The following is a 72,089-nucleotide window of genomic DNA, read 5'->3' as shown; positions in this document are numbered from 1 at the left end:
TGGTAGCATCTTTAGGATTCTCTATGTATAGTATCATGTCATCTGCAAACAGTGACAGCTTTACTTCTTTTCTGATTTGGATTCCTTTTATTTCCTTTTCTTCTCTGATGGCTGTGGCTAAAAGTTCCAAAACTATGGTGAATAAGAGTGGTGAGAGTGGGCAGCCTTGTCTTGTTCCTGATCTTAGTGGAAATGCTTTCAGTTTTTCACCATTAAGGACAACGTTGGCTGGGGGTTTGTCATATATGGCCTTTATTATGTTGAGGAAAGTTCCCTCTATGCCTACTTTCTGCAGGGTTTTTATCATAAATGGGTGTTGAATTTTGTCAAAAGCTTTCTCTGCATCTATTGAGATGATCATATGGTTTTTCTCCTTCAGCTTGTTAATATGGTGTATCATGTTGATTGATTTGCGTATATTGAAGAATCCTTGCATTCCTGGAATAAACCCCACTTGATCATGGTGTATGATCCTTTGAATGTGCTGTTGGATTCTGTTTGCTAGTATTTTGTTGAGGATTTTTGCATCTATGTTCATCAGTGATATTGGCCTGTAGTTTTCTTTCTTTGTGACATCCTTGTCTGGTTTTGGCATCAACGTGATGGTGGCCTCACAGAATGAGTTTGGGAGTGTTCCTCCCTCTGCTATATTTTGGAAGAGTTTGAGAAGGATAGGTGTTAGCTCTTCTCTAAATGTTTGACAGAATTCGCCTGTGAAGCCATCTGGTCCTGGGCTTTTGTTTGTTGGAAGATTTTTAATCACAGTTTCAATTTCATTGCTTGTGATTGGTCTGTTCATATTTTCTATTTATTCCTGATTCAGTCCTGGCACGTTTTGCATTTCTAAGAATTTGTCCATTTCTTCCAGGTTGTCCATTTTATTGGCACAGAGTTGCTTGTAGTAATCTCTCATAATCTTTTGTATTTCTGCAGTGTCAGTTGTTACTTCTCCTTTTTCATTTCTAATTCTATTGAGTCTTCTCCCTTTTTTTCTTGATGAGTCTGGCTAATGGTTTATCAATTTTATTTATCTTCTCAAAGAACCAGCTTTTAGTTTTATTGATCTTTGCTATCGTTACCTTCATTTCTTTTTCATTTATTTCTGATCTGATTTTTATGATTTCTTTCCTTCTGCTAACTTTGGGGGTGTTTTGTTCTTCTTTCTCTAATTGCTTTAGGTGCAAGTTCAGGTTGTTTACTCGAGATGTTTCCTGTTTCTTAAGGTGGGATTGTATTGCTATAACCTTCCCTGTTTGAACTGCTTTTGCTGCATCCCATAGGTTTTGGTTCGTTGTGTCTCCATTGTCATTTGTTTCTAGGTATTTTTTGATTTCCTCTTTGATTTCTTCAGTGATCACTTCGTTATTAAGTAGTGTATTGTTTAGCCTCCATGTGTTTGTATTTTTTACAGATCTTTTCCTGTAATTGATATCTAGTCTCATAGTGTTGTGGTTGGAAAAGATACTTGATACAATTTCAATTTTCTTAAATTTACCAAGGCTTGATTTGTGACCCAAGATATGATCCTGGAGAATGTTCCATGAGCACTTGAGAAAAATGTGTATTCTGTTGTTTTTGGATGGAATGTCCTATAAATATCAATTAAGTCCATCTTGTTTAATGTACCATTTAAAGCTTGTGTTTCCTTTTTTCATTTTGGATGGTCTGTCCATTGGTGAAAGTGGGGTGTTGAAGTCCCCTACTATGATTGTGTTACTGTCGATTTCCCCTTTTATGGCTGTTAGTATTTGCCTTATGTATTGAGGTGCTCCTCTGTTGGGTGCATAAATATTTACAATTGTTATATCTTCTTCTTGGATCGATCCCTTGATCATTATGTAGTGTGCTTCTTTGTCTCTTGTAATAGTCTCTATTTTAAAGTCTATTTTTTCTGATATGAGAATTGCAACTCCAGCTTTCTTTTGATTTCCATTTGCATGGAATATCTTTTTCCATCTCCTTACTTTCAGTCTGTATGTATCTCCAGGTCTGAAGTGGGTCTCTTGTAGACAGTATATATATGGGTCTTGCTTTTGTATCCATTCAGCCAATCTGTGTCTTTTGGTGGGAGCATTTAGTCCATTTACATTTAAGGTAATTATCGATATGTATGTTCCTATTCCCATTTTCTTAATTGTTTTGGGTTCTTTATTGTAGGTATTTCCCTTTGTTGTGTTTCTTGCCTAGAGAAGTTCCTTTAGCATTTGTTGTAAAGCTGGTTTGGTGGTGCTGAACTCTCTCAGCTTTTGCTTGTCTGTAAAGGTTTTAATTCCTCCATCAAATCTGAATGAGATCCTTGCTGGGTAATCTTGGTTGCAGGTTTTTCTCCTTCATCACTTTAAGTATGTCCTGCCAGTCCCTTCTGGCTTGTAGAGTTTCTGCTGAAAGATCACCTGTTAACCTTATGGGGATTCCTTTGTGTTTTGTTGTTTTTCCCTTGCTGCTTTTAATATGTTTTCTTTGTGTTTAATTTTTGACAGTTTGATTAATATGTGTCTTGGCGTATTTCTCCTTGGATTTATTCTGTATCGGACTCTCTGTGCCTCCTGGACTTGATTAACTATTTCCCTTCCCATATTAGGGAAGTTTTCAACTATAATCTCTTCAAATATTTTCTCAGTCCCTTTCTTTTTCTCTTCTTCTTCTGGAACCCCTATAATTCGAATGTTGGTGCATTTAATGTTGTCCCAGAGGTCTCTGAGACCGTCCTCAGTTCTTTTCATTCTTTTTTTTTTTTATTCTGCTCTGCAGCAGTTATTTCCACTATTTTACCTTCCATATCACTTATCCATTCTTCTGCCTCTGTTATTCTGCTATTGATCCCATCTAGAGTATTTTTAATTTCACTTATTGTGTTGCTCATCATTGCTTGATTCATCTTTAGTTCTTCTAGGTCCTTGTTAACTGTTTCTTGCATTTTGTCTATTCTATTTCCAAGATTTTGGATCATCTTTACTATCATTATTCTGAATTCTTTTTCAGGTAGACTGCCTATTTCCTCTTCATTTGTTAGGTCTGGTGGGTTTTCATCTTGCTCCTTCACCTGCTGTGTGTTTATCTGTCTTCTCATTTTGCTTATCTTACTATGTTTGGGGTCTCCTTTTTGCAGGCTGTAGGTTCGTAGTTCCCATTGTTTTTGGTGTCTGTCCCCACTGGCTAAGGTTGGTTCAGTGGGTTGTGTAGGCTTCCTGGTGGAGGGGACTAGTGTCTGTGTTGTGGTGGATGAGGCTGGATCTTGTCTTTCTGGTGGGCAGGTCCACGTCTGGTGGTGTGTTTTGGGGTGTCTGTGGCCTTATTATGATTTTAGGCAGCCTCTCTGCTAATGGGTGGGGTTGCATTCCTGTCTTGCTAGTTGTTTGGCATAGGGTGTCCAGCACTGTAGCTTGCTGGTCGTTGAGTGAAGCTGGGTGCTGGTGTTGAAATGGAGATCTCTGGGAGATTTTCACCGTTTGATATTATGTGGAGCTGGGAGGTCTCTTGTGGACCAGTGTCCTGAAGTTGGCTCTCCCACCTCAGAGACACAGCAGTGACTCCTGGCTGCAGCACCAAGAGCCTTTCATCCACACGGCTCCTCAATTCGGGATGATTCATTGTCTATTCATGTATTCCACAGATGCAGGGTACATCAAGTTGATTGTGAAGCTTTAAGCCGTTGCTCCTGAGGCTGCTGGGAGAGATTTCCTTTTCTCTTCTTTATTCTCACAGCTCCCGGGTCTCAGTTTTGGATTTGGCCCCGCCTCTTCGTGTAGATCGCCGGAGAGTGTCTGTTCTTCACTCAGACAGGACGGGGTTAAAGGAGCAGCTGATTCGGGGACTCTGGCTCACTCAGGCCCCAGGGGAGGAAGGGGTACGGAGTGTGGGGGGAGCCTGCGGCGGCAGAGGCCGGCGTGACGTTGCACCAGCCCGAGGCGCACCGTGCGCTCTCCCAGGGAAGCCATCCCTAGATCCCGGGACCCGACAGTGACGGGCTGCACAGGCTCCCCGGAAAGGTGGCGTGGACAGTGACCTGTGCTCGCACACAGGCTTCTTGGTGGCGGCAGCAGGAGCCCCAGCGTCCCACGCCCGTCTCTGTGGTCCGCGCTTTTAGCTGCGGCTCGCGCCTGTCTCTGGAGATCCTTTAAGCAGCGCTCTTAATCCCCTCTCCTTGCGCACCAGGAAACAACGAGGGAAGAAAAAGTCTCTTGCCTCTTCGGCAGGTCCAGACTTTTTCCCGGCCTCCCTCCCGGCCAGCTGTGGTGCACTAACTCCTTCAGGCTGTGTTCACGCCACCAACCCCGGTCCTCTCCCTGCGCTCCGACCGAAGTCCGAGCCTCAGCTCCCAGCCCCGCCCGCCCCGTTGGCCGAGCAGACAAGCCTCTCGGGCTGGTGAGTACTGGTTGGCACCGCTCCTCTGTGTGGGAATCTCTCCGCTTTGCCCTCCGCACCCCTGTTGCTGCGCTCTCCTCCGCTACTCCGAAGCTTCCCCTCCGCCACACGCAGTCTCCGCCCGTGAAAGGGCTTCCTAGTGTGTGGAAACCTTTCCTCCTTCACGGCTCCCTCCCACTGGTGCAGGTCCCGTCCCTATCCTTTTGTCTCTGTTTTTTCTTTTTTTCTTTTGCCCTACCCAGGTACGTGGGGGAGTTTCTTGCCTTTTGGGAGGTCTGAGGTCTTCTGCCGGCGTTCAGTAGGTGTTCTGTAGGGGTTATTCCACGTGTAAATGAATTTCTGGTCGCTCTCGCTCTCGCTCTCGCTCCCGCTCTCGCTCCCGCTCCCGCTCCCGCTCCCGCTCCCGCTCCCGCTCCCGCTCCCGCTCCCGCTCCCGCTCTCGCTCTCGCTCTCGCCGAAATGAATTCTTAATAATACCGAAAAGGGAAGAAACTGTTAGGCTACATAATTACTAAAAGCCTTTTGTTTATTTTTATTTTCCACATATCTTAACCCTTGGGAACTTAGGGGTAGCTTGCAGATGACGATCTCTGATATGTTCACTTATAAAAGTAAACTTCTTTGGCTCTGGAGGGATACGCCTCAGACTGAATTACTGGTTTGATTCTAGAAATATTTTGAACAAATCATGCCATTAGTCAAGGTGAATTGATATTTGAAGGTGATTATCTTTCTTGGGAGGGGATTTGGTTTTCTCAATGTGTGAACTTCGGAGTTTTCAAAAATTGAGGATTCTTAGGTTGGGATTTCTAAGGAAGTACCGCTATGCTGTAGCACAAGCCACCCTAATTAGACATGTTCAGTTCAGGTTTTTCTCAACTTAGATTTCATGTGCTCAAAGAATATTGCAGCTGGAGATTGTCTCATCCAGCCATCATTTTTTTAGATGAGACGACTGAGGCCCCGACTGGGTACATGATCAGCCAGCAGTCCCACAGACAGAGAAAACAGAGCTTGTTTCTCTCATGTAACAGATGCCTCTTTGAAGTACTAGTTTGGTGCTGTTCAATTTAATGCAATAAGTTTTTATTAAAAATCAGTGGTAGAAAGGACCAGAAACCCCCCAAATATTTCTGAGCTCCTTAGAATTTTTGCTTATTTCTGTATTATATTAAACCCTGCTTCTTCCATAAAATACAGATAGGCAATGCAAAAGAGATCAAAGTGAAAATATTGAAATAAAATGAAGAATTGAAATATTAATCTCTGATAGAATGATGTTATGTTCCAAATGGGTAGTACAGTATATTGTCCTTCCTACTCTCTGAAGATTTCAAAGCACTTAACATGGCCTTAAAATTCATTAAGATGGGTGCTGAATCAGACATTGTAACTTTATTCTTATTATTTATTTAATACCATCAGAGGAGTTGGTTCTCAGTGGGAATTGATAGCTCTAAAAGAATGAAATATTTTCTTTGATATTCTAAAAGGACAAGTACGATTCAGCCAATACTTCTCTTCCAAAGATAATCAATGATGATGTGGGAAATTATTAGGAAGTCACTCAAAAAATTTTCCAAATGAATAAACTAACTGCATAATTTCAAAAAGTCTTTGAAAGTTTATATTGGTTTGATCTGGTATGTGCTGCCTTATAGGAATAAAGGAGCTTGTGAGATTTTATTAGTTAAGAAAAGAAGATGAAATTCACTTACTCTTTCTTACGAAGTAAAATTTAGAATTTCATCATCTTTAAAGTTATCCATTGTATGCAAATTCTTCCTTGCTCTAAAATAGAAATGCTCTATTTTTTAAAAAGCGAGTAGTACCCTATGTTGGCCATTGCTTTTGAAATATGTTTTATTAGTAGTATGCAATTTATATGGTCATTTTTGACCTTTTAAAATAGTGAATATGAATTTCTCTTTGTACATCAAAAAGTGGTTACTTGTTTTCTTGGAGTTTGATTTCCTTAACAGAAAGTTGACCACAATTTGGCCAAATTAATTAAAAACATTAATCCATAAGAACATAAGAGTAATAAATGGATAGTCTATTTGGCCCTGGCTACCTTTCAATATGAGTGGTTAACTATCAGTTATAGACCTGTTATGCAGTCTAAGAATTTTTCATATTCAAAATCAAACGTTCAATTTTCTCTAAAATGACAGAGGCAGATGACATAGATGCAGTTTTGAGAAATGGTAAACTACACTGAAAAAAGCTACTGTAAGCTTTGTAGGTGTGTAAGACAGGCTCATATTCATGTACATTTTTGGTCACTTGTTTTACATGTGAACATATCATGATTTTGGAAATGCTGCCTAAAGTTCTAGCTTAAAAGCAGAAACACTAGTAGGTTCAGTAAAGTGCATGGAGATCCTGGGCAGAGGATTTCAGACTCATTTCTGTATTATGCAAATTACAGAGGTGGTGCTAGAGGGGAGGAGGTTAATAACTATTAATTGCTGATAACAGGTTCTAGCCTCTTCTATCATTTATTCACGTAGCGAGGGAGAAAGGAGAAGGGCTGAGGGGTCATTGAAGAAATAACTCTGGATTTATGAATTGGGCTTATTTCGTGTAGTATTTTTTTAACAGGAATAAACAGATGAAAATAAAAATCACCTAAAATTTATCATTTAAAGATAATGTTATTAACTTTTTGCTCATTTTAACACTATTAACGTATGCTTTATGCACATAACATTGAAATTTTTTCTTTCAAAAATTGTATCATGTTATATATGCCAGTTAAAATATATTATTCATTTAATCTCATAAATTTCCTCCATATCAGTAAATATACTTCTAAAACCTTAATGGCATTGTTTTCCATCATTCACCACTGTACCATCATTTATTTAACAAAACCTTTGGTTTTTGGACATTTAAGCTGTTCCAGTTTTTTTGAGTGTAATAAAAAATGCTGTGATGAGCATCTGTATATGTACACTTTTGTCCAATTAGTTCTTAAGATGAATTGCTAGAAGCAGAGTTGTTATGTGAAAGGGCAAACAACTCTTTAAAGTTTTTGGTATATAGTGAAAACTTCCTTGCAGAATTTGTATCCATTTGTATACCTGTGGACATATGAAATTCTCTTTTCCTCCAAATCTTGAAAATACCATAGTTTCTCCAATCTTTGCTAACTTGAAAAGACATAAGGATTTCATTTTTAATTGCTGTTCTTAGATTACTAAAGATCAAGTAAGCTGAATATTTTCTTCACCTTTTTTTGTATTTTCTATTTTTTTCTTTTTAATTGCCTATTTATGCCAATTTATTATTCAATGAATGTATTTATCTTTTTGTTAGTGATTTTAAAGCAACTTTGATACTAAGGACAGGAACTTTTCATCTGTCATATATGTTGCAAATATTTTTTTCTAAATTTTCCATTTGACTTTTAACTTGGCTGATGGTGATTTTTGATATGTAGGTTTAAAAAATGTAGTTATACCTTTCATTTATTTTATTAAAAATTTTTTTATTTTATATTAGAGTATAGTTGATTTACAATGTTGTGTTAGTTTCAGGTGTACAGCAAAGTGATTCATCCATACATACACATATATCCATTCTTTTTCAGAGTCTTTTCCCATATAGGTTATTACAGAATACTGAATAGTTATACCTTTCAGCCGTTTTTTTTTTTTTTTGCTTCTATTTTGAGTGTCATGCTTAGAAAGCCCTTACCCATCATAACATTGAAAAGTACTTGCCTATGATTCATTTAATCATTTTAATTTCTATATTTAACCTTTAAGTTAGTATGAAATATTTCACAGATAGAAACTGGCATGAAGAATAATATAAAAGAGGCAATATATGTAATAGTCAATCAGCTTCTGAGCCTGATTTCATGGGTGTTTAAAATAAGTCTACAAATTCTTTGACACTCTTCCCTTCAAAATGTGGAGGTCTGGGACTTCCCTGGTGTTGCAGTCATTAAGAATCCGCCTGCCAATGCAGTGGACACGAGTTTGAGCCCTGGTCCGAGAAGATCCCACATTCCATGGAACACCTAAACCCATGGGCCACAACTATTGAGCTTGTACTCTAGAGCCCGTGAGCCACAACTACTGAAGCCCATGCGGCCTAGAGCCCATGCTCCACAACGAGAGAAGCCACTGCAATGAGAAATCCGTGCACCACAGCGAAGAGTAGCCCCTGCTTGCCACAACTAGAGAAAGCCCACGTGCAGCAACAAAGACCCCATGCAACCAAAAAAATTCCTTCCCCTGGAGTACGGGGTAAACTTAATGACCCACTTCTAATGAGTAGATATTGTACAAATGATGGAGTATGTCTTCAGACATTAGGCCATATAAGACATTGAGGCTTCTCTCTCTATTTCTCTCTCTCTCTCTCTTTCCCCTTCTCATGTTTCTTGCTCTGGGGGAAGTTAGCTGCCATGCCATGAGTTCACTCAATCAACTCTATGAAGAGGTCCACGTGATGGGGAACTGAGGCCCTCTACCAGTAGCCAGTGAGGAAGATAATGGAAGCTTCAGGCCAACAGTTACATGAGTAGCATTGGAAGTGATCTTTCAGCCCCATCATGCCTTCAGATGATTACAACCCCAGGTGACCCATTGGTTACAATATCATGAGAGTCCCTGGTGCAGAATCAGCCAAGCTGCTCCTAGATTTCTGACTTTCAGAATCTGTATGAAATAATAAATATTAGTTGTTGAAGACTGTTAAGTTTGGGCAGAATTTGTTATGTAAAAATAGATGACTAATACAATAGGCATGAATCTTCAAGGTGTGAGATTTTGTGCCTTAGTTTTCTTATTTTAAAATGGGGAAATAGTAGAATTTTCTTTGTAAGATAGATCTGAAATTTAAGTAAATTAACATATGTGTAGTACTTATAACAGTGCCTGATGTGTAGTGAGCTACACGTTTTGGTATTATATAACAAATATCCATATACTCCACCTAGCTTAAGAAATAAAATATTACTGATGGAACTGAATATCCATTTATGTCCCTCCTCAAAAGTATATATTTAACTATTCAAACACCTGGAACTAATCTTGGTCATACAGTGAGGCAAAGATCCAATATAATATTTTTTTTCCCAAATGGATAACCAATTTTCTCAGCATGATTTGAGATTTCCCATTTATTTAAAGATCACTACTTTAACGTACTAAATGCTTACATATACTTTTATTTGTTTGAAGGTTTCTATCTTGCACCATTGAATAATGTCTATTCTGCCGTCAGTAATGTGCTGTTTTAGTTATTATAGCTTCATGGTATATTCTGATTCTGGCAGTACAAGTTCCCCTTGATTATTGGGTGAGCAGCCTCTAAGACGGGCTTCTATGATCTCTACCTCCTTGTATTCATGACCTTGGTTATTCTCCTTTCCTTGAGTGTGGGCTGGATTTAGTGACTCCCTGGTGAATAAAATGTGGTAAAGGTAATGTTACATCACTTCTGGTTACAAGAAGGTTGTGGCTTCCATCTTGGATATTTTCTTGTTTTCTCACATGCTTTGAGAGAAGCCAGCTGCTTCATTGTGAGCTGCTCTGTGGATATGGCCAAGTGGCAAGAACCTGAAGGGGGTCTCCTGATGACAGCCAGTGAGGAACTGAGGTGCTCAGTCCAATTTAGCTCAGGAGGAATCAAATCCTGCCAACAACCATTTATGTAAGCTGGGAAGTGGATCTTACCCCAGTGGAGCCATTAGAGGAGATGACAGTTAATGACAGTCCCAGCTGAGACCTTGACTGCAACATTGGGAGAGAACTCGAGCCCGAGGCACCCAGCTAAACAACTTTGGTGTCCTGATTCACAGGAGCTAACATGATAAGAAGTTTGTTGTTTTAAGCTGTTAAACTTTGAGGTAAGTTTTAATGCAGCAGTAGACAACTAACACAATTATTCTTTTCTTTTTTTTTTTTTTTGCATTTTTCCCATTTATCCTTTCACAAGAACATCATTTTGCCTCATTCCAAAATTTTTAGAGGATTTTAATTGACATTGAATAATATTTCTAAATCATTTGGGGGCCAAATGACACCTCATGTCATGAGTTTTCTGATACAGAAACGTTATATTCCATTAAAATCACACAAGACTTCTTTTATGTGCCTCAAAAATTTATAGAGTTTTCTTTATACATACTTCTTATTAGGTTTATTATTAACTATTATATACTTTTCATTGGTGTTACAAATGGGAAAAATATCTACTTGATTATTGTTTGTATTATAAGAAATTGATTTTTGTACATTTATCCACCAATTTACCACTTAAGTGGATTCTATTATTAGTCTTCATTGTTCTCAATTTTACCTCTTGGATTTCCTACATATACAATGATCCACTATTCTTAGTAAAGCAGTCTAAAAGATACTGAGCAGAGAAGCAAAAATGTATGTATGTGTGCGTGTGTGTTGTGAATGTACCATGTGCATGCTGACGGAGATTCAAGAATTTGGAAAGAAATGAAAAGTAGCTATGTTTCAGTCATTTCTTTCTCTTCATCATCTAGCATAGCTATCAGGATATAGAGGTTGCTGGGTGGATGGTAATTGAGTGAATGAGTGAATGATCGGCCCACTTCTAGTTTGGATTCCTCAGTCCTGCCTTCATGCCTGTCTGGGAGCCAGCTCATTGTGAAGACCCATCATGCCCTGAGCTGAGCACATGGTGGGTATGACATCTGCTAAGTCCTCAGCACTCCACTAACATAATGTAAATAAGTAAGTACAAAGCTTACCCTCAAAGACCTAATGAGGTACTGGGGGGCGGGGGAGACAATATGAGCACATGTGCAGTCGTTAGAGAATAGATTAATACTAGATTGTGAGGTTCTTCCCTGGACCCATGCGGTGCTTGTATAACCTAATCAAAAGTACCTCACATTTAAGCAGGACTCATGAAGAAGATGTTGGGTCTACACTGAACAAGACTGGGTTTGTAAAAATGTGATGTTTGAGAGGGGGTCAGGATCCTATGTGAAGGAGTGTATTGGCACAAAACCAGTCAACAAATCTGAAAACTGGATGGACAGAAAGTCTCATCAAGAACATGCTGGGACAAATGTCTTAGAACCAAAGTGGTGGTAACATAGGAACTCAGCATTTATCTGGTGCCTGTGCATGACCAGGGATAAGAGTGGGGACAGAGTCCTTGAAGGAACCTCACAGGGTTGGGCTGCACTGACTGCCAAGGAAAGTGTTACTCAGAGGAGAAAAACAGAAGTCAAGGGTTCTGTAGGAGCGAGATTCTAGTCAAGGGGCAAGGGAAACCAGAGGAGGGTTTTCAGTTTAGGAAAGACACGGTCTAGCTTACTTTTTAAACACTTTTTTATTTTTAAATTTTTATTGAAGTATAGTCAATTTACAATATTTCAAGTGTCCAGTAAAGTGATTCAGTTATACAGGTATAAATATATATGTACTCTTTTTCAGATTCTTTTCCATTATAGGTTATTACAAGGTATTGAGTATAGTTCCCTATGCTATACAGTAGGACCTTGTGGTTTTTCTATTTTATGTATAGTAGTGTGTATCTGTTAACCCCAAACTCCTAATTTATCCTTCCCCACCTTTCTCCTTTGGTAACCATAAGTTTGTTTTCTATGTCTGTGAGTTTGTTTCTGTTTTGTAAATAAGTTCATTTGTATCATTTTTTTTTTAAGATTCCACATATATATGATATTTGCCTTTCTCTGTCTGACTTACTTCACTTAGTATGGTCATCTCTAGGTCCATCCATGTTGGTGCAAATGGCATTATTTCATTTTTTTAAATGGCGGATTAGTATTCCATTGTGTGTGTGTGTGTGTGTGTGTGTGTATATATATATATATATATATATATATATATATATATATATATATATAAACACACATACCACATCTTCTTTATCCATTCATCTGTTGATGGGCATTTAGGTTGCTTCCATGACTTACATTTTTTACAAGGTCTTTCTGTCCACAGTATGGAAGCTGAGTTGCGATGGGGAACAAGAATGGGATTTGAGGGAGTTGGTAGGAGAATACTGCAGTGAGCTGGAGCGAGGGGGTTCTGGCCTGGAGCAGGTTGGTGGTAGAGATGAGTGTGTTGTCCATTGAGGCCTAATTGGAGGTAAACAGTTAAGAAACATTCTGCTGCTGGGACTTTGAGGTCTCTTATCCTCACTCAACTAGGCTTCTTTGTCATTCTGGTGAAGTTTAAAGACCTCAAACTGGAGGGGAGACACTCCAGTTATCTGGGTGAATGGGCCATCTGAATGGAATTTTGTGGATGCGTTGAAGTAGTTCTAGCATTGAGAAGGGTAGTTTATGGCTCTGTGAATAGATTTTCAGTGCTAATAAGTATTTTTCTTAATTCTTAAAGTATATTTTATTATTGTATTATAACATACATTTATTATAATTATAACATACATGTATTGTAATGAAATATCTGATACTTCCAAGATAACCCCATGCAAAAACTTAAGGTGAATTTTGTACAATTCATTTTATATGCTTAAGAAACATTATAAGAAAATGTCTTTTAAATAAATGCATAAGCACGCTTAGAAATTTAGAAGTTTTATGACCTGTTTTTTAATATTTTTCATCTTAATTTTTTCCTTTTAATTCTAATATATTCTGAAAAAAATTTCACTGCTTTCCTGCCTGTAGTTTAGCCTATTATAAATCTGGTGAATTAATGCAAAGTTAATGGCTATAGTTTAGAGTAACCTCTTGAAATGTAATAGCTTTATTGGAACAAAACTATATTTTGCCAAAATTATGTGGAACTAATGAAAAATTAATTGCTTTATAAAATGCTGGCTTTTATCGAAAACTAATAATTCGTGTACATCTCTTAATCCTCCTGCAAACAGTTGGCAGGAAATAAAATCTAAGTTTACCGGTTCAAATTCCCTAAGATCCTCACAGCCATTTTTATTTTTGCATGATCCAACCTTTTAACTTTTTTCACAACTTTAAGCTTACAAAAACAGATTTCTAATTAAATTCAGCCATATCATTCCCCTAAAGGGGATTTAGAAAAACCAAGTCTAACTTAGACTTGGGACCTATGAGCTAACACTTTTCCTTTCTTTACAGGTCACGTTGGCATTTTTATGTATCTCCTTCTAATAAAATAAAATGATTTTTATACTTTAAATTGATGCCTGGGACTATGCCTTTTATCTATTGTTTACTGTGTTTCAATCCATAAATAAATCATGCAACAAAATAAATTACTTAATCCTGTGTTTTATTTGGAAACATATTAAGGGATTGATACAGAAGGAAAATCACTTTATTGCCTCTGAATTGCTCACACTTTTATGGTTTTTGTGTTGTATTCAAACACTATCAAGGTGTCCTATCAATAACAATTGTACACAAGAGCCACATTTGGAGATTTTTAAAGTTTTTGCTACTTTTTGATTAGAATATGTTCAAATATAATCCCCCAAACTATCGTTTGTCATCAGCATTCACCACGGTTCTACCGTTTTAATAATAATTCATTCTAGTGAATAACTATTTAGCAAGAAAATTATTAATCCCCAGCAACTTTTAAAAATGAGACCACATGTGATTATTTTATCCCTCGTTTCATGCTTAGCAGTCCTTCCTGTCTTCGTTTAGTAGAAGCGGCTTTCTTAACACTCTGAAAGAGAAAAACAAAACATTACTCAACTTAATTTGTTTATTAAGCTCTTTTAGCATGAAAGGGAAATAGTCCAAATTTCAAAACCAGTTTGGAGAATGCGATACATATGTTATCGAGAAGCTTTCTCCTCCACAGACCTCTCCCCTCAAAAATGTTTTTTTCACACAGAGAATGGACTCTCGTTTCTTAGGTTAATTGCTGGAATATGATGCATTTTTAGTAATTTCCGGATTCTATTCCAGGACATTTGGGATAGAGCCCAAGAGCTTAGCATGTTTTCCTTTTTCATGGTAAAATTGTGCAAATATGCATTACAGTGTGAAAACAAACAGTCTAATACATTTTTGCAAAGCTCTTTATGTTTACTGTTTATTGCAGATACCAGATCCTAATTAAAATGCGCTAACAAAAGCCAAGATACAAAGAACAAAGATATAACGAAACTTCATCTTTATAAAATATTTGTGATTAGTCCTGGGGGATGGATGGCCTCACAGCCCTGCAGGGAATTCTAAAAGGCTTCCTCAACCACACCAGGAGGGCGAGGAGATGTGGTATGTCTGGTGGCTCAAGAAATACAAACCATTCCGTGGTTATTTTATGGGGCTGTATACTTCTTAGAGAGGTTCTAATGATTCTTTGATTCAGAATCTTGAGTTTTTCACTATACATTTGAAATCAATAGCAACCAACTTCAAAGAAGTTGTAGATTGCAGAGGAAGGGTACTAAGCATTTTTAAAGGTTGAGAAAGCTTGTGAAAATCCTTTCTGTCCTGCAGTAGTCTTCAAAGTGTGCTCCTGGACCAAGTGCATCAACATCTCCTGGAAACTTGTTAGAAATGCAAATTCTTGGGCCTCCCCCCTCAGACCAGGTGCACCTGGTGCTGGGGCATCTGTATTTTAACAATCTCTCTAGGTGATTGTAATGCACATTAAATTCTGAGAACCACTGATGTATCAAAATGTTTTTGTCTTCCTTTCTCTGTTATCAGCAGCCTTATTAATGCAAAAGTCTCCACACTCAACAGAGGTCTTCCTTGTATGTACCACAAAGGTTTTGAGAGACAGTATATCATAGTGTTTAAGAACACAGGATGTAGGCCAGACTATCTTGATTTATAGCCCAGCTTATTACTGATCAGCTCTGTTTCCTTGGGTAAGTTTCTTCACTTTTCTGTGCCTTAGTTTCTGCTACCATAGAATGGAGATAATAATAGTATCTAGCTCACAGGAATTTTGTGAGAATGTAATACACTTAGGACAGTGACAGACAAATAGAAAGCTCTGAAGAAATATGAGCTATTATTTATTATCTGCTGAATACAGAGGAAATTGTGAAATGTAGAAAATCAGCAAAGCATCAGTCCAGGAGGTGTTGAATCTCAAATTATGGCATATTTTTCTCTAATCATTCATTATTTCTTCAACAAAGATTTGTTGTCAGCTCAGTACAAGCCAGGCATCATAAAAGGTGGTGGAGATACGGCAGAGAATAAGGAAGATCTGATCCTCGGCTGTGTGGTGCTTAGATGAAGAGAAAGAGGCATTAAAAAATATTTTCACAAATAACTGATGGACCACAACTGTGCTGAGTGCTATGAAGGCAAAGTACAGCGTGCTGTGAGAGTGTTTAACTGGTAAACTTAACTCAGCCAGACCAAGAGATGCAGGGAGAGTGTGTAGGCGGAGAGGGTAGTGGGCGCTGATGGACGGTCAATGAAACTTCCCTCAGGGAATCTAAAGCTGAGCCCTAAAGGATGAGCGGGAGTTTACTAGGCAAGGATGGATGTGAGAGCCGGAGTCCAGAGAGAGAACAGAATGTGTAAAGACCCTGAGGTGGGTATGGGCCGCGTGCTTGGTGGCTGGGGTATGGGGTCAAAACAAGACTGAAGTATCCCGCTAGTGATGGATATCCATCGTGGGGTTTAAACAAAGAGGTGACATTTGTTTTTAGAAGGACCTCCCCAGCAAAGTGGGAGAAATGGATTGGACAGATATTTCAAGGACCCTGATGGCTGTAGCTGTGAGAGATAGGATGGTAGCTGGGGCTGTGGTGGTGGGGGAGAGGGAGAGAGTCTAGTAGAATTGAGGAATTGTGGATTTGGTGAGCGGGGAGTAGCAGGCAGAGGGAGGTGTCAAGGCCACGTGCCTGGCGCCATTTCCTTCAATAACAAGCACCTAGAAGGAGCATCTGTGGGGGCAGATCATAAGTTCAGTTGAGTATGAGGGACCTCTGAACACCAAAGAAAAATACATAGAACGGGCAATTTGTTTTCTGAATCTGGACGTCAGAGAGCTGGAGACCTCTCCCGTAAAGGGAGTGGTTGGTATGTGTGTAGGTAACTGAATCGACGGTAATGGACATGCTATCCAGGCAGACTTCAGACAAGAGGCCCTAGGATTTACCCAACAGAATACCAGCATTTACAAGTGAAGTACAGGAGGAACGGGTGGATGGGTAGAAGACCTGGCTGGGATTTCATGGAAGCTAAGGGAAGAAGGAGTCACCTGGGGCAAGGATGATGGGAACTGAAAGCATCCTTGGATTCAGCTAAAGAAAGTTCCTTCACAACCTTAGTACAGTTTCTGAGGAAAAATGTCTTGTGGAGTAAATGGGAGATGAGGAAACAGAAATCATGAAGTTGGACATATTTGGAGGGGCAGGAGCAAACAGTAATTTCAGGGTGACGTGGAGTCTAAGGAGGATGGTTATTTATAGAAGAGAAAGGTCAGTGAGTTCTGAAAATAGCAGGTAGAAAATCAGGGGAGAGGAAGAGATTGAGGAAACATGGAGAAGGTGTGTTGGTAGTGGGGGTTTTTGAGGTAGCAGGAGAGGGGAAACCACTGCATAGATGGAGAGTCTGGCTTTAGACTGACTTAGAAAGTAAAGGCAGTTCCTCTGTTGTAACAGGAGGTCAGGAGGATGCGGTGGGTACAGATGCTGGTGGGTTTGTCAGTTTGGTGGTGGGAAGTTGTGAGGTTTCTGTTTGGTGGCTTCTATTTTCTCCGTGAGGGAGTAGGCAAGGCCATCTGTCTAGTGTGATAGAGGAGGTGTGAAGGTTAGAGATCTGAAGAGAATGAAGATTGTTTGAAACAGTCGTCGAGAACAGAAAAGGAAGATGGTCAGAGAAAAGTAGCATGGTTACTGTGAGAATCCAGATGAGAGGGGTGATGGTGGATTGAGCGTGGTAGGTGTGGTGGTGAGCCCCTGCTCTCACAAGGCTGATAGACACACACACACACACACACACACACACACAGTTATTTGCAACACAGTGTAGGAGGTGAAGCACAGGGCACTATGGGAGATCGTAAGCGGGAGGCATCTAACTAGGGACCTAAGAGAAGTAAACATCAGCCAGGTGAAGAGATGGAGGGTGAGTGTATCAGCAGAGAGGGCAGATGTGAACAGGCCAAGAGGTGTGGGGAGCCACGGCTCCCTTGGAGAGCTGAAGGAAGTTCCCAGGTAGAGCAGAGTGTGTGAGGGTGGAAGTGAGTGGTTACAAGAGGAATTAGACAGGAGGGGGATGGTGGCTCTGCATCTTCTAAGCTGGTGGTTTGAAGGTGTGGTCCCTGGACCAATGGGGACCAGCAACATCAGTATCACCTGGACCTTGTCAGAGATGCAAAATCTCAGGTTCCGTCCCAGACCTAGCCTATCATGAATTCTGAGAGTGGGGCCCTAGTGATTTATGTTTTACCACGTCCTCCAAGTCATGTTGATACACACTAAAGCTTGAGAACTTGTTTCAAGCAATGGGGAGATTGATTAAAGTGCCTTTTTAGCAGGAGAATGACATGATCAGAGGCAGGTTTATGAAGATCTCTGGCCACAGTGTGGAAAATGGAGTGTCCTATGTGTGAATCCCAGCCAGGAATCTCAACAGGATTAATTCTTCAGCTGGGTTACTGACCCTGGGGCAGGATGTTCCAGCCAAGGTCTCCATGGTGACCAGAACCACCTGCCCCCTTGGAAGCTCCCTGATGAGCTTACCTCTCCAGCAGCTCTCTGCTGCCCCCCTCTGTCCACGGGCCACACTCATGGTTCCCAGACAGATGTTTCCCAGACCTGGATCAATCCAGTTTTAGCATCCCCCTGACTCTTTCTGCACCCTCAACTTTGTCAGATGGATGGTCTCAGCTAATGTCAACATTAGACACTGTCATTTGACAGTCTCTGAATGGATGGCTCTGGAGAGCCCAGGAAAGAGTACTAATCAAGCAGTTACCTGAGATATCTTTGGGATAAGGTGTGCTAATTTGAAATGAAGCTGTACATTATATCCCTTTCCATTTCTGGGAAACACATTTGTGTGTTTGTTTTTTAAAATATATTATGCTGATATCTCTCCAGAAAAGCTCTTTCAGAAGATAGGATCTGAAGGCAACTTATTTCTGGGGGAAAAAAAAACCTATTTGTTTTTTTCCAAGACCAATAAGAATATGACATTAGAGGACCTGGTGTGGGATAGGATGATTCCATCAACTTCCACCATCCATCCCTCTTTACAATTAAATTTTCTTGGTGCGTTGTCTAGTCTGCACGTCATTTCATCTGGAGTTTGTAGAGAAAGATGATCTTCCTACAGCACAGATTGGATTGGCACAGCTGCTAAAAGATGATAAAATCATTTCAGGGAGAATGGTATAGGCTGCCTTCCATCCAACGATAACCATGCAAAATAAACATGATTTCTCCTAAACATGCATGAGGCCATATCTCCCAGTTATCATGTCCAGAAGAGGGAGTTGCATGGGATTTGGAATCAGTCAGATTGGTGTTGGAATCTTGGTCTCACCAGTCACCAAAAGTAATTTACCTTTGGCAAATTACTTAACTTCTCTGGGTCTCCATTTTCTCTATTGTAAAATGGGCTGTTGTGAGGATTATATAGAACAACATAATCTACGGTATTTAGTAGGTGACACTATTAGTTTTTCTTTTCTGTTAGATTGTTACACTACATTATAGGTGAAGCTAAGAAATAGTGTCTGACAGTATGGTACTGGCACAAAAACAGAAAGATAGATCAATGGAACAGGATAGAAAGCCCAGAGATAAACCCACGCACATATGGTCACCTTATCTTTGATAAAGGAGGCAGGAATGTACAGTGGAGAAAGGACAGTCTCTTCAATAAGTGGTGCTGGGAAAACTGGATAGGGACATGTAAAAGTATGAGATTAGATCACTCCCTAACAACATACACAAAAATAAGCTCAAAATGGATTAAAGACCTAAATGTAAGGCCAGACACTATCAAACTCTTAGAGGAAAACATAGGCAGAACACTCTATGACATAAATCACAGCAAGATCCTTTTTGACCCACCTCCTAGAGAAATGGAAATAAAGACAAAAATAAACACATGGGACTTAATGAAACTTAAAAGCTTTTGCACAGCAAAGGAAATCATAAACAAGACCAAAAGACAACCCTCAGAATGGGAGAAAATATTTGCAAATGAAGCAACTGACAGAGGATTAATCTCCAAAATTTATAAGCAGCTCATGCAGCTCAATAACAAAAAAACAAACAACCCAATCCAAAAATGGGCAGAAGACCTAAATAGACATTTCTCCACAGAAGATATACAGACTGCCAACAAACACATGAAAGGATGCTCAACATCTTTACTCATTAGAGAAATGCAAATCAAAACTAGAATGAGATATCATCTCACACCAGTCAGAATGGCCATCATCAAGAAATCTAGAAACAATAAATGCTGGAGAGGGTGTGGAAAAAAGGGAACACTCTTGCACGGCTGGTGGGAATGTGAATTGGTACAGCCACTATGGAGAATGGTATGGAGGTTCCTTAAAAAACTACAAATAGAACTACCATATGACCCAGCAATCCCACTACTGGGCATATACCCTGAGAAAACCTTAATTCAAAAAGAGTCATGTACCAAAATGTTCATAGCAGCCCTATTTACAATAGCCTGGAGATGGAAACAACCTAAGTGTCCATCATTGGATGAATGGGTAAAGAAGATGTGGCACATATATACAATGGAATATTACTCAGCCATAAAAAGAAATGAAATTGAGCTATTTGTAATGAGGTGGATGGACCTAGAGTCTGTCATACAGAGTGAAGTAAGTCAGAAAGAGAAAGACAAATACTGTATGCTGACACATATATATGGAATTTAAGAAAAAAAAATGTCATGAAGAACATAAGGGTAAGACAGGAATAAAGACACAGACCTACTAGAGAATGGACTTGAGGATATGGGGAGGGGGAAGGGTAAGCTGTGACAAAGTGAAAGAGCGGCATGGACATATATACACTACCAAACGTAAGGTAGATAGCTAGTGGGAAGCAGCCGCATAGCACAGGGAGATCAGCTCGGTGCTTTGTGACCGCCTGGAGGGGTGGGATAGGGTGGGTGGGAGGGAGACGCAAAAGGGAGGGGATATGGGAACATATGTATATGTATAACTGATTAAATTTGTTATAAAGCAAAAAATAAAAAAATAAAAAAAATAAAAAAAATAAAAATAAATAAATTAATTTTTTTTAAAAAAAAGAAATAGTGTCTGAGAATTCCAAGAATTTCATGCTTATGAATGTAAATTGCTGTACAGTCTCTGGGCTAATGATGAATCCCTGAAAACAGGATAATAAGCAATAGAATCCAATGAAGGTTGATAGGACAGCTCTAGAGCATATCATGACTATGGTCAAGGTTGATGGTAGATTCTACTCTCTCCAAACTTGTTTCACACCCTCAATCAATATGCAGCTATAGATAGCTTATTATTTTTCTACTGAACTGAAAACTAATGGAAGTCTGTGATGTGTCACACCAGAGGTTCAGTGAGTAAGGGGTAATTCAAGAATCAGGAGAAGGAAGAGGCCATTTGGCTCCAGAATGAACCAAACTACGCTAACACATAGATTACTTGACCAGCTATGTCCAGACACTCTGTCATAAGTTTGAAAGCTTCAGAAAGGAGACAGACTTGAGCTGAGTCATGAAATTTGGGGGAGAATTCAGATAGCTGGAGAGAAGGGGGAGAATATTTAAGGGAGGGGAACAGCACGCAAAGCCATGGAAAGGGAGATTGATTGGCTGTGATCTAGGGACAATGAGTATACCTGTATGGTTGGAGGGGAGTGGGAAGAAAAGTGTTACTGGAACAGTAATTGAGTAGACTGAGAAAAGTCTTTACTGATAGAAGAGGAATTTGGGAGCCAGTGACCATTTTCAAATAGAAAAATTATATGATACAATGTGATGTCTTGAAAATTGTAATCAGTTTTCTGAGTACCAGTTGGGAGAGTAGAAAGAAGGTAGGTGGGCTCATTAGGAGGCTTGGCCAGAATCTACATAGTTGCAAAGGCTGTGTACTAATTAACATGGTGATGGGAGAATGGAGAGACAGTGGGGCAGAGAGAATCTGCCAGGCCTTGTGAGGGCCTGGGGAAGGAATGGGGTGAGGAAATGACAGAGAAGACACAGTGGGTTGCTTCAAAGATAGCCTCCCATGAGCTCCATGTCCTGGAGTTCCTGTCTTTGTGTAATCTCATCCCCTTGAGTGTGGGCTTCTAACCCATAGAAAATGGAAAATGTGATGGGATGTTACTTCTGAGATTAGGTTACAAAAAGACCCTGGCTTCTGCCTTGCTTGCCCTCTTTTGCTCACTCTGATGGAAGACAACTTCCATGTTGTGAGCTAGCTCATAGACTAATGTGGTAAAGACCTAAGGGTGGTCCCCAGCCAAGAGCCAGCAAGGAACTGAGGCCAACAGCCTTTGAATAACTGAATTCTGTCAACGATCTTGTGAGTGGATGTGGAAGTGAATCCTTCCCTACTCAAGGAAGTGGAGCCTGGAGATGACCACGGTGCTGCCTGACACCCTGTGATTATAGCTTTGTGCTGCATAACAAATTACTCCCAAATAAAATAACATACATGCATTATTTCATAGTGTGTGTGGGTGAGGCATCTGGGTCCTGTCTGGCTTGGGGTCTCTCACAAGGTAGCGTTAATATCAAGGCTTGACTGGGAAGGATACACTTCCTCGCTCAGTCACATGGTTGTTGGCGGAATTCAGTTCCTCATGGGTTGTTGGACTGAGGCCTCAGATCCTCACAAGCCGTTGGCTGGAGGTCTCGGGTCTTTGCCATATGGGTCTCCCCATAGAGCATCTACAATATGGTGGATTGATCTACCGGAATGAGCAAGTGAGAGAAACTGGCAAGATGGAAGTCAGCTTTTTGTGACCTTATCAGGGAAGTGACAGGCCATCACTTTTGCTATAGACTGATCTTTAGAATGTGTTAGAATCCTTTAGCCATAGGTCTGGCCCATTTTCAAGGGGAGGAGCTCACACAAGCGCATTAATACCAGGAGGTGAGGATCACTGGGGACCGTGTCAGAAGCTGCCTACCACAGCGACAGTGATTTATCGCAGTTTTTGTGGTCTTTCCAAAGAGCTTTAGGCTCCTGGAGGGGGCTTGTGCTTTGTACATAAGTGCTTAATAAATATTTACTGAACAAATGAGATGACGCTTGCAAAAACTCCTAGAAGTCTCTGAACAGTAATTTTCAACTTAGATGTTAAGGCACTGATGGTCTCTTCAATTGGTCAACAGTGTAATGGGGATATAGTGAATTTCTGGGACAAAATTATCACCCTAAGTACAAAAACCTAATTCACTTCATTGGGTGTAAGAACTCAGGGCTGGCCTGTACAGTTGTGCCATGTACAAAAATGCTTGGCTGAGGGGACGAGGGTGCCTAATCCAGTTCATAGTCCACTCAGCAAGCTGTGCCCTGGCATGGGACTGCATCAGTGTAGATGGAAGCATGCCTTTTGGAAAGATGTCCACCCAGAAGGGGTACTTCTGTGTAAGCAGTGCAAAGGCCACACCTGTGGTTCTCTAAGGAAGTGTCAGCCTTCATCCCCCTCCTCCTATTTGCTTTCACCTGTTTACCTTGAACTATACCCTCTGAAATGGGCTTGAGGGAGGAAGGGGAAAATGTTCCATCCACACCTGATGTTGGAGAGGATTAAGTTCTCTTTGAGGAGGCCTTTGAGAGTCCGGGAGAGAAGGAGCTATACAAATGCAGGCAAATTCCATCATCCCTGTTAAATGGCCAAGAAAATTCCGCGATGCCACCCTCTCCCTGAGTGCTGGGTCTGACCTGACAATAGCAAACAAACAGCAAGCTGTGATCTGTTTATAATTCCAAATGAAAATCCACCCCAAATAGAGGCGAGAAGGAGAAAAAGCAGCTCGGCAATGATGTGTGCTTTGGCTGAGGACCTCAGGAAGCCTTGCTTCTGTGAACCTCAGCCCATCTCCCTCCCCTTCTCATGGTGACACCTGAAAAGCTCAGCTCACACCCCTGGACTGGTTGTGTATTGAGGATAAGGATGTTGACAATAAGGTTTAAGCTGCATAAATAACTGCAAATTGCTGTTCGGCCCCAGCAACTGCCAGCAAAACAAACAAACAAATAAACAATACAAAAACAGAAAACAAACAAACAAAAAAACGAGGAAGGAGATGATATTTGGAGCATAAGTTATAGGGAGGGGGAGACAACAAGTAAGTCACGTGGAATCTGGCAACCAGCTCTGGGTGTAAAAGACACTTTGACAAGGTGATCACAGGCCACCCACAGTTGTTAGGGAGCTATAAGAAGTTATTTTGACAGGACATGTGACACCCTTCAAATAGAGGAATCAAAGCCCCAAATGATCAGGGATATGTTACAGGAAAGTTCTAATTTAAAGAACAAGCTACTCTAATAACTGAGGGAGAGCACTAATGGGGGCTTCAAATATTCATTTTGTAACTTCCAAGTACTTTTGTTGGCGGTGGTGTGCGGGGCAAGAAAGAAGGAATGACAGAAACGTGGTTTATAGGAACAAGGGAAAATGCTACGATGGCTGTCATTTTGTGCCCCTCAGTTCTCTGGCTTTATCCCGGCACCATTTTCAATGGCTTCGCCAACACTCTTCCTCAAAGAACTCTGCCAGTGTGCTCCCCAGGATGAAGCCGAGGCGAGAAAGACTAGACCAGCCACACGTGCACTTCCTTGGGTCAGGGTCAGGTGTTTGCATACAATCCATCACTTACCCCAGACTCTTTGGTTTCTATCCTCTCCAACATACACCTCACCCCTTGGTCCCACTTTCCCATGCATGCTGCTGAGCCCTTTGCTTGAAACCAGTCTTCTTTTTTCTCAGTCTTCTTTTGAATCACACCAACTCCAGAAAGGCATTTTTGTTAAATGTAGCAGAAGAGTTTTAAGTGAGAAAAAAAATAAAGAATTCACTGGATAGAATGCTTGTTGAATAAATGAATGAGAACACAGATGGAGGTTAGGGAATTCCAGACTCTGGTGCATCTCTATTGATCTGTGTGCCCAGCACTGTCCCCACTCCCTGCCAAAACTTTCTTCGGAGAACCATTTCCCCCTTCTCTTTCAAACATGTGCAGAAGATGTAGTTTTCTTTCACGGACACACTTGCTGGTCACAAATTATTGGTGTGGGAGTGGCCATCTAAATAAAACTGGGTGTATCAGCTAGCTTATGCTGCCTAACAAATTACATCAAAATATGATGTCTTAAAATAAATATTTATTTTTCTTCAAGAGTCTGAGTGTTGGCTGGACTTCTCTGCTTCATGCTTCAGGTCTGAAGCTTCCTGGGATGGCTCTGTTCAATGCATTTTCATTCTGGGACCCAGGCTGATGGAGCAGGACCTACCTGGGGAAAGTGTTTCTCACAGCAATGGCAGAAGTGTAGGATGGCAAGTAGAAACATATGATGATTCCCCCTTTGTGTGCTCCTGCTGCTCTCTGATCTTGCTTGGGCAAGTTTATTTCCCATTTTTTTCTACAATATTCTTCCTCTGTGAGGTTGGATGGAAGAATTAGAGAGTAAGGTAGGAGGTCCTACTCAGACATTATCAAAGAGATGCTCAGAGGTATTTAGAAAAAGAGAGAAAAATTCACTTGCAAAGAGTGCAAAGGAGCCAGACTTCAGAAAGACTCACTGGTCTATCAGAAACATAACTAGTATTTAAGGAAAAACTGCAAAATTAATCTATTCATGGTGAAAACAGCAACTTGCTCACATGATTGTCATATCCACCAAGGTCATGATACATCTTCAGACACCAGCTTAGCCAAAGTTGGGGATAAAATTGTTTTTGTTGCAGAGTTTACAGGAAATACTCAAGGATTTTTTATTTGGGGGACTAGAAGCATACAAGATGATCTTGATGGTTTTAAAATAGGTCTACAAATTCTTTGGAACTATCCCTTCAAAAGGTAGAGCCTAATTCTTCTTTACTTGATTGTGAGCCAGACAATGAATTACTTCTAAAGAACAGGATGTGGGAGAAGAGATGGTGTGTAGCTTTTGAAATTAAGTCATTAAAGGCATTGCAATGTCCACCTTGCTTGTTCTTGGATCATTTTCTCTGGGGGAAGCCAGCTGTCGTGTCATGGGGACACTCATGGAACCCCTATGGGACGGTCCATGTGGTGAGAAACTGAGACCTCCTACCAGCACTAACTTGTCGGGCATGAGTGAGCCACCTTGAAGGCAGATCCTCCTGCCTCAGTTAAGCCTTCGATGACTGCAGCCCTAGACGAAATTAACTACAACCTCATGAGAGACCCTGATGCTGAACCACTCATCTAAGCCCCTCCTGGATCTCTTACCCAAGAAACTATGTGAGATGATAAGTGTTTATTGTTTTAAGCTGCTAAGTTTGGGGGTAATTTGTTACGCAGCAAAACTAATACAATGAGCCTATTGGTTTTGGTTTATCACAGTGTGTAGAGTGTTGTGGTGGTTGTTATTTTTTATTGTGTTATGTAAAATGCTCAGATATTGGAAGAAAGACAGTGTGTCTGGCCTAATATTAGTAGTCCAAGTCTCTTTCTAAGGTTCTGCATTGGAATATAATGCACCAGTGCCTTCTGTAAGAGTTTAACTTACATTACTATAAGCAATATATGAGACTGAATGCATAAATGAAAACAGTGTGCTATCTGTGTACTAGGAATTCATTTACTCTCAATGACCCTTATAGGCAGCAAAAAACTGGCCTGGCAATATAAGGCATTGTGGTAAAGTAGGATGAAGATTGATGCTTACTGGCTCTGTTGGGATCAATTTAATCACCAGACATCATAGGCTGAGTGTCCAAGACTGTGAGCATTCCAAAGATCTATACAAATGTTTGAGAAGTGAAATAAATAATTTATTTACCCAGCTGTTTATTGATGGACATTTATTTTGTTTCCAGTCTCTTGTTGTTAGAAATAAGGCTGAAGTGAGTAACTTTGTACATATGTCATTTTGTCTGGGTACTAGTATATCTGTAGGATAAATGCCTAGATGAGAAAACACTGGGTCAGTAGTTTCATGAATTTGTGATTTTGATAACTATTACTGAATTGCCTGTTTTCCCTCAGCCTTACCAAGACAGAGTGTTATCATACTTTTGAATGTTTGCTAGTCAGATAAATGGGCCCTTTGTGTTTGAGGAATTCATAGTCTTGTCTGGGAAAACACTATCACTTACTTAATTTATGCTTTATTGTTACAAAAGGAGTCTGAGGACAACTTTAAAAAGATAAAAATATTTATTTTTGCATGCATGTGTGTGTGTTTCAAAATGATTCTGAGGACACCTATAAAGATACTTATAACAATACAGGAAAAAAAACATACAGAGATTGGAAAATTAAGTAAAGAGTAAAAGTGGGAATGGAATTCTGATAAAGATTTGGTTAAGACACAAATGCTCATGTCATTACTATGTAGTTGCTGAGAGAGTATTATAAATTTGACTCTGAGTTCCCTGGCAGCCAATATAAAGATGGAAACATGGTTAGTTGTAAGAGTCACTGTGAATATAATATTAATAATATATCTATAATGTTTAAGCCATTGTATTTTTGTGACACTTTATTTACCCCAATTAATTTTAGGTAGGTATATTATTGTCCTCATTTTACAGATGAGAGCCTGAGGCACAGGTAGTTAAGTAACTTGCCCATGATAGTGTAGCTAATTAATAAGAGGTACCTTGTTTTGCATTTAGATGGCATGGTTCCAGAGACCACATTTTAAATTATTATGTTATTTTTAGTGACCTCTCAACCAAACATGAGCCATTTAGGCAGTGGCTGTGATGAAAACATATTAATTTTCAGACATTTATTATATGTTTCCATTCTGTGAACTACTCATACGTAAGATATGATATGATATGACTGCTAAGTGATGGAGCTGCATTTACCACATGACGTTATCCCTCCATTCTGGGCAGGGGTTTAGATTAACCCTTAGATCTTGCCTCTTTCTTGTCTTTTTGTCTAACTTTTATGGCTCTTTAAGGCCTTTGAAAGCCTAAGACAATTGTCATTCTCCTTCTCTGCCCTGCTCTGCCCCCATTTATCCGGAAGGAGATTCCCAGAACAAACTGTGTCCAAGTTATATGTATCTTTTAGGTCTCATTTAGGAATACTGGAGTTCAAAGCACTGGTCCAAGGCCAGTCTTCCAATCTGCCAGTTAAAGGAAGTTTCTGAACACGTTTGTGGTTGGCCACTCATTGTACTGCCCCAGGAAAGACATCAGAAGGATTTTTATGTCTATTAAGGTTGTCAAAAATTGGTATATGAATACAGATTTTCCTGCTTTGTTAAATCTGTCCAAACTCAGTCAACAAAGACCTAGACAATATAAAGAATGACACTTTATACAAAAGAATTGCCAAACAGGTAGACACAACAGTGAAGCCATGATCATGACCTCTTTGAAAATTCTACAATGACCACAATATGCCTTTTTATTAGCTTTATACACACTGTGTGACTTTCAGAATATTCCATAATCAATATTCTCACCTTCAGCTCCCCGAGAAAATAGAGGTATTCAAATCATGTCTCCATGAATATCTATGGAGAATAATCACAATGTCTAAGATGCTTCCTGGGGAAAAAAGCATCCTCACAATTTCTGTAGGAACAGAAATACTAGATGTCTCTGGCTGGTAATAGTTCATATGACAAAAATGGTCACTAAGATGTCAACAAGTCAGCTCTTGATATCCAAACTGTTAGGGATTGCCTATTCAGATCTGTCTTCCAGAAGAAATAATAACTATAGCACTTTTCTTTCAATGATACTTCACAGTTTTCAAAATACTTTCATTGGTGGTGGTGTAGAAGACATGGGAAATGTCTTGTAGGAGCTGGATATTTTTATCCTGAGAGTCAGATTATGGGTTCCTCCTCCACACAGTAAAAATTTGCTGTTCTGTGTTAGTCATTAAGGTATTATCTCTAAGCTCCAAACCTGTCCTTTGCTTTGTGATCCTGAAGCTGGGGCTCTGCAAAACACATGCGGCTTTGTAAACTGACTGCATGTAGGCTCTGTCAATAGGGGGCACTAGAGGAAGACTGCAAGGTCCTTCCTGTTCCTGTGACTGTAACCCCAGCCATGCTTGTTTACCCAGGTAGGGGCAATTCCTTCCTAGAGCAGCATCGGAATCTAGTTTGCCGTTTCTCTAGCACTTGTAAAACCTTCACTGTGCTCTTTTCAGAGATGCCAGCACCACTTGGCTGGAGTGCCCTCCTCAGAAGCCTGGGTCCCAGCCACCAGGACCCTCCTCTGAACTCAGGGACACCAGGAACAGGTGAGTAGTGCTCCCTCCTCTGAGGCTTGAGCTTCAATTCCATGGAGCCCCTTTTCGAAGTCAGTTTTAATAATTTGAGTTTTAATAATTTCAGTCTCTTCTCTTCATTCCCTCAGTCCTAGGGGCAGTAGCTGTTTCCCGAAGTTGTTACCTCCAAGATACCTTAGAGTTCTTTCTAACTTTTAGTCAGTTAACAAATATATTAATATTTCTGTTTGAATAACTGGTGTCGATTTTGTCTTCGGAGTAGATTCTGACTGATACAGGTTCCGCATTCAGGCCTCAGAGAAGTGTCTTGCTAACACTGATGTGACCTCAAATTCATGATGTAAAGATCAAATGGGGGTGCTGAAAAATAATTCTTTTGACTTTGTAAGATCCATTCACATGCTAGCAAGGAAAAGTTTGGATTGATGATAGAATGGATAAGAATGACAAAATCCTTTGAAAGTCTGTAGGACTGCAATGTTCAGGGTTGGGCATATTGGGAAGAGGGTGAAAAAACTCAAGACAGGGTAACCTGTGTTGTCGCTTCTTTAGGAGCTTGCTCCCAGCTCTACGGTCACTGCTTTGAGACTGACTGATTACTTTGTAAGTTCATGCTATAGCAAATTCTAAACTGTTGCATGCTGTAGAAATATAAGGGCCAATCATTTTCAATAGTTGGAGAATTTTAGGCATCACCAAAAAAAGTTTATTGGGAGGAAGGGGAATTTTTCTGCACCCCTGAAAATTGTCTAAAGGGTGGTAACCTACCATACCTATGTGCAAAATTGGCCCTGGTTTTCATGTTATTAAAGTTCGTGAGGTTTTCATAGATTCTTATTTGTATTCATTTCTTTTCATTAATATTTATAGTCTAAAGAAAAATCTCTAAATCACCCAGTAAATATGTGAATATGTTTAATTAATTAATTAATTAATTAATTAATTAGGGTCGTGCCGAGCGGCTTGTAGTATCTTGGTTCCCCGACCAGGGATTGAACCCGGGCCCCGGCAGTGAAAGCCCCGAGTCCTAACCACTGGACAGACAGGGAATTCCCATGAGTAATTTTTTTTTTAACAGTTATCAGTATGGAAGCGTTTAGAATAAAAGAGTGCAATGGTCATTTAATTGTCTTCCAACACCTATTATGTGTCATATCTCCTTGAATCCTCTAACAACCATGAGAGACAAATACCGTTAGCCGCATTTTACAGATATGTGAATTGGCACTCAAAGATTTGTCCAAAGCAACCCAGATATAGATGGACAGTTCACACCTATTTTCCTGGCACTATTCCAGTTTATGACTGTTTTCCAGAGACATTACTTAAACACTCCCTTTTACTCACAAATATTCTGATTTGGATAATAAATTATATGGTCACCTGATCCAACTAGTAAGTGAAAGAGCTGGGATTTGAGCTCAACCAAGTCCTGTGTTTTCCACTGCTGTACACGCCTTAGAGCCTCCTAAACCATTTAGAACTTGTTGAATTTCATGGTACAAGAAGTCTGCACCACTGGAATTGGAGCAGATATTCCAGGTATCAGCCTAAACTTCTTAGGAGGCTATAGGGAAATCAGATCTTTCTAAGCTATTATTTCTGAAAACCATGCAAATAACCTTAGAAGATACATCAATTGGCAGAAAACAAAACTCAGACCGGCTTAAGTAGAAAAGGAGACTTATTGGCTCATGTAATTGGAAGTTCAGGAGTTGGGTGAGTTTCACTATTGGTTGATCCAGTTCAGTGATATTATCAAAGACCTAGTTTTAGTGTGTTTTCTTCCCTCTTTCACTCTACTATCCAGTTCTAGCTTTATTCCATGACTGACTTTGTGGTTGTAAAGTGGCTCCAGTGGTCATCAAGGTGACATGTTTCCACTTTCACATCCGGATAGAGGAGAAGGTACCTTTACCCCTAACCAGTGAACAAAAACCTTGTTCTTTGCATTGTTTGGACTAAACGGAACCAATGATGGTGAATAGATGCTACGTACTGATTGGTTTACAGTTGGATTACTGATCATTCCTAAACCAATTGTCATGTCCAGGTTGATGTGGAGGTGGAGTGGGATTATTCTGATTTGGACATTAATCAGGACTCACTCACTTCTGTGACTGGGGATGAAATTTATGGCTCCCAAAGCCCATGAATGGTATGAGGATCCCATGAACCTGGAAAGGGGGAGTGGATCCTGGTCAAGTTATCAGTGAATGCCCACTGGCTACCCAGCACCCATGCATACCCTCCTTTCCATTCATCCTCTCAGAAACATCCATGTTTCCCCAGTAGAGACAACCCAAAGATTTGTTGCATTAGCTTCAAGTTTTGATTTTTTGGTTGATGTGGGGTCCACTCCATCACATCTGGGTGAAACTTCTCATAGTCTATTGGTATAGGACTATTGGTAATAATATGTTATCCATATACAACACAAGCCATAGAAACCCCATGATGAAGAAAGAATAGGATAACTGGAAAAGTGAAGAATGAGAAACAACACAAAATAGCCATTAGTCCACAATGATATCATTTCTGCTGGCCAGAAATGGTGAGAACTGCATTCCAATAGTGAATTCTATGGAGGGCCATGTTGGCTGCCCAAGGTCTTCTCTTTGGGAGGCTTTCCCTTGTCCATTATTTTCCTTAGTTTTATCCGATAAGCAACATGGTATTGGGGTTAAGAGTAAAGGCTTTGGAGTCAGAATGCCTGGGTTCTAATAACTGGCTTTTCTACTTCTAACTGTATGAACTTGGGCAAATTTCTTAAACTCTTTGCGTTTCAGTCTCCTCAGATGTAAAATGGGGTTAATAATAGTCCTCGTCTTTTAGGATTAGTAAGCTTGTAAAGAGGGAATGAATGCATGAAAAATGCTTAGGACATTGCTTCACATACATCAAGTGCTCAAGACATGTTATGATGATTTCAGCTGGGCCTTGGGGAGGATGATCTTTCTGAGGGTTTCTTTGACAATAGAGCTTCCTTCATTGTTTAGTGGACTTATGGCCTAATTGCTTCTGGTAAGTTCCACAGTCAGATGTCTGCTAGTCAGAGATCAGATTCATAGTCCTTGAGCTTGACAAGTATATTTTTTGAGCCTAGGTATTAGCTTATGTGGAACTGGGCATAATTTTCTATCCTATTTGTGCAGAAACAAAAGTATCTCAGATCATTTCACTAATGTGTATGACTACTTAGATCTTGTTTCTTTTCTTTCCCTTGAACCAAACCTTCCACTAAGAGTACCCATTGTGAGCTATGTCCATGGTGCATATTTGCCCAACATTATGTCAACCATCAGGCAAAGCTGGAAGGGTAAGCCCCCAGTCTCCAGTGCTCAGCCACTCTGCTCTACTGAGGTTGGTGTTGTCTTGGCTGACTGTACATTTGTGGGCCTTATATCATCTTTATCTTTTCTTAGCCAGGTTGATAGAGGCAGTTCATAGACAGATGAATGCCTCATGACAACATGTCAACCACCCACAAAATAGGCATCTGTTCTGTTCACAGCGTTATACCAGCCATCATCCCCTTCCATTGCCATGACTCCAACTCCAGCTCAAGTTTGAGCTGCTCTATGAAACTTTTCTTTTATAAAGATCTATGGGGAGAAAATGTGAAGACAGACCTAGACATTTATAGAAAGGCTTTATTTTGTACCTATTTTCATGTATCACCCAGACAAAACATGAATTCTACTTTCCCCCATTTTCATACAAAACTACATACACCACACTGTACATGTAAAACAAATTTGGAAAGGAGCCTCAAGCTGGCCTCTGAAATTGTGTAAGCAATTATCACATTTTTGTGCGCAAATGCAGTAATTATATGTGTAATTTGGCAGCTGGGTTTGAAAATTTGGCCTTAAGTGGAACATAGACAGGAAAAATAAATGTTGGAAAATGCCAATATTTTATAAAGATTTTGAATCAAATAATGGTGAAATTATTGCAAGCCATCTTAATTTTTAATTATAATGATCATTACACAATATACAATAATTTTTTTGAGGAAGAAAAGAACTATAGATCAATTGCCCATCGTTTGTGTCAGAAAAAAATGCCTCAATTCTTAGGGAAGATAATTGTATTTTTCAGAGGTTATGGTACGTATTTCAAAGGCTTTCTTTTCTTATGAAGAAAAAATAGTGATTGCCTACTAGTTCGAGTTCTATGACATATTTTACTATAAGAAGAAAAGGACTCTTTGTACTGATTACTTTAGAGGAAAAGTAGTATTAGCTCTGTGCTTTATTTGAGCTAGTAATCTTAAATTAGACAAAGCTTTCTTTTTAAGCATTTAAGTTTTGGAATATGAGATTATAGTCCAAATGAAGAGTAATTTAGATATCTTTGATCTAGATTTAAGTTGAAATTTTATAGTAAAATCATAGTTTTTATATTGTCATCGAGATTGAATCTAGTGCACGTGGCTTTTTCATGTGGTTATGAGTGCTGGTGACTTGGAGATGATGTAAGGAAGACCCTGGAGCAATGTTATCTTCTGTGGTTAGTAGGGTAATGGAGAGGTTAACTCTGAAGGCTCTGGAGCCTGCCAACCTGGATTCCAGTCCTGGCTCTACCACTCTGTTAGCCCTGTGACCTTGAGCCATTTACTTAATCCTTAACTTCTCTGCATCTTAGTCTCCTCACCTGGTAAAATGGGAGCTGTAACATGCCCACCAAATAGAGTCATCGCCAGGGCAGAAGGAGATAGTCATACATGGTAGAGTGTCTGACACTGGTAAGCCTCAAACATGATAACCATTTTTGGTTTTGATCATCATTTGTGTCTCAGTGTTGAACTCCAGTCATGACTAAATGAGAAGGAAGGCTCTTCCAGCTCAGAAATGCAATGTGAGGGCAAGAGACAGTCAGTGTATACAGAAAAGTCCATGGGAAATCCAGGTTCTCCATGGTGAGGCAATGTCCCCAACAGCATGATGAAGGAAGCCCATGGTGTGGGCAGAGCTCAGTTATGGGACTTTATTTCGACTCCATAGCAAACTACTGAGAGTCTGCTAGGACTGTGCTAAACTAGGAGATAAAGGAAGATGAATAAAGTCTCTCTATCAAGGAGCCTACAATCTACAGAGGGAATGAGATAAGTGCCTGCATGACTATAATGCAGATGCAACACAGTCAGTGCCAGGGCAAATAAATAAACAAGATGCTCTGGGCATTAAAAAAAAAAAAAAGGGAGAGAGAATATGCAGGTAAGTTTTTTTCCCCTTCTTCTAAAATCATGCAAATCTTCTTAGAATAGGTAACTTTTGAGGCAGGTATTGAAGGTTGTGGAGATTTTGGTTAAGCAGACATAATAGGGCTGGAGATGAATCCAGTGAAGAAAAGAACATGAATGAGGCAGAGAGGAGAGAAGAAGGGGGCACCCAAGAACACCAGGGACATCCAACATGGTTGCGGGTCATGGAAATAGGCCGTTAAAGGAGGCTTGACTGGATTTGGAGAGCCTTTGAATGATATGGTGAGAAGTTTGGCCTTAATTTAGTATCCAACAGGCAGCTCTGAAAGAGCAAGGTCTTGAACAAATCTGATGTGCATCAGAGAATCACTTGAAGGTTTTGTTAAAACACATATTCCTCACACCCTACCCAAAGATTCTGATTCAGTAGGTCTGGGATGGAGTCTCAGAATTTGCATTTCCAATGATCTCACATGTCACACTGATGTGGTGGGTTCACAGAACACACTGAATAGCCCTGACATAGGGCACATGGCCTTCCAAAATATTTTATTTGCAGGTCCTTATTAGTAAAAAAATATCCAGTATACATCCTTACTATATGTATATTTATTTATTTCCAAATTATAGACAAACTACTGTGTCAGTACGTGTTATGCATATCATAAAGTCTATACCATTATAACCCAAAGAGGCTGAGCTCATGATGAAATAAGCAATTATTGTTTTATTTTTATTTTAATTAGTAATGGTACAAAAGTCTTTTTGCTCTCACTGAAATTACTGTTAAATTTGAATATGCTTCACTGTTTTCTGAAACTTAAAATTTTTCTGATACAACTATCTAAATGTCTTTCTTAATTCACTTTTTTCAGTACTTTCTTGTAGTGGTTTTTACAATTGAGGACTATATCTCACAAAGGCACATAAATCCAAAGGAGAAAATTTCCTTTATTGGCTGTTTTAAATAAATTCCATTCACCAATTATGGAAAGGCTTTTGTTAAAATGTGGCTAGTAGGTTTCCATCTTCTCTGATGTCAATCAGTTTTTCTTGCAAAGCAATAAATAGGTTTTACCATTCTTCATTGTTATCAAAATTCCACTGAAATTCTTTGTTTGGAAGAGTTAAAACTGGTTACAAAAATCTTATTTCCAAGGTTTTAGAATGTGCTGATATGAGATTTTAAAAAATAGATGATATATTTACTGATCTAGTTTTGTATCCAAATTACATAACAATGGACATCTTTCTTTTTTTTTTTTCTTTTGCAGTACGCGGGCCTCTCACTGTTGTGGCCTCTCCCGTTGCGGAGCACAGGCTCCGAACGCGTAGTCCCAGCAGCCATGGCTCACGGGCCCAGCGTCTCCGCGGCATGTGGGATCTTCCCGGAGTGGGGCACGAACCCGTGTCCCCTGCATCGGCAGGCGGACTCTCAACCACTGCGCCACCAGGGAAGCCCCAACATCTTTCTATATATCCTTTTCCAATGTGCTCTGTCAGTAGCCTGAGTTTCTCTCTTTTCTTCTTTTTCAGAAGAAAAGGTAGTTCCTTCTTATTTACTATTGAAACATTACTTCCACCTTGAAGGGACAGATGGCGTTATTAATGTTATTGTTATCGTCATTTAAAAAATACTTGATAGGTAGCATGTTATTGATAGCCTGCTTGTCATCATAGAAAAGCTTAGCATGTCTGGAACACTTGTCTTTCTGTAAATATATGTTTTTAGCCCTTTTGAGTACTTTGCCATAAGCAAATCTCTGTGTTGTAGAAAATATGTTCATGGTTACTTCCCATTTCAATTTGCTCCTAAAGAGTAAAACATATTTTAAAGATTAAAAAAGTAAACTTAAACTTACCACATTGATAGTGTTCTGTGCTTGCCTGTGTAGAGCAGAGCAGGATGAATGAACGTCACATATGATCTGCCTCAGTAATCTTAGCCAAAATCCTTTAAAACAGTTGGTAAAAGGAGTGGCCCCATTACTTACACAGCTTTACCGTTAAAGAAGTAATTTACTGTTGAGAATATATCTCATGCCTATATTTTACCTTTGACGGTTTGAAAAAAAAAAAGAAATTCTTCATGTATTTTATTATTGAAACACAACCTAGCAAAAACCGTATGCTGAGACTTGGTAAAATAGAAATAGGGATACTTTCATTATATATCAAGCTCATAACACTGTGTAATTTGTCCCAATTCTTGATTTAAAAATAATTTCCAGGCTGCCGGCAGCCTGCAGGTAGTGCTGTGGGCTCTGACCTCCAAGGACCATGCTGTGTGAGCAGTGGCTGGAAGAGGTGCAGGGTCCACGAGCGGTTGGAGTTTGGGAGGCCAGGCCCTCGGAAGACCTCAGGGCACCAGCTCTCTGGGCTCCTGAGGGCAAGGGGGGAGGATGAGCTCTACCGGATAGCTTACGGGGTTTCACAGAGGACTCAGGAGATGATGAGGACCAAGGGGACCAGTCAGACACAGAGGATGCAGTAGACTCTGACTTGGACGTGGAAAAGGGGACTGAACACTCCGGTGATGGAGAATAGCCGAGAAGGAAGCATGGGGCTCCCATCAAGGAGGATAAGAAGGGCTTCCCTGGTGACACAGTGGTTAAGAATCCGCCTGCCAATGAAGGGGACACGGGTTCGAACCCTGGTCTGGGAAGAACCCACATGTTGCGGAGCAACTAAGCCCGTGTGCCACAACTACTGAGCCTAAGCTCTAGAGCCCGCGAACCACAAGAACTGAGCCCGTATGCCACAAGTACTGAGCCCGCAGGCCACAACTACTGAAGCCCGCATGCCTAGAGCCTGTGCTCCGCAACAAGAGAAGCCACTGCAATGAGAAGCCAGTGCACTGCAACGAAGAGTAGCCCCCGCTCACTGCAACTAGAGAAAGCCCACATGCAGCAATGAAGACCCAACACAGCCAAAAATAAATAAATAAAATAAATACATTTATTTAAAAAAAAAAAAACCAGGAGGATAAGGAGCCTCTCAAGAGCTTGAGGCCTCAAAATGTCAGCAGCACCTGGGCTGGGGGTGCTCAGAAAAGCCGAGAAGAGAAGGCACTGCTCCCGCCAGAGCTACAAGACAGTGCCTCTGGCCGTGGGAAGTTCCTGCGCCCATCTACAGCTGTGCACACACCACATTCCTTCAGGTACAGGAGAAGCAGGGCCGGCCACGGCGGCGAGAGGGGCCCCACTGGGAGTGGAGGAGCTGCTCGGGGAGGCCAAAATCACAGAGGAGCTTGACTGACATTCACTGGAGACACATGAGTGGCCCGAGGCTGACGGAAAGAAGCAGGTTCCCAAGAGGCGGAAGTGCCCGGGGTCTGTCGCCACCTCCCACTCAGTGACAGTGCCACTTGTTGGGGAGCCAGGCCCTAAAGAAAAGGATTTGATCCTGCTCCCACAGCTTCTGCAGGGACTCCCGGCGCTGGCCCTGGACCCGTCCTCCCTCCTGCTGGCGGTCCACGTGCCTTCATCACTTTTAGGGATGAGAGGACAGTTAAGGAATGGTTTCTCCAAGGGCGGTCCCCAAAGGTCCCTGCTGGAGAGGTCTGCCCAGTGACCCATCGCCCAGCCCTAAACCAGGACCCTGTTACAGACATCTGCCACGTCACTGCTCCAGCTTCAAGATCATCCCTGAGGCCTACAAAAAGTACATTGCTGTCCATGGGTTTCTGCCCACTGCCTCAGCCCTGGGAACCTGGTCCATCACCTCCTGAGCCCCTCTAAGGCTCTGGGCCCTGAGCCATACGCCAGAAAATTGTCATCAAATGAAGCGATGTCTTGTCCTCAGAAACCTCTTTCCTGCTCTGACTTGGGGCTCTTAATTTCTCCCCCCACCCCCTCACCTGCCACTTCTCCTGTCATCGCTGATTTTTGTCCAGCCCTTTCTTATATTTCTTTCCCCATCTTTTCCCTTAGTTCTTACTGGTTTTGTTTGTGTTTTTTAATCTAATAAAATAGAAAGATGAAAAAACAAAATTTCAGCAATGTTTTCCATGCATCTTATCAAAATGGGTTCAGATTCCACTGAAATTCTTTGTTTGGAAGAGTTTTAATCTGGTTAAAAAGTCCTGTATTTTCTGACAAAGGTGTCCATGTTGGTTTGTACCATATCATTTTGTATGTATTATTTCAGCACTCACCAAAGCAAAAAAAAAAAAAAAAAAAGAATATCTGCAATTGCACATAGCCTTTTGTTTCTCACTATTAAAAGGAAATTACATGTTTCCTGAAATTTTGTAAGACAATGGATTGAGTAATGCCTAATTTAAACATCTTTCCAAAAATTGCAGCGGCTTGTCTCTTTGTTTCGGCTGCTTATTTTAAAAAACTGTCTTGTGAATTGTGACTGGTTCGAATTATCATTAGCTTTTACTTCAAAGCACAATTCTACATATGCATATCAAAGTCATTAACCAGTATGTCAAGATACTATACACACACACATATACATATACACACACATATATATAAGATGTAGTTCACTGTTAATGAAAATAAATGTAAATCTATGTTTTAAATGGTCTTCTGGATAGCTTCGAATTTTTTTAGCCACTTTCTTGTCACTGATTTTATATTATAAAATGTTAGATGAAAAATCTGTACTGGGGTAAATGTGTTAATGCTGCCATTTTCTTGTTCATTTGAGCTTGCAAAATTGGTATTCTTGTCCATAGATGGCTTCTTTGCAGGAATTTTTAACCAGGTGTCCATTTCCCAGAGTTAATTAAAACTCAGTTATACGGTTTGTAACCTCACTGTTACCTGGATATGCCTAAACTGTAGAGCACTAAATATGCAAGAGCAGCAACAGGGTCCTGGTCATCTGCTCTGTGTTTAGGCGTCTCATGTATGCTATGTGCCCTTGACATTCTTACATATAGACCAGGGGAAGACAGCAGTATGAGTCTATGTATATGAAATGTAATAAAGCTTATGTAATTTTTTATTTTTTAAATCTATCTATCTATCTATCTATCTATATATATATATATATACATACATACACACACATAATAAATATATGTTTCTGCAAACCCCCAAAATCATCTTGTTCATTACCTTGATCTGTGCACTCCCACTTTGGAGACCACTGTCTGGGAGAATGAATCAGTTGGTGGAAGTACAGACAGGCTAGAGCAGAGGGAGATGGGAGACTAGGATAAGAGACAAATGCCGTTTTCCAGGAACACCTAAGAAATAAAAGCCATGTCTGATCTCAAGGAGCTTTCAATGACATAAAGAGGTGGAACATAGTCTCATGACGCAATTCCAGGACAGTTACAAAGCAGAGAATCATTACTTTGGATAGGACTGTAAATTCAGGAGTAAGAGGAAGGAAGTAGCCTTGCTTTCCCCATGGAGTCCTTGCTTCCTGATGCACGAACTTGTAACAGAGGGATTCATTGCCATTGACTATGTCAGCTTCCTCCAGGCAAATAACTCTGAGGGGAACATACAGTAGTTAAGTCCCAAACATTTTAGTATGAATGAGTTTTTTGTGGTACGCGGGCCTCACTGTTGTGGCCTCTCCCATTGTGGAGCACAGGTGCCGGATGCGCAGGCTCAGCGGCCATGGCTCACGGGCCCAGCTGCTCCGCGGCATGTGGGATCTTCCCGGACCGGGGCACGAACCCGTGTCCCCTGCATCGGCAGGTGGACTCTCAACCACTGCGCCACCAGGGAAGCCCAGAAGTTAAGTTTTGAGTTGAGAGGTGGCCAGTGAGGTTTGGTGAAATTAGGAGAGGAAGAAGAATAGGAAAACTTCCAGATGGGAGTTTTAACATCAAAAGGCAGGTCACGTATAAAAGCCTGAACTTCTCTAGTTTCTGTGTTTTTGGAGCTAAATTCCATACGTGCAAACTTCTCATTTATTTATTTTCTAAACGTTTATTAAATGCCTATAGGTGCTAAGCACTGTTCTAGCTACTGGGAATACTGCATCAAACAAAAGAAACCAAGTCAGTGATCTCATGCGGTTTCCATTTCACAGTGGGAGATAGACGTAAAGATAGCTGACTACAAGCAGTGAAGAGAAATATAGCAGGATCAGGGTTTGGAGTATAGCTCTGTGTGTGTGTGTGTGTGTGCGCGCGCACGTGTGTATGCATATCTTAGATTCCCTAGGACACAGAACCTGAGACAAAGCATACATCCTAATACTTTTGGGAGGTGCAATCTCAGAGCAGTAAAGGTGAGGGAGAAAGGAATGCAAAGCAGAGCAATCAGGAAAACAAATAAAAGGTGGTGCATTTTTGAACTGGTCACAGCCTCAGAAGAAACAGGTGGGTCACTCAGGACATTCCCAGAGAGTCCATATGGAGCTTCGTCCTTGGGGGAACGAAGGAGAGAAGGAGAGCAACTTATGTTGATTTCCTTCTATTTCTGGTCTCTCGCTGATCAAATTCACTTCTGGTTTGTGTTATCTGGCCTCTCTGGGCAGCTACTGGGGTGGCTGGAACCTTCATGGGTCCAGCTGGGTTGACCTCGGATTCAGGGGCTGAGGAGGGCTGACCCTCTCCCAGAAGGAAGAGTTGAATCATCCAGCAAAGGTAAGAGATGACATCAGGGTTTTGATCACATGCACTGTATTTACTGGGGCTCCTCCACCTGGGAAGCAGGGCAAACTGGTGATGCCTGGGAACAGGTAGAACAGAACAAATCTACAGAGGCACATAAATTGGATCCAGTCCATGAACTCTTTTATGTATGATGGCCAAACCTCCCCAATAAGGTACTGTTTGAGCAGAGCTCTGAAGCAAGTGAGAGAGCCAACCACGTGGATATGTTGCAGAAATTGATTCTAGGCAGAGAGCATATCAAGTGCAAAGACCTTCTTCAGGCAAGAGCAGAAGGTGAAGGGCAGGAGGAAGCCAGACTGGCTAGATGGGAATAATTGAGGGCAAATGGTGGGGATGAGCTCAGAAAGCTTTAAATTTCAATCTGCTTATACGGAATGAATCTAAAATATATAAATTAGTTGAACATATTATGCATTATCAGTGAAATGCATAATTAGTGGAGAGCCCTCAGCGGAGGGCTTTCTAAACCTTGGTCGGTCTTTGGCTTTTACTCTCAGTGAGATGGAAGCCAAGGAGTGACGGGATGTGACTTACATTTTTAAAGGATCTTCTGCCTTCTGGTGGAGAATAGATTATAGAGAGGTGAAGGAGGAAGCTGGAAAACCAGCTTGGAGACGCTTACATCAGGTGGCGACTGAGGAGGTGCTGAGATGCTGGATTCGAGTTATGTAAAATTAGGACTGTCGGGGTTTTCTCAGGGTTGGATGTGGGGTGTCAAAGAAAGAGAAATCAAGGATGATTCTAAGAGTTTTGGCCTGAGCAACTGGAAAAGAGAATGAGTCTCACAAAGACCAAGTTCATTTCTTTTGGTGGGACTTACCTATTTTGCCAATAAGAAGCTGTCTCTGACAGATGTATGGATACCAAGGGGGGAAGGGAGGATGGGATGAATTGGGAGATTGGGATTGACATATTACACTATTGATACTATGTATGAAATAGATAACTAATGAGAACCTACTGTATATCACAGGGAACTCTATTCAATGCTCTGTGGTGACCTAAATGGGAAGGAAATCCAAAAAAGAGGGGATATATGTATGCGTATAACTGATTCACTTTGCTGTACAGCAGAAACTAACACAACATTGTACAGCAACTATACTCCAATAAAAATTAATAAAAAAAAGAAGCTTTCCCTGAGCAGGATCCTCCATTGTAAAATATTGCAAGTCGAGTTCACCAATAATGTATAAAATGTTCAACTAATTTATATATTTTAGATTCATTCCATATAAGTAGATTGAAATTTAAAATTTCCATCATGTATTAAGTCTGGTTATAGTGTCTCTATTAAGGAAAAAAGGCTTAATTAACCCTAGAAGTAATAAGTTGCCTAAGTAGCGTGCTCCCGTGCGTTGGGAGAGGGGTGGTGAAATGTACTTATTTTTAGTATTCCTCCAATGAAAGGCAGGCTGGAACTCCCCATACAATGTTTCAGATTGCTGTTGCATGTCGTCATGTTAGTTTCATTGTTATTGATGCTCAACTCTCTGAAAATATCTCTGGCTCATGCCAAAGGTCCTGAAATATTTCAATGATTTATGAAACAAAGAGGTTTCCTCAATGTCTGTGAAGCAACGCTGACGGCTTTAGTGAATGCAGTAGTAAGCATTTATTACAGCACCAGCAATGCAGTTACCTGGCTGCTTTCTGTTCCATTAACAAGTTGTGAAAAAGTCTTGATGGAGCTTTTAGCCATAAAACATCTTAGAGTGTTATCTGTTTTTCGAAGATTAATTCCATCTGAAATAGTGAAGCAAATGATAAACAGCTTAAAGGAGACCAGAGAAATAGATCATGTTACAGTTGAGGGCAATAATATCGTTCCTCACTTCAGAAAACTTTTCAGGAGAGAGAAATCTGATAAGAAAAATGGGTTGAGCCATGTTTATTGGATGAAACCTGTTAGGCTATTCCTGCCAAGGTGTGTTAAAGGGGAGGGAATAAATAGTTACAGGTAAAAAAAGAAAGATAAAGTGTAGGAAATTTGGGCTTCTCTGGTGGCGCAGTGGTTGAGAGTCCGCCTGCCGATGCAGGGGACATGGGTTCGTGCCCCGGTCCGGGAAGATCCCACATGCCGCGGAGCAGCTGGGCCCGTGAGCCATGGCCGCTGGGCCTGCGTGTCCGGAGCCCGTGCTCCGCAACGGGAGAGGCCACAACAGTGAGAGGCCTGCGTACCACAAAAAAAAAAAAAAAAAAAAAAAAAGAAAAAAGATGTAGAAAATTTTGTTTAAAAAATATTTTTGGTTCATACAATTATTTGAACACCCCCATACTCTAAATATTTATTTATTTATTTATTTTCAACTTGTGGTTTCTGAACAGATTGGGCTCAAACCCAAATGAGTCCTGGGGCCTAGCACAGAAGCATTCAGATAAGGTCTAGTTGGCAGAAGTTTTACTTGGGACAAAAATTTTAGTTGAAAAGGCGGAAATGTGTCTAAATTCTTATCGATAGAGGTCAAAGCACATTGCTGTTGGCAATGCCAAGAAGAAGGTAGGACCACATCTGTAACTCACCAGTACTGAGCAGGAGAAAGTGATCCAGGTTTTGGTATAGCTCAAGACACACTCTGAATGATTAGCAGACACTGAGGACCCAGCTTTTGCCCAGTGGAAAGACACACTTGATGACAAATAACTCTCCTTAGAGTTTTAGACAGGCACAGAGAATGATATGCTATTTACCCAGGAGGTAGTAGCACATGACATTTACCACCTCAAGGAGTTGTTGCAGTTGGAAAATATGATCCATTCCAGAGGCATCTTCAGACTACAGATGATACACTCATGGAAGTTTCAGTGCTTCTGCAACATCCCAGAATCTGTGGACTTTGATGTCATTCACTAGTCATCCTTTGATTATGAGCCTGATGTGCCATTCTTTACACCTTAACATAATATCTTTTATGTTCCAATTTCAGGGAAACCTGAGAAAATAAAGTAGCCATGCATTTATTTATTCATTTAGTCAACATTTATTCAGCACCTGTTTGTAGGGGATTAGGCTAGGCAGTGATTAATAAGAAATGAAAGGCATTTTTTTTCTTATAAAGATTGCTATTATCTGGTAAATAATAATAGTAATTATTACTATGCTTCCCTAGGCTACATAAATCCTTCTTGAAATGGGATGACATTAACAGTAGCAACACAGATTTCTCTGACTCTCATCTATAATTGCAGGACCTCTGCTTCTGGAAAAGAGTCTAGCATTTATTGCTGGGAGTCCCACATGGGTTCTGCTGGGTACCACATATGGCCCCCATTTTTTCCCCCTGCTGCTCTGGCTTCCTTCTGTGTAGGCCTCCAGTTATGGGGCACTTCCCTGCCTCCGGGACCCGGGGCTGAGCTGCTCTCCATGGGATCTACCGCTTCTTCTGAGCATCACTGCTGCAGATGTGTGGGATTCCTTTGGTGGCAACTGTGCATAGTGCTTTTTGGAGTTCTCAGGATGCCAGAGCCACACTGTATTCCTGGCAGAAGTAGGTAACGTATGTCTCTCCCAATTCTGGGTCACATGATGAAGCAGGGCTATTTGTGCCAACGGCCTTACAGAGCTCTACTGCCTCAGTTCTTCCTATTTTTATTCATAGCTTCTCCTTCATGATTCTTCCTCTGTCCTCCCTCCTTCTCTCCATCCCCCATTGCCACAAAGTTCATTGGGGCTGGGGGTGGAGGGCAGTGAGGGCAGGGTGGACAAATCCAAGTGAGACTTCGTAACTCAGAATCGTGCCCTCTTCCAATAACCGCTGTTATTAGACCAGCTTTTATATCTGATGCCTTTTCCCCATAGGGTAGGATTCTCTTAGTTCTTGTTGTAAATAGACTTGTAGTTGGCCCGGTTTATCAGGCCTGCGGGCATGCTCAAACATCATAGGCTGAAGTCTGTTAATCATTTACATTTGAATCTCATCACAAAGCATTTTCAGAGACAGTGTCTCATTTTTCTCACCACAGCCCAGGGTCATACAGCTTTGACTTTCCATGCAGACTCCATAGTGTAGCATCCAGATCTCTTTACTCTCTGGCCTCCGCATATCTCTGTTAATTTCCTCTCTTCACCTCTCCATCTCTCCACGTGAAAGCTATGTGCCAGTTATAGAGGGAGAATCACATGCAATTTTCTGAATTCTCTACTCTCCCTTTTACCTTTGTGACTTTACAATGTGTCTTACATTGGGGTCCCTGGAAACAGGCTCTGAGATGGAGAACTGCATAGGGAGTGCTCTTGGGAGATTCACTCACAAAGAAGTGAGGAAGGCAGGATCGGGCATTGGGAGAAGCTGATGTGCAGTGTGGTTACAAGTGAGGTTTCAGACAGTCCTACAGAGAATGTAACCCTGGGCAAGACAGTTCTCTGAGGCTGAGGGCAATTGCCAGTGAGGAACGAAGATGTGAGCAGCCAGCATTTGATATTACCAGCAACTGCGGGAATGGGTGAGTCAGCCCTGACGAAGGGCACAGGTGGAATACCAAAGTATCCATTATACATATTTTCCTTCCACTTTAGTGTTCTTACCCAGCTTAATTGCTCAAAATCATGCCATATTTTAGTTTCTTTTATATTTAAATCATTTTTTGTCTTATACAACTAATTTTTCTTGGACTTTCTAATTGATATTTTGCCCCTCCCCACCATGACAAAATAAACATATGTTTTAATCTAACTGCTAAGCTCAACTTGCTTCTCTATTTAAAAATGAGTGGGGACTTCCCTGGTGGTGCAGTGGTTAAGAATCCACCCGCCAATGCAGGGGACACGGGTTCGAGCCTTGGTCCGGGAAGATCCCATATGTCGCAGAGCAACTAAGCCCGTGTGCCACCACTACTGAACCTGAGCTCTAGAGCCTGCGAGCCACAACTACTGAGTCCGCGTGCTGCAACTACTGAAGCCCGTGCACCTAGAGCCCGTGCTCCGCAACAAGAGAAGCCAGGCAATGAGAAACTCGCGCACCGCAGCAAAGAGTAGGCCCCGCTCGCTGCAATTGGAGAAAGCCCGCACGCAACAATGAAGACCCAACACAGCCAAAAAAAAAAAAAAAAAAAAAGTGGAATGGCATTGACAAAAGAATGGGTAAAGAAGATGTGGTACATATATACAATCGAATATTACTCAGCCTTAAAATGAATGAAATAATGCCATTTGCAGCAACATGATGGACCTAAAGATGATCATACTAAGTGAAGTAAGTCAGACAGAGAAAGACAAATATATGATGTCACTCTTATGTGGAATCTAATTGTAAAAAATGATACAAATGAACTTATTTACAAAACAGAAACAGACACATATTTCAAAGACAAACTTATGGTTACCAGAGGGGAAACATGGGGGGTAGAGGGATAAATTAGGACCTTTGAATTAACATATACACACTGCTATATATAAAATAGATAACCAACAAGGACCTACTGTATAACACAGGGAACTCAATATTCTGTAATAACCTATATGGGTAAAGAATCTAAAAAAGAATGAATATATGTATATGTATAACTGAATCACTTTGCTGTACACCTGAAACTAACACAACATTGTAAATCAACTATACTCCAATAAAAGTTTTTAAAAAAATGAATGGAATGGGATACACGTTTTACTTTTTTAAAAAAATTAAAAAAATTATCTATTTATTTGGCTGTGTCGGGTCTTAGTTACTTCACACAGGATCTTTGTTGTCGCATGCAGGCTCTTTGTTGTGGCATGTGGGATCTTTTAGCTGCGGCATGTGGGATCTTTTAATTGCAGCGTGTGGGATCTAGTTCCCTGAACAGGAATAAAACCCGGGGCCCCTGCATTGGGAGCATGAGTCTTAGCCACTGGACCACCAGGGAAATCCCTACACCTTTTTCTTAGACATAATTTTCTTGGCTTCCCTAACCTCCCATTCTATTTTGGAATAATTGTTTCCTAGTTCTGTTGCACAGCTCTCCTCCTGGGATATGTTTTCACTGAACTCCTGCTTTAGAAATAATATTTCTGTTTTTTGGCCATGCCACGCAGCATGTGGGATCTTCCCCGACCAGGGATTGAACCCGTGCCCCCTGTACTGGGAGTGCAGAGTCTTAACCACTGGACTGCCAGGGAAGTCCTAGAAATAATATTTCTTAGATTCCATGTCTTCCTTGTATTTCTGTTTACAGCCTCAAGTTACTTTTTACAAAGGATTAGTGGAGATAAAATTTTGTCTAAAAATGCAGGATTTTGCTATGAAATAACATTTTTGGCTCAAAATAATTTCTACTCATAACTTTAAAGGATGATTCCATCATCTTCTAGCAGCTAATATTGCTGATGAGAAATCTGATGTCTCTATGATTCTCCTTCCTTTGCAGGTAACCTGTTCTTCTTTGGTGGCCAATTTTGGATCTTTGTATTATCTTCAGTAGTCTGAAATCTCATTAAGGTATCACTAAGGATGAGTCTTCCTAAGTTCATCCTGTTAGGCGTTTTGTGGTTGCCTTCAATCTCATAGGCGCTGTCTTTTCTCAGCTCAGGAAATTTGTCTCCAACTATTTTTTCACTTCATTTTCTTGGTTTCTTCTTGTATGTTGTTCATGAATCTATTCAATTGATCCCCCCCCCCGTATTTTCCATTTCTTTGTAATTCTCCTCAGTGTTTTGAGAGACCTACTCTTCTTTTTTTTCATCTTTTCTGTCAAATTTATTATGACAATTGTAGTTTTAGTTGCCAAAGTCTCTTATCTTTGCTCCTTTTTATGATAATCAATTCTTGTTTTACAAATGCAGTTTTTCCAAACCTATGGCAAGGAAGCTGGACTTTCATACTCCTGAATCTCTCAGTCATTAGAATGCACAGGAGTGTGTCCAGTGGCTTGAAGGAAGTTCTCCAAAACAAGCTCCTGAGAGATCTATGGGAATCTAGATGGAGCACTGAAGTTATACCCTACTGATACAATTTTGACTGTGGTGTGACATTCTTTTATTGAGCTTTATGAACATGATGAAAATGAGCTGCATCTCATGTTAAATTTGTTAAAATACTATCTGGGAATTTCTTGGGATTTATCATGACTTTTCTGGCATTTTCTGGGTCTCACTTACTGGCAAGATGGAATTAAACCAGACAGGACAGGAATAATGGTCAAAGTTAATTGGATTTATTCAAAGTGAGGAAATTAAGAGTTGCCATTACATACAGATTAGGGAGCCATAAGAGAGAAAGAGAGTTATATTGCAAGGTGTGGATTTTAGTTGAAATCCATAGAAAGTGGTCAGTTGTTAGAGGTTTTTTTGGGCAAAGAGCAATGAGACGGTCCAATCTGACATATGTATTCTCTCTTATTCACAACCTTCATTGTTGAAGTGGTTGCAAACAAATAAATATTTACTGTAAATAAAGGCTGAAAGATTGAGAAATCATTTCCAATATCATGAGATGACAGTGCTGGTGAGTCACTTCCTTCCTAAGAACTTCAGATTAATCGAGACTTCAGAAGAACTTAGTTTCACATAATATGTTGCAGTTATTTTTACATTATAAAATCTGATTATTTGCAAGTGTTTCCCAGGTTCGGTTGGAGGTTGAATTGTTCCTGAAGGCTTGTGTCATAATCTTTACTGTATTTTTTTTAACATCTTTATTGGAGTATATTTGCTTTACAATGGTGTGTTAGTTTCTGCTTTATAACAAAGTGAATCAGTTATACATATACATATGTCCCCATATCTCTTCCCTCTTGCGTCTACCTCCCTCCCACCCTCCCTATCCCATTCCTTTAGGTGGTCACAAAGCACCGAGCTGATCTCCCTGTGCAATGCGGCTGCTTCCCACTAGCTATTTTACATTTAGTAGTGTATATATGTCCATGCCTCTCTCTCACTTTGTCCCAGCTTACCCTTCCCCCTCCCCATATCCTCAAGTCTGTTCTCTAGTAGGTCTGTGTCTTTATTCCCATCTTGCACCTAGGTTCTTCATGACCTTTTTTTTTTTTTTAGATTCCATATATATATATGTGTTAGCGTACGGTATTTGTTTTTCTCTTTCTGACTTACTTCACTCTGTATGACAGACTCTAGGTCCATCCACCTCACTACAAATAACTCAATTTCATTTCTTTTTTTATGGCTGAGTAATATTCCATTGTATATATGTGTCACATCTTCTTTATCCATTCATCTGTCGATGGACACTTAGGTTGCTTCCATGTCCTGGCTATTGTAAATAGAGCTGCAATGAACATTTTTGTACGTGATTCTTTTTGAATTATGGTTTTCTCAGGGTATATACCCGGTAGTGGGATTGCTGGGTCGTATGGTAGTTCTAGTTTTAGTTTTTTTTTTTTTGAGGCATGGGAAAATAGGAGTAACATCTTGCTCTGGCAAAACTTCCACATTTCTCCCTAACCCCTCTAATAAAAATATCTTCATTGAAATTTTTCTTTTTGAAAAGGTACTAGATTGAGAAATTAATGCCCTTGGGAAAAAATCTGCAAAAGAGCTTTCCATTGGTGAATAGGCCTGTCTTTGCCTCTGTGGGTTACAAAATACTGCCATTAATATATATGAGGGCATTGCTCAAAGCCATATGATCCACCTATCAAACAACTTGTTCATTTTTATAAATGTAATTGGATTAATGAATGCACTCATATAGGGGTACCGATTCCACTTAACCCCATTAGATGGAAACCTTTCCTTTTACTTCTTTGCTGTCTTTCCAGATGAGGTAGGACAGGGTTCTGTGAACATTGGGATGGATATGTTAAAGGCTATTGACCCATTATTTCGTCTAAGGCTTTGTTGACAGCCCTTGGAAATACCCAATATTAGTGTAAATTTCAGAGTCTACTGAGAAATATGCAGTAAGGGAATATTCACTTTTGAAATTTAGAGAAAAGGAAGTAGCAGTCATATGGACATGGAGATGAAAACATTTATTAAATTTAAACATTAAGTGTAAAGTCAAATGAGCATTACCCTTTAATCTTATAAACTGTAAAATAAAATAAATCAAGTCCAGGAGCTTCGAGCTGGCACAAAAAGACAGGTTTCCCCTCCTGCCCTCTCCTACGACTCATCACATTAATATACACACAGGAATAAAACCAATATCATCTTTATCCATTTTTTCTATTTACCACTATCTCTTTTTAAAAAACATTATTCCCTATCTCAGATTTTGAAATATGGAGGCATTGATAGCAAATTTCAAATAAGAAAAAACCCCATACAATAGTAGGTATGAAAACATTCCCTGTGGTTAAAGAGCTCTTGATATTTACCACTCAACAATTTCTCAGGCACCCATGAAAGGCTTTCAGGTTAACTATTGCAAACCCAAACATTATGGCCTTGTCCCATCCATCTTCAGAATTCAGGAAACAGATCAATATTTGAGCTACAGGCCGTTGAATCTAAAGCAAACCTTTCAAAGATGCTCAGTACAAGCAAGTACAATCCTCTAATTAATCATGTAACATTTTAGAAAATTATTTTGTTATAGTGCTCACTATATAAAAATTTTTGGTCTTTGTTAATGGTCTATGATAGGTAAGTGTACAGATTTATGCCTTACGAAGAAAAGTCCAGTTGAACACATTTTGTTTAAATTAATAAAGAACCATGGAGAGAATTGGGGGTTGAAGGCTTAGGTAATGAATAAGAGAAAGAGATGTGGATGAAATATGACTTCCTTCATGTGGTGTATTTCAGGGAATCTTTAATTTACCTGAATATGGCCACGAGTTATGCTCAGAGTATTGTATTAGAATTCCTAGTAGAAAGGGATTTAGATATACACATAAAGTTAAATATGGTTAGACAGTAAAATATTGATTGCTTACCACAAACAATGCAGCAGGGTATCTAACACTTGTTTTCCTTGTAGAACATAATAAGGTAATTAATTTCTCTTTAGCTGACTTTTATTTGTGAAAATATTTTTTTTGGTGGAATAGATTTAAATGTGCTTTGTTGTATGTCTCCAGCAGCTCTCTATTTGCGCTATAATAACCATGTGCAGTTTGTGGCAGCCGTTTAACAATCATCACCTAGGAAATGGGGATACTTTCTTCTTCTTTTAAATAGTGAAATACAAGTCTCAGTAGTAAAGCAGCACCCTAGATTTAAAAGCTAATGACTAATAGGAGAGTTCTGACCCTCTGAATTGCGTTTACTGTTCACCAATGATTATGTCATTAGGAATGAATTAGATAGTCAATGAGGTGAATCTTCAAATCAAAGCTGCCACTTTGAAATTTTCAATAATCTGTTCACTTGTAGGATTAGGGTAGTATTTAGTAGCCATTACTGCTCTATTGCTGCAGTTATGTGGCTGTGAAAAACAGTTTTCTTATGGTATGGTTTTCTCTCTCTCTCTCTCTCTCTCTCTCTCTCTTCCTTTCTTTCTTTCTTTCTTCCTTCCTCACTCTGTCCCTCCCTCTCTCTCTCTCTTCCTCCCTCCCTCTCTCTCTTTCTCCTTCCCTCTCTCTCTCTCTTTCTTTCTTTCTTTCTCTCATTCTCTCTTTCTTTCTTTCGAGTAACTGTATTTTTTAAAGCTAGAGTTCTCTGATCATTTATTCCTGGTATGAACAGCAAGCTAGAGCCAAAGTAACCTACTATTTACTACCTGGATATCACAGGAGAACAAAGTGTAGGGGGTTGAGCAGAGGTTAGAGGAGTGCCCTGACCTTGGACATTCCAGAAATGTTGATGGATGGTGATTCTTGCAACTGTCTCTTATTATTTTTTCTGCATATTGTTTTTACTATCTAAATAATGTAAAGAAATGTAATGACTATCATTTGTTTTTGTCTTCTGGAAGAATCCATTTATGACTTTTTATATCTAGTTTTGCATACTATCTTTTTTATTGCAAAAACATTACTTTAGTTCTTTTGTGGGTACTCAGCTATTTATATAAATGGGAATAATGGCTACAACAGCAGCTGACCTTTGTTGCGTGTTTGCTGTTCTGGATGCCATGCTAGGGGCATTATCTGCATTATCTCAGGTGGCTCTTTCTGTACACCATGAAGTTGCTGGGTGCGATAAAAGGGGAACTGGCTAAGATGCAGATAGTAATGTAAACTTTCATTGTGTGCAGAGAATCACATTACTGATTGCAAACCTCCCTCCCCCACTCAGATTTACTGAGTTAAAGGACAATATTCTCTAAGAACACAGAGGAAAAAATATGATAAAACTGACTAGAGGGAAGAAAGCAGGTAAATAATAATTCAAGCATGCAGAAACAATGTAAGAAGAAAACTTGCATCAAAACCAAAACAACTCCAGGCCAATGGATTGTAAGAGTTTACCACAATTCAGGCAAAATGACTGAACTGGGTATTATGGAAATAGCAATTATTATTTATTTTAAAAATTTATTTGTTTTTTTTTGGCTGCGCTGTGTGGCTTGCTGGATCCTAGGTCCCGGACCAGGGATGGAACCCAGGACCCCTGCAGTGAAAGTGTCAAGTGCCAACCACTGGACTGCCAGGGAATTCCCTGGAAATAGCAATTACTGATAAACATGTCTGGTGAGTTTTCTAAAGTTCAGGATAAAGAAAAAATTTCCTCTGAGACTTTTTTTTTGACCCAGGAATTATTCAGAAGAGTGTTGCTTAAACTCTAGGCTTTTGAGACTTTCCTGTTGTCTTAAAAAAATGTTCCTGGTCCACATGATACTGGGTACCAAGTAATTGGATCAGAATTACCTAAATGTGTTTGGTAGAATACTAAAGTGGGATTTCTAATTAGCTACCTTGAGGAAAGGGTCAAATACATTTGGGAAATACCAAGTTAAACAGGCTTATTTCCTGCAAATATTAGCTCCTTTAAACTAAGAAGAATGAAGAATTTCCAAGAGCAAAGTGAAGTATGCAATGTTTCCCAGACATTTAGTCATTGAGCTTCCTTACCTGGGTTTTTTCAATGAATCTCTTGGGATTTGACTCTGGAGAATAAATTTTGGGAAAAATCTTGAGTTATGGTTGCTGAGCAAATTTTAAGGGATGTTAAAAATAATCATGGCCCCCATGTTTGAGAGCAATGGGTTGTTGATGTTTTTTTTCCTCCAAGCTAGAAGTAAATTAATATCAAAGAGAGTTTAAAAACAACTCGCCTGCTGCCCCATGGCTGGGGAGCCTGCTGCTTAAGAAAACACAGTCACAGAGCACTTAGGTGAAGGAGGGAGGGAGGGAAGGGGGGAGAGAGAGAGAAGGAAAGACAGAATTGGAGGTTGGTATCTAGTTCCTTGTATGTGTTAAGTCATCTGTAATTCTCGCTATAGAAACAGAAGTCAGTTATTTTGAACACATTCTTTTGTAGTCATCCCAAATGCTAATTTCAGACACTCTCTGTGTGTTGTCATATAGCACATAGAAATTCAGACTGAATGGGTTTCTCCAGTTTGATTTTGAGTCAAGATTCCAATGACCTGGTAATTTTAATGAAATGTTGGCTGACAGGCTCATTTCTGTTATGTTTTGCTGCATGTTACTACAAGGCTGTGATACTCTACAGATGAAGAAACTGAGGTTCAGAGACTTAGGGATTTGCTAGGGTCACACACACTGAATGATGGAGTTGGTCCTTGAACATTGTCTGATTCTCAGACTGTTCTCCTTGGCCATTCTCCTCAGAATGGGTTGTAGTTCTTGCCCAATGGGACCATGAAATATTTCCTCAAACATCTCACAGGGATGGGTTAGTAAGAATATGATGAATATAATGTTACCATGTAGTAGTTACTTATTAAACAGAAAGAATTGTATGGAGATTTCCTTTCATAAGTAAGAATACCACTCTCTGCCAAGACTGAAATTTTATTCAGTCCATAACCTTTGTAAATGAAAAAATGAATTATTCTAACGGGATGATTAAGATTGGTTCTGTATTGTTTTCAAAGTATATGCTCAAATAACTGATTTCCTGAATATGGCTTTTGAGAAAATGACCTGTCAAAACAAAAGTCTGGTTTTTAAAATTATTTCCCTTTGAAACACAATTTTTTTAACACAATAAGACACATCCAATTAATGTTCTTTAGAGCAAAAGACATTCAATTAAGTTCATATTTCAAAGTTAACCTCTCCGAAGGACAGAGAGGTCACATTTTAAAAAGTGTCCTTGGGCTTCCCTGGTGGCGCAGTGGTTGAGAGTCCGCCTGCCGATGCAGGGGACACGGGTTCGTGCCCCGGTCTGGGAAGATCCCACATGCCGCGGAGCGGCTGGGCCCGTGAGCCATGGCTGCTGAGCCTGTGCTTCGCAACGGGAGAGGCCACAACAATGAGAGGCCCACATACTGCAAAAAAAAAAAAAAAGTGTCCTTGATTCTAGTCTCCATACTCTATTCACTGCTAATCAAGCCCAATCTGGGGAGAAAAACTATATGGTTTAATATAGAATTGTGTGAGAACCTGATGAATTCAAATTTTACTTGATTGAAACAGTTGATTTTATTTCTGTTGTTCGATGGCATTCTAGGTTGAACCAAGTAGACCCCAAATGCACAAAGACTGTGCTATAATTTTTTTTCTTCTTAGAATTCATTGAGTTTTGAAGTCATTGGAACATTTGTTTGCTTTTTAAGATGTCTGCCATCTGACACATCCTTTGCTGGGTATTCAGAAACATGCTTACTTGCTCTTTGTTTTGTGTTATGAGGTGAATTCTTTCCCTTTAGCCTGGTTTATCTGCATCTGCAGTAATTAGTTGGGTGGTGAATTAAATGAGTTACACCTGAGTTAGTTGAGAGCTTTAATCTGCCTGCATGAGTAGGAAAATTCTAAGCTTTCACTGAACTGAAAACTCAACTCATTGGCAGGATAGAGGGTGACAATGGTTGGAGCTAATGAGGTTCTGTTGGAAGAGATTGAATAATCATTAAAAAATCCATTCATTGGCTGATCCGGCTGTCAGGATAGGGCATCATCACACATATGGCATAGTTGCCTTGGCTTCTGTACACTGTGGTTAGTATAATTCTTTCAGGCGAGTCTACTCCCCAAAGCATCAACAACCACAATTTAACAATAGGAGCAAATGTATGGTGGACTTGTGTTTCTTACTCAAACTGAAATTCTGCATTTGGCTAACTGTATCCTGTATCGAAGGAAAAAAATGGCTGTTCCATCTTCTGTTTGTTTCTAAGAGCCAGCAACAAGCTCTTGGCATCAATATTCACAGTGGGTTTTCAAACACTCGGCAAAAACCATCAATAGCATCTGCTCACACCCCATCACCCTACCCCACATTCATTTGGGGGATGGTTGTAGCTAGTTGAGTGGTTAGATTTTGCATCCTTCTGTATTTAAACTCAGCACTATGGTCTAGCTTCAGCATAGTTAGAATGTTGCTTCAAAACAGTTGAATATTATCTTCAGCCTCACTCATGAGGCCCAGGCCACTTGACCAAATAGCAGAGCCAAAGACTGTAGACTCCAGTCCTAGTCTCTCTGATTTACTGAAGGACCATGAAAATCCCTGGATAGAGTCAAGAGGCCATGATTTAAATCATGACTCTGTACGGGCTAGCTTTGAGATCTTGGTCAAGTACTTTAATTTAGCCTTAATTTTCCTTATCTATAAGTATGTGGATCAAATTATAATCCCTGTTCACCCCACAAGGTTACTTGTTTTAGCTGAGAGGAGCTTTAAATATTATTTCTAATATAATAGTTAAATAAGTGTATACTGTCTACCTTCTGGTCATAGGTTAATGCTTTGGAGAATGTCTAGCCCTATTCCACAGGACAGATATTTGTGGACAGCTATCTTACAACTGTTAACCATTATGTTTCCATTGTAAACAACCCTCCTTGCTGCGATCATGGCGTGGTTTCCCACACATTCATCCTTCTGTTCATACTCTGTTAGGAAGTCAGTGTTTTTCCCAATGTACCTGTTAAGATATGGCACCCAAAACTGAACACAGAACTCAAGTTGGAGGTCTCATATTGCCTTAATATATCCTTATTTTGCAGAGCTCAGAATGCAGTCCTAAGGTTGCCTTAGCAGTTATGGGTAGCTTGATCCACTGACCTCATTTAGATTTTCGTCCATGAAACCCATAGATCTTTTTCATATCAGCTTCACGTGCATCCATATCTACCTTCCTATACTTAACAATAGTAAGTGATAGCTAACTTTTATCAAGCACTTACAATGTACAAGGCACTATGCTATGTGGTTTGCATATATTAAATGTTTAATTCTCATAACAAACTTACAGGCAAAATTTATTATTTTCCCTGTTTTACAGATTAGTAAACTGGGACTTAAAAAATATATAATAGATTTTTCTGTGTTGATCTTGTATAGTGCACCCCTGCTAAGTTCACTTATTAATTCTAGGATTTTCTTGTCTTCTTTCTTTCTTTCTTTCTTTCTTTCTTTCTTTCTTTCTTTCTTTCTTTCTCCTTCCTTCCTTCCTTCCCTCCCTCCCTCCCCCTCCCTCCCTCCCTTTCTTTCTTTCTTTCTTTCTTTCTTTCTTATAGGTTTGTTAGAATTTTCCACATAGACAATTGGTTTTTCTTTTCCAATCTGTATATCTTTTCTTTCTTTTTCTTGCCTTATTGCAGTGGCTAGGAGTTCCAGGACAATACTGAGTAGGAGCGATGAGAGTTAACATACTTGTCTTGTTTCTGATTGACAGGGGTAGAATTCAGTCTTTCATTATTAAGTATGATATTAGCTGCAAATTTTTTGTAAATGTCCTTTATAATTTTGAGGAACTTCCCTTTTATTCCTAGTTTGCTGAGAGATTTTAAGAAATCATGAATGGCTGTTGTATTTTGTCAAATATTTTTTCTAAATCTATTAATATAACCACATGGCTTTTCTTCTCTATGCTGTTAATATGGTGAATTATACTGATTTCTGAATATTAAGCCAGTCTCACTTTCCCAGAATAAACTTCCTTGGTTGTGTTGTATTATTCTTTTGATATATTGCTGGATTTGATTTGCCAATATTTTGTTGAGAATTTTTATGTCTTTCTGAGGGATATTTGTCTGTAGTTTCATTTTATTTTAATGTCTTTGGTGTTGGTATAAAGGTAATGCTGGACTTGTAAAATTACTTGTGACATGTTTCCTCCATTTCTACCTTCTGGAAGAGAAAGTGTAGCATTGGTGTAATTTCTTCTTTACATGTTCAGTAGAATTTGCCAGTGAAACTATCTGGGCTTGGAGATTTCCTTTCCGGAATGTTTTAAACTACAAATTCAATTTCTTTAATATTTTTAGAATTTTCAGGTTATCTATTTTATTTTGGATGAGTTTCAGTAGTTTGTGGTTTTCAAGGAATAGGTTCATTTCATCCAAGTTTTTGAGTTTGTGTACATAGTCATTTGTTATGATCCTTTTAATATTTTGAGGGTGTATAGTGAGATCCTCTATTTCATTTCTGATACTGATAATTTGTTTCATCTCTCTGCGCTCTTCAGTATTGTTAGAGGTTTGTTCGTTTTATTGATCTTCAAAAAATCTTTTTGTTTCTTCAATTTTCTCTATTGTTTTTCTGTTATCAATTTTGTTGATTTCTGCTCTTATCTTTATTAGTGCCTTTTCCAACTTAAATGGGGCTCATTTTGTTCTTTCCTATTTTCTTGAGGTGGAAACTTAGAGAATGTTCTTTTTTTTTTTTTTTTTAAATAGAAGCATTTCATGCTATGAATTTCTCTCTAAGGATTTTGTTCAGTTCAAAATATTTTCTAATTCCCTAAGGAAATTTTTTCCTTTTTATCCATGGATTTAACTGTGTTTTGTTTAATTTCTAAGTATTTGGAAATTTTCCTGTTATCCTTCTTTTATTGATTTATACTTTAATTCTATTATGGTCAGAGAATATGTGTGTATGTTTTAAATTAGCTAAAGTTTGATTGAGACCTCAGGTATTATCTCCAGCTATAAAGGAAAATCAGTCTCTAATAGCCATGTACATTTCCAGAGTGAGAAGGTGGATCACTTGCATAGAAGTCCTTTTTTAAAGGTTTTAATGTATGGGTGGTATGTTTTGTTTTACAGCAATGAAAGGAAAAGCAGACCAAACTACTCTGAAAAATCAGAGATAAAATTTACGTTAGCTACTTAAGAAATTTAATGGGTCCAGGACTAGAGATGTGCATTGTGAGGTAATTAAATCTACATTCTAGTATATAAGATACAGTTTGCTTGGTAGGACTGATTGGATGGGAACACCAGGAGTGAAGGAAATTCAGAAGGTTCCTGAGTTCTTCCAGGAGGAGGGGGACCCTATCTATCTTTGTCATTAGTTGGATTCTCTCCTCTGTGGGCCCCAGGCTGGTGCCTGCCACTCTTCGTGGTGTGCCGAACCTCCCCTGAGATGTGGTTAGCCAGCAACTGCCGTATCTGTATGCCTGCATCTGTGGCTCCTTGCAAATTAACCCCTGGCCACTGGATGCCACTCTTCCGTCAGAGTTTTGGTTTGCCCACCTCTTGCTATTAAAACCCTACCAGTGAATAATCATTTCTGGTTTTGCCCAAGGATTACAGTGTGAAGTTTGATGAAATTGTTTAACTGATCATAACGTCCATCTCTCCAGAGAGCTGATGCCTGGCTTAGGCAAACCACAGAAAGTTTCAGTTCCAGTGTGCTTGTCTCCTGGGTTAATCTGAGTCATCGAAACCTCTTCCACTCCCTAGGCTGCTTCCCACTGGGACCAACTTGCTGAGGCCAGAGCTTGACATTTTCATGCCTGCCTCTCTCCTTGACTTCAGTCAGAAACCATTTGAGCTTAATTACTTTCTTTTTAGCAGTCTCCTGTCTTGCTGCACCTCCTCCCTGACCCTCTGGGCTGAGTGAGGTTTCCCTTTCACCAAAGTTTCCCAGAATCTTAGATGCATTTCGATTACACATATTGTATTTATTTGTTTATCTGGAGAGACTGGCAGCAATGTGCATAGGTTTTGAAGTTAGACTGTGGTGGATTACCTAAATGGCCCCTTTGCCATATAACTTTGCAGTTTCTCTCACTAAAAGGTAGAATATATTCCTCTGCCCTTTCCTGAGTTTGTCCATGTAGCTTTCTTTGGCCAATGGAACGTTGGCATGGACCATGTAACCACATTTGAACGGTGCTTACTGCGGTCTTGACAACAACAAACCTGAGGCAGTCTGATGCTCCCAGAAAAGTGAGAGGCATTTGGAGTCACCCTGAATCAAGCCCAGCCTGGGTCAAATGGCCCTCAGCTGACCTCCAGATCACTGAGAATAAATGAACGTAGGTTTAATCTACTGATATTTGGGGTGGTTTGCTGGCAACATTTTTGTGGCAATACATAGATAGGTTAGGATTCCAATCTGATCTCTGAAACTCACCAGCTATTTTTTTTTTTTTTTTTTGCGATACGCGGGCCTCTCACTGTTGAGGCCTCTCCCGTTGCGGAGCACAGGCTCCGGACGCACAGGCTCAGCAGCCATGGCTCACAGGCCCAGCCACTCCACGGCATGTGGGATCTTCCTGGACCGGGGCACGAACCCGTGTCCCTTGCATTGGCAGACGGACTCTCAACCACTGTGCCACTAGGGAAGCCCACCAGCTATGGTTTTGAAATATACCAGCCTTTTAAAATGGGGTAAGTAGTAGCTTCCCTTTAGGGTCATGGCCAGGACAGGTAATTACATATGCAAAATGCCAAGTGTGGGGCCTTAAAGTCACCTTACAGCTACTGGCCCATAGTAGGTACCCAATAAATGTGTGTTGAGTGCATAATGAAAGCTTTAAAGAGTGATGGTGGGGACTACTCTGGTGGTGCGGTGGTAAAAAAGCCACCTTCCAATGCAGGGGATGGGGGTTCGATCCCTGGCTGGGGAACTAAGATCCCACATGCCACGGGGCAACTAAGCTCAAGCACCACAACAACCGAGCTTGTGCGCCTCAACTAGAGAGCCCGTGTGCCACAAACTACAGAGCCCACACGCTCTGGAGCCCATGCCACAACTAGTGAAGAGAAAGAAAACCCGCACGTCACAACTAGAGAGAAGCCTGCACACTGCAAGGAGCGTCGCAACGAAAAATCCCACGTGCTGCAACGAAGATCCTGCAGGTCACAACAAAGACCCGATACAGCGCAAAAAAATAAATAAACAAATAAGATAAAAATGAGTGATGGTTGTGAGAAACATCACATCATGGGATTTAAGGGCTTGTTTATAATATTGCAGCCATGGAGTGGGTCTCTAGAATTTTTTAGTGGTATTAATCTTTCTAAATTTCTGGGGGAGTCAAGAGATTCCATGATGCCTGGAGCGTGGTATGAAGAGGTCGTTCTATGCTCTTTTGAGACATCTTTCACCTCTGTCATCTTCTGATCCCAGGATCCTTGTTTGCTGAGAGTCCCTTCCATCCCACATGTCTTGTGGCTGTCTGATCCTACTCCTTGGTGTACCTATGTCATGACTCCTCCTCTATCAGTAAGCCCAGAATTATCAAGGGTGTTTGAACAGGGAGATGTTGTCTGCAGAGGACAGGGGATGCGACATTACTGAAGAGCCCTAACTTCAAGTTTGCTGGTGGTCTTGTTAGCAACTCAGATGCATAAGAACTTTTTTTAAAAAAAAGTCTTCCAGTGGTTTCTGAGTCACCCACTAGTTGTTGAATCTTAAGATCATTTGTCACTGAGTCCCAAGAAAGGTGCTAGGTGGTCTGCCTGTTTGTCCTCTGAGCTAATTGTGATGGGCATCTGTGATTCCAACCTTGCTATCATCTCAGGAGGGTCACAGATCTTTCCTAATTAATGTTTATAGCTCACTCTGGTCTGCTGAGATGGAAACAGGGAGCGATGTGCCAAATGATTGCACCATGATTTTCATCCCCCGATTGATAATAGGCTCTGAGGATAACTAAACTCTGTCCTTGGTTTTAGGGCTGGCTGGCCTGAAAGTGTTACTGACCCTCACGTGTGAGCAGGTTAACTTGGGCAGTGGAGTGCATGAGATACAGCTGCAGGTTTGATAACTTCTTCACAGCTGCCACAGTCAGGCCTTGCCCAGGATTGGGTCCAGTTCTCTCCCTCCCAGCTTGGAGGGATCCAGGATTCAAAGTTGGATTGTCTTTTTTTTTTTTTTTAATTAATTTATTTACTTTTGGCTGTGTTGGGTCTTTGTTTCTGTGCAAGGGCTTTCTCTAGTTGTGGCAAGTGGGGGCCACTCTTCATCGCAGTGTGGGGGCCTCTCACTATCTCGGCCTCTATTGCTGCGGAGCACAGGCTCCAGATGCGCAGGCTCAGTAGCTGTGGCTCACGGGCCCAGTTGCTCCACGGCATGTGGGATCTTCCCGGACCAGGGCTCGAACCATGTCCCCTGCATTGGCAGGCAGATTCTCAACCACTGCACCACCAGGGAAGCCCTGTCTTTTTTTTTTTGCCCATTGTTTACTGCTTTCTTTCTACCATGTCGAACTGAATAGAAGCACTGTCAATGAACTTTGTTAACCACAATTTCAGAAACAGAGACCTGATGGAAATAAGAGGTGTTTATTTCTGGTCTGTTAGGACTGCAGCCCAGAGACGCAGATTCAAGAAGCACTTGAATTATGTTCCACCAGACTACAAAATACGGGAGGCTTAAAAAGGCAAAAACCACAAGGTTACATAAATTGTTTGTCAAGAATTAGGATAGGAATTGGTAGGGAAGAGGTAAAATAGTCATTATACACAGATGACATGATACTATATATAGAAAACCCTAAAGATTCCACACAAAATGTGTGTTGAGTGTATGATTAAAGCTTTAAAGAGTGATTGTGGTGAGCAATATCACATTGTGGGATTTAAGGACTTGTTAAGCGAATTCAGCAAGGTAGCAGGATACAGAATTAACATACAGAAACTGGTTGCATTTGTTTACACTAACAATGAAATATCAGAAAGGGAATATAAATAAACAATCCCTTTTAAAATCACATCAAAAAATATTTGAGAATAAACCTCACTAGGGAGGTAAAAGACTTATATGCTGAGAAGTACAAACCATTAATAAAGAAAACTAAATATAACTCAAAGAAATGGAAAGATATCCCATGGTCTTGGATTGGAAGAATTAATATTGTTAAAAAGGCCATACTACCCAAAGCAATCTATAGATTTAATGCAATACCTATCAAAGTACCTGTGACATTTTCCACAGAACTAGAACAGATAATCCTAAAATTTGAAAGACCCAGAATTTTCAAAGCAATCCTGAGGAAAAAGAACAAAGCAGGAGGCATAACCCTCCCAGACTTCAGACAATCCTACAAAGCTACAGTAATCAAAACAGCATGGTATTGGCACAAAAACAGACACATGGATCAATGGAACAGAATAGAGAGCCCAGATATAAACCCACAACCTATGGACAATTAATTTTTGACAAAGGAGGCAAGAATATACTGTGGGGAAAAGACAGTCTCTTCGGCAAGTGGTGCTGGGAAAGTTGGACAGCCGCATGTCAATCAATGAAGCTAGAAAACACCCTCACACCATACACAAAAATAAACTCAAAATGGCATAAAGACTTAAATATAAGACAAGACACCATAAAACTCCTGAAAGAGAACATAGGCAAAACATTCTCTGACATAAATCGTACCAATGTTTTCTTAGGTCAGTCTCGCAAGGCAATAGGAATAAAAGCAAAAATAAACAAATGGTACCTAATCAAACTTACAAGCTTTTGCACAGCAAAGGAAACCATAAACAAAATGAAAAGACAACCTACAGACTGGGAGAAAATATTTGCAAATGATGCGACCAACAAGGACATAATTTCCAAAATATACAAACAGCTCTTACAATTCAATAACAAAAAAACAAACAACCCAATTGAAAAATGGGCAGAAGACCTAAACAGACATTTCTTCAAAGAAGACATACAGGGCTTCCCTGGTGGCGCAGTGGTTGAGAGTCTGCATGCCAATGCAGGGGACATGGGTTCGTGCCCCGGTTCGGGAGGATCCCACATGCCACGGAGCAGCTAGGCCTGTGAGCCATGGCCACTGAGCCTGCGCATCTGGAGCCTGTGCTCTGCAATGGGAGAGGCCACAAGAGTGAGAGGCCCACGTACTGCAAAAAAAAAAAAAAAAAAAAAATGAAGACATACAGATGGCCAAGAGGCACATGAAAATATGCTCATCATCGCTAATTATTAGAGAAATGAAAATAAAAACTACAGTGAGGTGCTGTCTCACACCAGTCAGAATGACCATCATTAAAAAGTCTACAAATAAATGCTGGAGAGGGTGTGGAGAAAAGGGAACCTTCTTACGCTGTTGGTGGCAATGTAAATTTGTGCAACCACTATGGAAAACAGTATGGAGGTTCCTCAAAAACCTAAAAACAGAGTTGCCATATGATCCAGCAATTCCACTCCTGGGCATATACCCAGACATAACTATAATTCAAAAAGATACATGCACCCTTATGTTCATAGCAGCACTATTTACAATAGCCAAGGCATGGAAACAACCTAAATGTTCATTGACAGATGAATGGATAAAGAAGATGTGGTACATATACACAATGGAGTATTACTCAGCCATAAAAAAGAATGAAATAATGCCATTTGTAGCAACATGGATGGACCTAGAGCTGATCATACTAAATGAAGTAAGTCAGAAAGAGAAAGACAAATGCCATATAATACCACTTATATGGAATCTAAAATACAACACAAATGAACATATCTATGAAATGAAAACAGACACATAGATATAGAGAACAGAGTTGTGGTTGCCAAGGTGGTAGGGGGTGGGGGATGGATTGGCAGCTTGGGATTAGCAAATGCAAACAAGTATATATAGTATTGATAAACAACAAGGTCCTACTGTATAGTGCAAGGAACTGTATTCAACATCCTGTGATAAACCATAATGAAAAAGAATATGAAAAATATATGTATAACTGAGTCACTTTGCTGTACAGCAGAAATTAACACAACATTGTACATCAACTATACTTCAATAAAATTTTTTTAAAAAGAATTAGGATTGGAGCTGGCAAGAAGTAAGGATGCTTGCTAAGCAAGGATTAACTGGGGTCTGAAATGATTACATAGTCACGGGGCAGGGGCAGTCTTTGAAACTTAAAGGTTGCAGCTGGCAGCTACTAGCAGATATTGTTTTGAAAATGGCTGGTGGTGTCCTTGAGTTTGATACAGTTCAGAGAAAATTCAAGTTCTCAGTGATGCAGGTATGTGTCAGAAACCACATCCACAATGGCCATGTGGCTCCATTTTGGATGCCTGAACCACGTTACTCCATTTTGATTTTTAAATGATCTTAAAGGCATCATCTACGTGAAATCATTCAATTCCTGCTGCCCAGAGGGTGGGACTTCTTCTGATCAGGTCAAGCAGAGTTGAAACAATACTACTGGTTCCTTAACTCAAATAAGTTCCCCTACCTCTTTGCTGAAAGAACTCCAGTTTTGTTCATATAAGTGCCTTTCAGGTGACTCTATCCCCAGCTTGGGAATAAATCCTGATTAGTCTAAACCTTGTGTGGTCTTTTCATTGCTCTAGATGGTTAATGGCATGGGGTGGGCATAGGACCCAGTTCTGACTACTGGGATCTGAGGATCAATCTGCTGGTGCAGAGACATTTGGAAAGATATTTCCTCACTCTGTAAAAGGAGCCACAAGGAAGAAACAGACCCTTGTCTGGCTGGTGGTTGTCCTGTCTACAGGTGAAACTTAAGTTGCGGCAACCGTCTTGTGACCATTATGGAAGCTCAATGAGGACAAAGCAGACAAGCTAAGGACGGTAGAGCAGAAAAGAACTGGTCCTTGATGGTCTCACTGAGCCTCAGAATAAATCATGCCTGGAGCTCTCCTCCTTTGGAAATTGTGTTATGTGAAACAATAAACTATCCTCATTGCTTAAACCATTTAAAGTTGAGTTTTCTGTGGGGTGCAGAAAAAAAATACAAAATAATACCAAAGAAGTCGTTTGTAAGAATATAAACATTTCACATAGATTTCAGGGTGGCACTGGCTGCCTCAGCTGTTCTGTAGCTTCTCTCTCTTTGTTTCACTGCTCTTTGACTCTCGGTCATTCAGAGGCCAAGCTGGGTCTTGTCCTATGAGCTTCCTTTGTCCTCCATTCAGCAATGGCAGACCCTGCCGACTAAGCTCTTGAGCCTGGTGCTCACTATGCGATGCATGAAATCCACAAGAAGTGTAATAGGCAACCTCTGAGCATTTATGAGCAGTGGCAGGACAGCAAAAGGGGTAATTCAGGGAAGCAGATTTGCTTCATTTCCATTCAGCCACTTACTAGTGATGTGACCTTGGATTGTGTTATTTAGACCCTGGAACCAAGACATTCTCCATGTAAGATGGTTATAAAGATTGACCTGGCTGTTGCCTACCTCTCCTGTCTGCTGCTCTACATGCTCTCTCTATTCCAGCCACTCTAACCCTCCCTCACATCTTCTGAAGTGCTTTGCTTTCTCTCACCACAGGACTTTTGCACATGCTGTTCTCTCTGTGAGGAATGCTTGTTCCTCACTCTGTCATCTCCCACCATTTGTTGAACTACATCCTTCATGCTCTCAGCTCAGGGGTCTCTTCCTTTCCTGAGTCTCCTGCATAGATTATATTTCTTGTTGTTCTCAGGGAACCACAGAACATTTATCACATGTCCTAGTTATTTCCTCATTACTGTGATTTTTGGTTTACCTTGGTCTCCCCCAGTAGCCTGAAGTTCCAGGAAATCAGGGATCACATCTCATGTTAATATCTGCTGTATCCTCAGCTGTCTAGATCAGTGCTTTTCCTATAATAATATTCAATAAAATTTGTTGAATGAATGCATGAATATGCAAATTTCTGATATTTAGCAGGGCTCAGTAAATCGTAACTGCCTTTGTTATTGGGTTCTCTTATCAGACTTTCCAGCCATTTCATATTTTCTTATGTTCTTTTGAATGGAATCCAGAGTATTTCATCACTAAGTTGCCCTTTACATATGGTACAAAGGAGCAGATGGTAGAGTGTCATCAGAAATCCCAAAGGACTTTACCTCTCTGAGCCTCAGTTTCTTCATTTATGCAGTGAGCCAGACCCTTGCTTCCCTGACATTTGTAACACTCTCAGGTGCAGGGCAAGTCACAGGGGACATATGGCATGCCTTCCTGTTTCATTGATTTTACTTGAATATTCGTGGAAAAGAAAACCTATCTAATTAATGAAACAAAAATGCCTTATTGAGTCGAATTACAAAATGTGCACAAATTTTAAGACAAGAGGATCCACCCTCAAGTTCCTTGGTGATGTGTGTGTGTGTCAGAATCACCCAGGCTCTGTTCCCAAGGGATTTGGCTTCAACTGGCCTGGAATCTATGTATATATTTTAAATATGTATCAATATATGTACATATTTAAAAGCGCTCCATGGGATACTAAAGTGCAGGCAAGGCAGAGACCAATGTTCTGGGGTACTTTGGTGGAAATGTGAGACTCAGTGCCCTGGATGAATTCAAAGCTCCTTTCTAGTTTTCACCTTTTTCCTCTTGCTCAGTTCTTCTCAAACGATCTTGCAGTCCTACAGTTCTACAGCTAGGTCTTTCAACAGCTACTTTTGGCTCTTCCCCGTAGGAGGGTTTTCACAACAACTCAGGCAATAAACTCAGGAGAATTGTCAAGGGTGCTTAGAAACCATCCTGCAGCCCCTGATGGTAAGCTTGTCTCTATGTTTTCAGAGAAGAAAAATGCATGCATCTAAATTTCTTTCTTTCTTTTTTTAATATTAATTAATTAATTTATTTGGCTGCGCTGGGTCTTAGTTGTGGCATGCAGGATCTTTTTTAGTTGCAGCATGCGGGATCTTTAGTTGTGGCATGGAAACTCTTAGTTGCGGCATGTGGGGCCTTAGTTCCCTGACCAGGGATTGAACCTGGGCCCCCTGCATTGCGAGCGCGGAGTCTTAGCCACTGGACCACCAGGGAAGTCCCACATCTAAATTTCTTGGTGGAACGTCTGGCCAGCTCGGCTCAGTTTTGGAACTGGGAGTTCCAAGGCACCTCAGGCCTGCAAATATGAGAGGCTGCTGCTGCCTTCCGGCTCAGTTTCCCTACTGTCTCCCATCTGGCTAGTGCCTAGATTTAATTGAACAAGAGTCTGACCTTCTGCCTGAGCCTTTGTTACCGCGCAGGCTGCACCACAAAGGATGTGAAAGCTCCCCTCAATAAAGCATTTCCACACACTGCCTATTTGAGCAGGCACATCCAGAGATCTTAACGCTCAGCATACAGGGATGCTATGAAAACCAAGTGTGTTTTATTTATAAGTCCCTGTGCTCCCCCTCCCAACCTCCCAAAGAAAAAAATTGCAAGCAGCGAATGCAAATAATTTTTCAAATCAATTGTTTTATGAAAATGCCTGTTTTTCTTTTATCTTTTTAAAGATTAGAGAATCACATAAATGACAATTCCAGAAACTGTAGATTTATGACTTTTTAACTTTCCAAGTATGTTGGCATGGAGTAAAAAAAAAATAAAATTTTGTAATTTCGGGAAGAGAATAATGTACTTTTTTATTAAAATGGAAATGACACACTGCTGCATATCTAAGTTGATTTAGTGTTTCTATTAGTTATATAACTGTTTTAATACCTCACTAACTATTGCATTCTCCCTTAAGGTTTCCATTGTTCACATACCCTAGAAACAAATTGATAATTCTGAAAAAATAAAGTATTTCTTGGTTGTTTCCTAACGGCAGAATAACAATCAGTCACCACAGGGTTACTACAATGGGCATCATTATATCTGGATCCTTATCAGTTTCACTATACGGGTAAGTATTATTGCTGTCTACCGGAACTCCTTTGGTGTTATTGCTTAATTTTAATTGTGATTGTAAAATGTGAACAATGTGGATCTTTAAACCACAATTAAACACCTGCTATACTTGTCTGTTGGCATTTAAAGATATATCAAGTATTTAAAAACTGCTGATTCAGATATGACATGGAGCATCAAAATAGATTTAATTTGAGAACGAATGTTTGCTTAAGGAGGAAGTGCCAGGAAAGTTTTTGGAAGTCAGATAGATGAGTCCAAATTTAAGTTTGACAGGAAAACACGGACTCGATAGAAAGTGTAATCATCATGCAGGATGTTCTCTGGCCTCCTCCTGCCAGGGCTCAACGCCAGCTTCCTTCAGCAGTGGGGATCTGACTTTGTCCTACTGACAACTTGTTAATGAAGAACCTCCTTACAGGAAGCACCTGCCCGATGTTGATGAGATATTAATAGGAGAAATAACAGAGTTACTGAGGCACAAGGGAGGGTGGTAAGGAGAAGGGGGCGTGGTATCTGATTTCAGCCCCAGGTCACAGCCCAAATGTGAAAAATAGAAGGTTCTGGCCTTGGGGGCTTAAATCCTGCAGATGGAGGGTGATTGGAAGTTTCCCGAAATCCGTATTCTGAGTGAGCATTGGTCCCTGATTTATGTCTGCAGTCTGGAAACCCGAGGCTTTCTTTCTTTTCCTTTTTCCTGATAGGTCAGTGGGTGTCTGCATAATCTCCATCACCATAATTAACCATTTACAAAGGGCAAAACATGGTACAGGACGCAGTTCTGAGTTGCCAATATCACTTAAAACAGCATCATTTGCCTAAGCTCAGATATGCTTCAGTTTCTTTGGAAAATAGCATCTCTTGTTTTTATTTCCCAGCAGTATTTTTACAAACAGTGAAGTGGGGAGTGGTATGGATGGGACAATGGGACAATAAAAGACTCTTTCCTTGGAGAAATAGGACCATAGGTTGGTTTTAAGGGGCAGGAAAGAATAAAAATATACTGGGTTATAGTCATCTAAACTTCATTTTTTACTTATAATAAATCAAGTCAAAATCGATTTGCAAATCCTTACTTTCCATTCCAAGTAAACAAATCTGATGGCTCGTGAGGGAGCCCCTCAGCTGTGTAGGAAGGTCCATGTGAAACAGACTTTCTGCAAAGACTGCAGAACATCTAGCTAGGAGGCAAATGCATGATGAAACAGGACAGGGAACACGCCTGCTTGGGAGTTGAATCTGGAGTAAGGTGCACAGATAAGTCCCAGTTAATTCTGTACATCGGAATGCCACATTCAGATACGCTCTAAAACTCTGGGTCCTTTTGCTCTCCCCCTAAGCTCTGTCTCAGGGCTGTGACACCAAATGAGGAATAACCAGACTTTAAAAAGGCTTAACAAGTAATCTGGGCATTTAGTGAGAGTCACTCGAGGACCCAGAGGATGGGATCACATATAAAAAGAATCGAAATCTCTCATTTCTCCAGGGCAAAGCATGCTCCCTCTCTGTGTCTCTCTGATGTCACCAGCGCAAGGGAAACAATATCCTCCCATATTGAAGTCCCTGTGAAATCGTGGATCTGAACTAAGGATGAGCACGAAAACCTCCTGGGGAACACTTCCTTTTCTTTCCTCAAAATCATACAGCCTGAAGCTCCACCTGTGGTATGGCACACAGCTGTGCAGGGGTGGTGGCAGGAGGGTAGAGAGGAGGGAAGGGGTGGGCGTTAAAGAGTCTATAGATGAATTCTGCTTTGTAATCATAGCTCTAAACCCAGTCACTTTAGAACCAAATTAGAAGTAAGAATTGTTCTCTTGTGTCTCATTTTAAGGGACCCTTAGATATGATAATTGTGCCCAATGAAGACACAAAGTAAGTGCTCAATAAATAATTTTTGAATGTGTCCAATGAAGACACATAGTAGGTGCTCAATAAATAATTTTTGAATGAAAAGATCCAGAACAGGCCCATTGAATGGATCGTGACAAGAATGGATGAATAAAGAAGCTCTAACTCACCAGCCAATTTGCACAATGGTGGAGAAAAATAGTTGAAATATTTGACTATGAAGGCATATTAACTAAGGTAACATCTGCTGCTATAATGTACAAACCCCCAAATCCCAAAGGCATAACCCCATTTCAGATTCACTCTCAGTGTCTGGAATGAATGTTCCTGATTGGGGAGAGGCTCCTCCAAGCTCGGATTCAGGGACTCTGGCTCCTCCAGTTTGTGGCTTCTTCATCTACAGCAGGCAGCTTCCCAACCTTGATGGAAGAGGGAAAGAGCGTGAAGGACCAGGCTTTGGCAGGTGTCTATTGGACAGGACCGGAAATAAGATACACATCTCTTCTATCCGCGTTCCATCAGCCCATCCTGCAGGGAGGAATGTAAACGAGTCCAAGAAGAAGAGAAAATCGTTTGATGAACAGAGGTGTTAGAAGAAACCAGTGGGTTAGGAATTATGCCCTGGCTCTTCCACCTTTGGAAGGAAAATATGTTGAACAGTTTGCATGATCTTTGTCATAGATGGGAACATGGAATCTTTCCTGCTCATGGTGTGAACTTTGAAATGGCTGGAGTGTCTCAGACTCAAAGCAGGAGGGGGAATAGGAGGGTCAGAGTTCTTTTCGGAATGATGGATGCTTTTGTTTTGGGAATTGCTTTGGACTTAAGCATGTGACACTGTTAAACAAGTTCACACTCTCTATGATGATCACTAGTATGGTGATCTAAATATATTGTTAATATGTCCCTAGAGACCAAATCACCCATATCCCAAGGACTGACCTCTCCTTGATCATTAGTGACAGATATAGGTCAGTGAAACTCACATGATATTCAAGCTGGATTCATGTCATAAAACCTATGTGATTTATTAATATATTCTTATCCCCCTCTAAAAAATGAATCTTTCGGCATTTTGTGTTTCTTGTGTGTATAACTTTTTTCTCAAGCAGAGCGCCCAGAGAGAGAAAGAAAGAGAGTTTGTCTGGTGTGCTAAGGGGTTTTCCAGCATGCTTTTTAGACTGTTGCTACTCAGTGTTTATCCCTGACTGGTGCCAGTCTGCAACCGTTACTGGTATATGACAAGTCCAGATTTTGACAGCAAATATTCAGAGACTTTTAAAGCAATTTGAGCCTATTTTTATATCTGTTGAATATAATAATAAAAGTGTGGGCTTATACTTTGTACATTTTTATTATAAAAATGAAGAAATAATTCATTATTTTATAAAAGTATTGATATACAATGGATTGGAAACAGAAAAATCAAGTGATTCATCACCAGGGATAGTTTGAGAAGCCCTGCTCTGGATTACTGTCTTAGGATCCAGGAGGTGGGTTGCTATGAGAATCAAGATGTGATTATATATGAAACTGTATCTTGCTGTACAAATGGACAGCATTTTTGTCACAGGTGCATTTATCAAGCTGACACCCTCCCAGGAAGACCCTCCTTTTCTGCCCTCCTAGAATGTTTGGGAAAAAAGACAGGGCAGGAGGATGCATAATGGAGTATGTTTTGCAAAACCACTCTTTCTGGTTCCAAAGGGTTTGACCTGTGCTCTGACCCACCTGTGGTCCCAAGACTTACTGGACATTTAATCTGGGCATGGGCATAACAGTGGGGAGGTCCCTGAGGGATGCCTTCCTTGCCCTCCAGTTCCCAGCTCTTGTTTTGTTTGTCTTTTCTCCCCCAACATGGAATGTTTTTAAGGTAAGAGATAACACAATCAAAGTTATATTTTCAGAAAATCAGTTTTGTGTTCATTTCCAGGTTGCACTGGACTAGGGAAAACAAAGAAGGCCCCTGGGAGAGCAGTTCTGATTGTCTGGCAGGTTGATTTTTGAAGCTGGTCATTGGAATCACCTTGATCTTGGTGTTATCATGGTTGCCTGCAGGAGAACCGATGCTGTAAGGCCCCGTTGCCCATCCCACTGATTAGGGAGCCACAACACTGTAGGAGCATCCATTGGACGCTAAAGAAAAAGTTAAAGAAAAAGTCCTTTTAGAGTCTGAAAAAGAATATGTATATATATATATATATATATATATATATATATATATATATATATATATATACATAAAACTGAATCGCTTTGCTGTACAGCAGAAATTAGCACAACATAGTAAATCAACTATAGGTCACTAAAATTTTTTAAAAAAGAAAAAAGTCCTTTTACTACTTTCTAGAGAAACAGCAAAGGATTTGTTGGCAAATCCCTATGAAAGAATAAGCTATGTGCAGATATTGAGCACTTAACTTTCATATGTTACTAAAATTATAGATGAAGGTATCACTGCATAACTGCAGGGAGTCCTGAAGCTGAAGAAGTGTATTTTACACTAACACAGGCAGTGAGGGTGTGACCCTTCTCTGCCCAAATTCCAATGTGAGTCCTCTTCAAGGCCATCTTTTCTACCTCAGGGTGCTGTGGCTGCTCCACACTCACTACTGCTCTTTGTCAAGTATTATTGAGCACCTACTATGTGCCAGGAACCATGATGGGCATGGAGAATACAAAGAGTAGTGAGATGTATCTCTGCCCTTTGAGCATTTATATCTCAGTCTAGAATTGACCTCTATACAGCTTTGGTCAAAGTGAAGGTCAAGTTGATATCTGAAGTGGCTGAACCAAAAGACTTTCTAACTTTATTTCTACAAATTGTTTAAGTTGTATCTCTGTATCTGGTTAGACCAACCAAATGCTTCCTATCTGGATATGTTGCCTACATATGATTTAACAGTGCAGACTTAGCTTTCGGTAAGCAGTAATATTAGAAACAGAAATTTAAAGAGCATAAA

The 72,089-nt window shown here is 40.3% G+C and overlaps 1 pseudogene across 1 annotated transcript; it reads left to right on the top strand.

Annotated features, from left to right (window-relative positions):
- Positions 1 to 36,441: 36,441 nt before the first annotated feature.
- Positions 36,442 to 37,690, top strand: LOC307053698 (vacuolar protein sorting-associated protein 72 homolog; annotated as a pseudogene). Its single transcript has 2 exons — positions 36,442 to 36,504; positions 36,887 to 37,690. The product of its transcript is annotated as a vacuolar protein sorting-associated protein 72 homolog (transcript).
- Positions 37,691 to 72,089: the final 34,399 nt, after the last annotated feature.

Source organism: Hyperoodon ampullatus, assembly GCF_949752795.1.
Source record: "Hyperoodon ampullatus genome assembly, chromosome: 5".
NCBI classification, from domain to species: Eukaryota; Metazoa; Chordata; class Mammalia; order Artiodactyla; family Ziphiidae; genus Hyperoodon; species Hyperoodon ampullatus.
Note: the sequence above shows the minus strand (reverse complement) of the source record. Positions and strands in the feature narration are given on the sequence as shown.